The sequence below is a fragment of the Ranitomeya variabilis genome, chromosome 2, assembly GCF_051348905.1.
Source record: "Ranitomeya variabilis isolate aRanVar5 chromosome 2, aRanVar5.hap1, whole genome shotgun sequence".
Taxonomy (NCBI): domain Eukaryota; kingdom Metazoa; phylum Chordata; class Amphibia; order Anura; family Dendrobatidae; genus Ranitomeya; species Ranitomeya variabilis.
The window spans coordinates 344,711,270-344,782,507 of record NC_135233.1 but is presented as its reverse complement, the minus strand read 5'-3'; the positions used below and the strand labels follow the sequence as shown (position 1 = coordinate 344,782,507).

At 46.9% G+C, this 71,238-nt stretch overlaps 11 non-coding genes across 11 annotated transcripts; 4 read left to right on the top strand and 7 right to left on the bottom strand.

Annotated features, from left to right (window-relative positions):
- Positions 1-2,713: 2,713 nt before the first annotated feature.
- On the top strand, positions 2,714-2,825 carry TRNAL-CAA (transfer RNA leucine (anticodon CAA)). The gene is made up of 2 exons: positions 2,714-2,751; positions 2,780-2,825. It is a non-coding gene; the product is annotated as a tRNA-Leu (tRNA).
- Positions 2,826-3,527: 702 nt separating this feature from the next.
- TRNAQ-UUG (transfer RNA glutamine (anticodon UUG)) lies at positions 3,528-3,600 on the bottom strand. The gene has a single exon. It is a non-coding gene; the product is annotated as a tRNA-Gln (tRNA).
- Positions 3,601-6,439: 2,839 nt separating this feature from the next.
- On the bottom strand, positions 6,440-6,512 carry TRNAR-UCG (transfer RNA arginine (anticodon UCG)). Its single transcript has one exon. It is a non-coding gene; the product is annotated as a tRNA-Arg (tRNA).
- Positions 6,513-7,248: 736 nt separating this feature from the next.
- TRNAR-UCG (transfer RNA arginine (anticodon UCG)) lies at positions 7,249-7,329 on the bottom strand. The gene has a single exon. It is a non-coding gene; the product is annotated as a tRNA-Arg (tRNA).
- A 16,114-nt stretch (positions 7,330-23,443) lies between these two features.
- On the top strand, positions 23,444-23,555 carry TRNAL-CAA (transfer RNA leucine (anticodon CAA)). Its single transcript has 2 exons — positions 23,444-23,481; positions 23,510-23,555. It is a non-coding gene; the product is annotated as a tRNA-Leu (tRNA).
- Positions 23,556-23,657: 102 nt separating this feature from the next.
- TRNAQ-UUG (transfer RNA glutamine (anticodon UUG)) lies at positions 23,658-23,730 on the bottom strand. The gene has a single exon. It is a non-coding gene; the product is annotated as a tRNA-Gln (tRNA).
- A 15,708-nt stretch (positions 23,731-39,438) lies between these two features.
- TRNAL-CAA (transfer RNA leucine (anticodon CAA)) lies at positions 39,439-39,550 on the top strand. The gene is made up of 2 exons: positions 39,439-39,476; positions 39,505-39,550. It is a non-coding gene; the product is annotated as a tRNA-Leu (tRNA).
- Positions 39,551-39,654: 104 nt separating this feature from the next.
- TRNAQ-UUG (transfer RNA glutamine (anticodon UUG)) lies at positions 39,655-39,727 on the bottom strand. Its single transcript has one exon. It is a non-coding gene; the product is annotated as a tRNA-Gln (tRNA).
- Positions 39,728-57,402: 17,675 nt separating this feature from the next.
- Positions 57,403-57,514, top strand: TRNAL-CAA (transfer RNA leucine (anticodon CAA)). Its single transcript has 2 exons — positions 57,403-57,440; positions 57,469-57,514. It is a non-coding gene; the product is annotated as a tRNA-Leu (tRNA).
- A 102-nt stretch (positions 57,515-57,616) lies between these two features.
- Positions 57,617-57,689, bottom strand: TRNAR-UCG (transfer RNA arginine (anticodon UCG)). Its single transcript has one exon. It is a non-coding gene; the product is annotated as a tRNA-Arg (tRNA).
- Positions 57,690-70,637: 12,948 nt separating this feature from the next.
- TRNAR-UCG (transfer RNA arginine (anticodon UCG)) lies at positions 70,638-70,710 on the bottom strand. Its single transcript has one exon. It is a non-coding gene; the product is annotated as a tRNA-Arg (tRNA).
- Positions 70,711-71,238: the final 528 nt, after the last annotated feature.

Here is a 71,238-nt window from a genome sequence, read left to right as displayed (position 1 = left end):
CGACAATACCAGGGTCAAGAAATGGCCGGAGCTAGCCGTACCCCCTCCCCCCACGGCGTAGGCGAAGGCCTGCATGACAATGGGGGGGAGTGGGGTAGGTATTATGCTAATGAGGCCTGAGGGGTTATGGGAGTTGGGGGGTGGGATTTGACACTTCCCGCACTTTTGGGATCGCGAGCAGTCCCGCCCTCCCGCCCCTTTTTTTTGCTGATTATGAAGGGGTTTTCGGTTATGTTTCGATCGGGCATTTGCAAGGTCGTTTTTTTTTTGTTTTGGGTCATTGTGGCCGTGGCGGCTGGGGGGAGTCCTAGGAGTTGGTAAAAATTGGTTTGGGGATCCATTTTGGCTTATGGCTCCTCTGTTTTTGGTTTTGGTGTCTTTTGAATCTGGTGAATGGTGGTGGGGGAGTTCCGGCAGGGGTGGCCGGATATCCTGGGATTTTTTACCGTGAACAGGGAACCCTTGTTTGGGTTTTTGGTGCTCCCGAGCCAGGGTTTTGATCGGCTGGGAGTAAATTTGATATTATGTACGTTCACGGTATTGGTTGTCAATCACCAGATTCTTGGGGCTCCGTGGACTCCTTCTAGCCTTTAAAATGTGATTATTGCTTTGTATTATTATTATTATTATTATTATTATTATTTATTGTTATAGCGCCATTTATTCCATGGCGCTTTACAAGTGAGGAGGGGTATACATAATAAAAACAAGTACAATAATCTTGAACAATACAAGTCATAACTGGTACAGGAGGAGTGAGGACCCTGCCCGCGAGGGCTCACAATCTACAAGGGATGGGTGAGAATACAGTAGGTGAGGATAGAGCTGATCGTGCAGCGGTTGGTTGATCGGTGGTTACTGCAGGTTGTAGGCTTGTCGGAAGAGGTGGGTCTTCAGATTCTTTTTGAAGGTTTCGATGGTGGGCGAGAGTCTGATGTGTTGTGGTAGAGGGTTCCAGAGTAGGGGTGATACGCGAGAGAAATCTTGTATGCGATTGTGGGAAGAGGAGATAAGAGGGGAGTAGAGAAGGAGATCTTGTGAGGATCGGAGGTTGCGTGTAGGAAAGTACCGGGAGATGAGGTCACAGATGTAAGGAGGAGACAGGTTGTGGATGGCTTTGTACGTCATGGTTAGGGTTTTGTACTGGAGTCTCTGGGCAATGGGGAGCCAGTGAAGGGATTGACAGAGGGGAGAGGCCGGAGAATAGCGGGGGGACAGGTGGATTAGTCGGGCAGCAGAGTTTAGAATAGATTGGAGGGGTGCGAGAGTGTTTGAGGGGAGGCCACAGAGCAGGAGGTTGCAGTAGTCAAGACGAGAGATGATGAGGGCATGGACTAGGGTTTTTGCAGATTCTTGGTTGAGGAATGAACGGATTCGTGCAATATTTTTGAGTTGAAGTCGGCAGGAAGTGGAAAGGGCTTGGATGTGTGGTTTGAAGGAGAGATCAGCGTCAAGGATAACCCCGAGGCAGCGAGCTTGTGGGACTGGGGAGAGTGGGCAGCCATTTACTGTAATGGATAGGTTCGTTGGGGGGGTCACGTGAGATGGGGGAAAGATGATGAATTCTGTTTTGTCCATGTTAAGTTTCAGAAATTTAGCGGAGAAGAAGGATGAAATAGTGGACAGACATTGAGGGATTCTGGTTAGTAGGGAGGTGATATCTGGTCCAGAGATGTAGATCTGTGTGTCATCAGCATAGAGGTGATACTGAAAGCCATGAGATTCTATGAGCTGTCCCAGGCCAAAGGTGTAAATGGAGAAGAGCAGGGGCCCAAGGACTGAACCTTGTGGGACTCCGACAGATAGGGGGCGAGGTGAGGAGGTGGTGTGTGAGTGGGAGACGCTGAATGTCCGGTCTGTTAGGTATGATGAGATCCAGGATAGGGCCAAGTCTGTGATGCCAAGGGATGAGAGGGTCTGTAATAATAGGGAATGGTCCACTGTGTCAAAGGCAGCCGACAGGTCGAGGAGGAGGAGAACAGAGTAGTGTCGCTTGCTCTTGGCGGTTAAAAGGTCAGTGGTGACCTTAGTTAGGGCAGTTTCAGTGGAATGGTGTGGCCGGAAGCCAGATTGTAAGCGGTCAAAGAGGGAGCAAGAAGAGAGATGGGAGGACAGTTCAAGGTAGACGTGTTGTTCCAGTAGTTTTGAGGCATAGGGGAGAAGTGATATAGGGCGATAGCTAGATACAGAGGATGGGTCAAGAGAGGGCTTTTTGAGGATAGGTGTGATGGAGGCATGTTTAAAGCTTGAGGGGAAAACACCATTTGTTAGTGATAGGTTGAAGAGATGGGTTAGGGTTGGGATGAAGATTGTGGTGAGGTTTGGGATGAGGTGGGTTGGGAGCGGGTCAAGTGCACAGGTGGTGAGATGCGATCTTGAGAGTAGAGTGGCGAGTTGATCTTCTGTAATGGTGGAGTAGTTGGTTTTGGAGGTGGAGGGTAGGGAAGTTGGGAGGAAGGGCTCTGGGGCTTGTTGATCAAAACTGTCTCTGATGTTATCAATCTTTGTATTAATGTATTTATTGTTTGTTTAATAAAAAAGGCTACTGTGGCCTATATCATTCCAAAGAATAAATGTGGTCATGTTTTTATTCAATATGGGAATGATGGTTGGGGGTCACGGTGGGGAAAAGAGGTGGGGTGTGGGTTTTTACCTCAGAAGACTACCCCGTCGACAATACCAGGGTCAAGCCCTAGCGTGCACAGCGCAGTTAGTCAGGATGGCCGAGTGGTCTAAGGCGCCAGACTCAAGAGTGATCTCTTTCCCCAAAAGCTGGGTGTTCTGATCTCCAGATGGAGGCGTGGGTTCAAGTCCCAATTCTGACAGCTGCTTTTTGTGTCTTTTACTGACCAATCTGTCTAAACCCTCTCAGCATGTGTCCATTTTTTCAAAAAGTATGTGGATAGAGTTTGCCATGACCACGAAGGGACTCGAACCCTCAATCTTCTGATCAGACGCCTTATCCATTAGGCCACGCGGTCTACACATTAACTGTTTTTGTTCTCTATCGTGCTTCTGTGGTCAAGATAAATATGTTGACATTCTAGAATCTTTTTCTGTCCGTCAAGAGTTACACTCTCTGCACAATCTCCTTTCGTTCGTTGCAGACTGTGATCTGTCTTATTTTTATATTGCTTGTTGTGGGCACCAAGAACAGTGCTCTCTGATTCCTCCCGTATGACTCTTCACCCATCGTAGGATGAACTGGCTTCCAACGGGAGGTGTGCGTTCAAATCTTACTTCTGACCACTCTCTCTCTCTCTCTCTCTCTCTCTCTCTCTCTCTCTCTCTCTCTCTCTCTCTCTCTCTCTCTCTCTCTCTCTCTCTCTCTCTCTCTCTCTCTCTCTCTCTCCATCTTCAAAATTCAATAGTAATGGCTTTAAATTTCCAAAGTACATTCAAGCAAAATTTCTCTTTAGTTAACCAATTGTTTTCGTGTCTTTTACTGACCAGTCTGTCTAAACATTTGTAAAACCCTCTCAGCATGTGTCCATTTTTTTCAAAAAGTATGTGGAAAGAGTTTGCCACGACCACAAAGGGACTCGAACCCTCAATCTTCTGATTCAAAGTCAGACGCCTTATCCATTAGGCCACAAGGTCTACACATTAACTGTTTTTGTTCTCTATCGTGCTTCTGTGGTCAAGATAAATATGTTGACATTCTAGAATCTTTTTCTGTCCGTCAAGAGTTAGGGTACCGTCTCACTATACGATTTACCAACGATCACGACCTGCGATACGACCTGGCCGTGATCGTTGGTAAGTCGTTGTGTGGTCGCTGGGGAGCTGTCACACAGACAGCTCTCCAGCGACCAACGATGCCGAGGTTCGCTGGTAACCAGGGTAAACATCGGGTTACTAAGCGCAGGGCCGCGCTTAGTAACCCGATGTTTACCGTGGTTACCAGCGTAAAAGTAAAAACAAACAAACCGTACATACTCACCATTTGATGTCCGTCAGGTCCCTTGCCGTCTGCTTCCTGCTCTGACTGAGTGCCGCCGTAAAGTGAAAGCAGATCACAGCGGCGACGTCACCGCTGTGATCTGCTCTCACTTTCCAGTCGGCAGACAGCCAGAGCGGGAAGCGGACGGCAAGGGACCTGACGGACATCAGACGGTGAGTATGTACGGTTTTTTTTTTTTTACTTTTACGCTGGTAACCACGGTAAACATCTGGTTACTAAGCGCGGCCCTGCGCTTAGTAACCCGATGTTTACCCTGGTTACAAGCGATCGCATCGCTGGATCGCTGTCACACACAACGATCCAGCGATGACAGCGGGAGATCCAGCGACAAAAGAAAGTTTCAAACGATCTGCTACGACGTACGATTCTCAGCAGGGTCCTTGATCGCAGTAGCGTGTCAGACACTGCGAGATCGTAACTATATCGCTAGAACGTCACGAATCGTGCCGTCGTAGCGATGAAAATGCCACTGTGTGACGGTACCCTTACACTCTCTGCACAATCTGCTTTTGTTCCAGACTTTGATATGTCTTATTTTTATATTGATTGTTGGTGGGCCCCAAAAACAGTGTTCTCTGATTCCTCCCGTATGACTCTTCCCCCATGGTAGGAATAACTGGCCCTCCAACGGAAGGTGTGGATTCAAATCTTACTTCTGTTCGCTCAATTTTTTTTTTAGTTAAGGGTGTTTGGTTACTTAACAGCTGTATAACAGATCTTATTTGCCTATATTTTCGCAACGAATACTAAGCATATTAATATTTTTTCGAAGAGTGTGCAGAGAAAGATTTCCACGACCACGAAGGGACTCGAACCCTCAATCTTCTGATCTGAAGTCAAACGCCTTATCCATTAAGCCACGTGGTCTACACATTAACATTTTTTGTTCTCTATCGTGATTCCGTGGCCAAGATAAATATGTTCACATTCTAGAATCTTTTTCTGTCCATCAAGAGTTACACTCTCTGCACAATCTCCTTTCGTTCGTTGCAGACTGTGATCTGTCTTCTTTTTATATTGCTTGTTGTGGGCACCAAGAACAGTGCTCTCTGATTCCTCCCGTATGACTCTTCACCCATCGTAGGATGAACTGGCCTCCAACGGGAGGTGTGTGTTCAAATCTTACTTCTGACCACTCTATCTTTTTTTGGTTTGTTAAAGGTGTTTGGTTGCTTTACAGCTGTATAACAGATTTTATTTTCCTAAATTTTCGTAACGAACTCTAAGCATATTTACATTTTTTATAAAAGTGTGGAAAAGTGTGCGGAAAGAAGAGAATGTCACGACCACGAAGGGAATCAAACCTTCAATCTTCTGATCCGAAATCAGACTCGTTCTACAATCGCACGTGACCTGACAATTATGACACTAATCTCTCTCTCTCCCTCTCTCTCTTCAAAATTCAATAGTAATGGCTTTAAATTTCCAAAGTACATTCAAGCAAAATTTCTCTTTAGTTAACCAATTGGGATTAGCCCTAGCGTGCACAGCACAGTTAGTCAGGATGGTCGAGTGGTCTAAGGCGCCAGACTCAAGAGTGATCTCTTTCCCCAAAAGCTGGGTGTTCTGGTCTCCAAATGGAGGTGTGGTTTCAAATCCCACTTCTGTCAGCTGCTTTTTGTGTCTTTTACTGACCAGTCTGTCTAAATTTTTGTAAAACCCTCTCAGCATGTGTCCATTTTTTTCAAAAAGTATGTGGAAAGAGTTTGCCACGACCACAAAGGGGCTTGAACCCCCAATCTTCTGATCCGAAGTCAGACGCCTTATCCATAAGGGTACCATCACACAGTGCCATTTTCATCGCTACGACGGCACGATTCGTGACGTTGCAGCGTCGTATGATTATCGCTCCAGCGTCGTAGACTGCGGTCACACGTTGCAATACACGGCGCTGGAGCGATAATTTCATGACGTATTTGCGATGTAGAAGCCGTTGGTTACTGTGCGCACATCGTATACAACCTGTGTCACACGATGCAATCATGCCGCCACAGCGGGACACTAGACGACGAAAGAAAGTTTCAAACGATCTGCTACGACGTACGATTCTCAGCGGGGATCCGGATCGCAGTAGCGTGTCAGACACAACGATATCGTAACGATATCGCTAGAACGTCACGAATCGTGCCGTCGTAGCGATGAAAATTTCACTGTGTGACGGTACCCTTACACTCTCTGCACAATCTGCTTTTGTTCCAGACTTTGATATGTCTTATTTTTATATTGATTGTTGGTGGGCCCCAAAAACAGTGTTCTCTGATTCCTCCCGTATGACTCTTCCCCCATGGTAGGAATAACTGGCCCTCCAACGGAAGGTGTGGGTTCAAATCTTACTTCTGTTCGCTCAATTTTTTTTTTAGTTTAGGGTGTTTGGTTACTTAACAGCTGTATAACAGATCTTATTTGCCTATATTTTCGCAACGAATACTAAGCATATTAATATTTTTTCGAAAAGTGTGCAGAAAGAGAATGCCACGACCACGAAGGGACTCGAACCCTCAATCTTCTGATCCGAAGTCAGACGCCTTATCCATTAGGCCACGCGGTCTACACATTAACATTTTTTGTTCTCTATCGTGATTCCGTGGCCAAGATAAATATGTTGACATTCTAGAATCTTTTTCTGTCCGTCAAGAGTTACACTCTCTGCACAATCTCCTTTCGTTCGTTGCAGACTGTGATCTGTCTAATTTTTATATTGCTTGTTGTGGGCACCAAGAACAGTGCTCTCTGATTCCTCCCGTATGACTCTTCACCCATCGTAGGATGAACTGGCCTCCAACGGGTGGTGTGCGTTCAAATCTTACTTCTGACCACTCTATTTTTTTTGGTTTGTTAAAGGTGTTTGGTTGCTTTACAGCTGTATAACAGATCTTATTTTTCTAAATTTTCGTAACGAACTCTAAGCATATTTACATTTTTTAGAAAAGTGTGGAAAAGTGTGCGGAAAGAAGAGAATGTCACGACCACGAAGGGAATCGAACCTTCAATCTTCTGATCCGAAATCAGACTCGTTGTACAATCGTACGTGACCTGATAACTAAGACACTAATCTCTGTCTCTCTCTCTGTCTCTCTCTGTCTCTCTCTCTGTCTCTCTCTGTCTCTCTCTCTGTCTCTCTCTCTCTCTCTGTCTCTCTCTCTCTGATCTTCAAAATTCAATAGTAATGGCTTTAAATTTCCAAAGTACATTCAAGCAAAATTTCTCTTTAGTTAACCAATTGGGATTAGCCCTAGCGTGCACAGCGCAGATAGTCAGGATGGCCGAGTGGAAAGAGTTTGCCACGACCACGAAGGGACTCGAACCCTCAATCTTCTGATCCGAAGTCAGACGCCTTATCCATTAATCCATTAGGCCACACGGTCTACCCATACCTCCCAACCGTCCCGATTTCAGCGTGACAGTCCCGCTTTGGCACTGGGGTCCCGCTGTCCCGCTTCGGGCATTTATAATCCCGAATTTGCGGCCGCCGGTGAAGCCCCGCCCACTTCCGGGACGTAGAGAGAGCCCGATTAGTACCCGCTGTTCGTTCCGTTCCCTGGGACTGCGTTGTAGCCACGCCCCCTTGAGTTGCCTCACCGCCCGCCTCCGGCTTCCTCCTCAACTATAGACGTGGGCGGACTCTGAGGACAGAGCGGCAGCACCCGGACTGGTTTCTGGCACGGGGGCAGAGTTGTGAGACACTCCGTGTCTGTGTGACCGCGGGAGCAGCGAGCGGATCTCCAGACTGTAAGTGAATGTATGTGTCTCTCCCCCTCTCCATGCAGCGCTGCTCTGCTGCGGTTACAGCAGAGACTCTGACAGCATAGGAGGACTGACAAACTAAACTTTGTCTCCCCATGGTGCGCGCACCCCGCTCCCACTCTCCCCCTGGTACCCATCCATCGGATTCTCCACCAACCTGGTGCAGCACCCCTTACATTCTATGGGGGCTGCCACCTGCCTGCGTTACATTCTATGGGGGCTGCCACCTGCCTGCGTTACATTCTATGGGGGCTGCCACCTGCCTGCGTTACATTCTATGGGGGCTGTGCAGCATTATATTCTATGGGGCTGTGCTGTATTACATTCTATGGGGACTGAGCTGTAATGCTGGATACAGCAGTCAGCGGCGCAGCTGGATGACACCATTCAGCGCCGTGGGAGTGGAAGCTGCCGGCTGCTGCGAGGGAGCGCGGTGAAAGGTGTTTGTGTGTACTGATGGAGAAGGCAATGATGGGGGTGGGGTAACCATGTGTGGCCATTATACTGCACCCAGCATTGTGTGGGGCCATTATACTGTACCCAGCATTGTGTGGCCATTATACTATACCCAGCATCGTGTGGGGCCATTATACTGTACAAAGCATCATGTGGCGCCATTATACTGTATGGACCATCACGTGGGGCAAGTATACTGTACGCAGCATCATGTGGGGCCATTATACAGTATGGAGCATAATGTGGCCAATGGCCATTGTACAGTATGGAGCGTCGTGTGTGGCCATATTTTTTTGTTCATAATTATTGTTAACGAAACATTGTGATCAGAAGTGCTAAATGGGTGTGGTTGGGGCGTGGCTAGTTGTGAAATGGGTGTGGCCTAAAATTTGCCGCGGCGCACTATGCGCGCCGCTGACTTTGTCCCTCTTTCCCTTCCCCTAAAGTTGGGAGGTATGGTCTACCCATTAACTGTTTTTGTTCTCTATCGTGCTTCCGTGGTCAAGATAAATATGTTGACATTCTAGAATTTTTTTCTGTCCGTCAAGAGTTACACTCTCTGCACAATCTCCTTTTGTTCCAGACTTTGATATGTCTTATTTTTATATTGATTGTTGGTGGGCCCCAAGAACAGTGTTCTCTGATTCCTCCCGTATGACTCTTCCCCCATGGTAGGAACAACTGGCCCTCCAACGGAAGGTGTGGGTTCAAATCTTAAGGTACCTTCACATTAAGCGACGCTGCAGCGATAGCGACAACGATGCCGATCGCTGCAGCGTCGCTGTTTGATCGCTGGAGAGCTGTCACACAGACCGCTCTCCAGCGACCAACGATGCCGAGGTCCCTGGGTAACCAGGGTAAACATCGGATTACTAAGCGCAGGGCTGCGCTTATTAACCCGATGTTTACCCTGGTTACCAGCGTAAAATGTAAAAAAACCAAACAGTACATACTCACCTTCGCGTCCCCCGGCGTCCGCTTCCCACACTGACTGAGCGCCGTAAAGCGAAAGTGAAAGTACAGCACAACGGTGACATCACCGCTCTGCTGTTAGGGCCGGCGCTCAGTCAGTGCAGGAAGGGGACGCCGGGGGACGCGAATGTAAGTATGTGCTGTTTGTTTTTTTTACAAACAGCACATACTTACATTCGCGTCCCCCGGCATCCCCTTCCTGCACTGACTGAGCGCCGGCCCTAACAGCAGAGCGGTGATGTCACCGTTGTGCTGTACTTTCACTTTCGCTTTACGGCGCTCAGTCAGTGTGGGAAGCGGACGCCGGGGGACGCGAAGGTGAGTATGTACTGTTTGGTTTTTTTACATTTTACACTGGTAACCAGGGTAAACATCGGGTTACTAAGCGCGGCCCTGCGCTTAGTAACCCGATGTTTACCCTGGTTACCAGTGTAAAACATCGCTGGTATCGTTGCTTTTGGTGTCAAACACGACGATAAACGCCGATCTGACGACCAAATAAAGTTCTGAACTTTGTTCAACGACCAGCGATATCACAGCAGGATCCTGATCACTGCTGCGTATCAAACTAAACGATATCGCTAGCCAGGACGCTGCAACGTCACGGATCGCTAGCGATATCGTTTAGTGTGAAGGTACCTTTACTTCTGTTCGCTCATTTTTTTTTTTAGTTAAGGGTGTTTGGTTACTTAACAGCTGTATAACAGATCTTATTTGCCTATATTTTCGCAACGAATACTAAGCATATTAATATTTTTTCGAAAAGTGTGCAGAAAGAGATTGCAACGACCATGAAGAGACTCGAACCCTCAATCTTCTGATCCGAAGTCAGACGCTTTATCCATTAGGCCACGCGGTCTACACATTAACATTTTTTCTTCTCTATCGTGATTCCGTGGTCAAGATAAATATGTTGACATTCTAGAATCTTTTTCTGTCTGTCAAGAGTTACACTCTCTGCACAATCTCCTTTCGTTCGTTGCAGACTGTGATCTGTCTTATTTTTATATTGCTTGTTGTGGGCACCAAGAACAGTGCTCTCTGATTCCTCCCGTATGACTCTTCACCCATCGTAGGATGAACTGGCCTCCAACGGGAGGTGTACGTTCAAATCTCACTTCTGACTAGGGTTGAGCGACTTTCATTTTTTAAAGATCGAGTCGGGTTTTGTGAAACCCGACTTTGTCCAGAGTCGAGTCGAGTGCAGTCGGCCGATTATCGCTAAAAGTCGGGGATCGACCGAAACACGAAACCCAATGCAAGTCAATGGGGAAGCATAGTCAGCAGTGAGTGGAGGCCAGGAAAACACCTACAGAGCCCATTTTAATGCCAAAAACATCCATTCTTCTTTCTGAAGTTTGTCAATCTTAATTATCTTTATAATAATAGTTGTTCAATGGAACTTGGGGGTCATTTGGCAAAAGTTGTGGGGGGGTAGGGCTGGTTCAAGGTTTTAGTGGGCCCAGGAATCGTGGACTACGTCACGGCGGTGGAGCAGGGAGAGGTAAGTATTTCAACGTTGCAAGTGCTGTGATCCTAAGCAAGCAGTGGGGCACACTCGTTCGCACTGGCACAGGCAGGGCCCCTCAAAGTACAGCGGTGTGTTTGCACGGCGGGGGCGCCTCCCACCAGCAGCGACATTTTTGCGTACTCTGAGGGGCCCTGTGCCAGTGACGTCGCCAACGAGTATGCCCCCCCCACCTGATGAAGGAACCTGCACTTTCATCTGCACCTTCCTCTTAGTCCCTGTGTAAGGTGGTATAACATGCGGGAAGGGGAACCTTACTTTCAGCAGGGTCAGATTCTGGCTGTGTAGAGTGCAAGGGGAATGTAGTGGTCTAGGTCAATGTACCAGCAGACTCATCTAGCAGTGGCTGGGCAATGGGCAGGATGAGGAAGAAACAGATATAGGGCCAAAGAATAAAGTAGGCTAAATGCAGTTCAAAATTGGTAACAGGACTAAACAGGCGGCATTGCTTTGTTCAGTGGAGTAGCAAACCCAGGAGCAGCAGACACTGTTTTAAGGGCCCAAACACACTAATAGGCCAAATGCAGTTTAATATCTGATACTATAGGCCGAAAGCCAGAAGGTGGAAGCTCAGCTTTATTCAGTTGAGGGCAAACACCAGGGAGGGGCAGACACCGTTAGTAGGCCCTAACCACCAATTTTTAAAAACACAGCACTTAATGAGAGCCAGAAGGTTGAAGCTCAGCTTTATTCAGTTGAGGAAAAACACCAGGCAGGGGCAGACACCGTTAGTAGGCCGTAACCAAAGTTGAAGGCCAAATGCAGTTTAATATCTGATACTATAGGCCGAAAGCCAGAAGGTGGAAGCTCAGCTTTATTCAGTTGAGGGCAAACACCAGGGAGGGGCAGACACCGTTAGTAGGCCCTAACCACCAATTTTTAAAAACACAGCACTTAATGAGAGCCAGAAGGTTGAAGCTCAGCTTTATTCAGTTGAGGAAAAACACCAGGCAGGGGCAGACACCGTTAGTAGGCCGTAACCAAAGTTGAAGGCCAAATGCAGTTTAATATCTGATACTATAGGCCGAAAGCCAGAAGGTGGAAGCTCAGCTTTATTCAGTTGAGGGCAAACACCAGGGAGGGGCAGACACCGTTAGTAGGCCCTAACCACCAATTTTTAAAAACACAGCACTTAATGAGAGCCAGAAGGTTGAAGCTCAGCTTTATTCAGTTGAGGAAAAACACCAGGCAGGGGCAGACACCGTTAGTAGGCCGTAACCAAAGTTGAAGGCCAAATGCAGTTTAATATCTGATACTATAGGCCGAAAGCCAGAAGGTGGAAGCTCAGCTTTATTCAGTTGAGGGCAAACACCAGGGAGGGGCAGACACCGTTAGTAGGCCCTAACCACCAATTTTTAAAAACACAGCACTTAATGAGAGCCAGAAGGTTGAAGCTCAGCTTTATTCAGTTGAGGAAAAACACCAGGCAGGGGCAGACACCGTTAGTAGGCCGTAACCAAAGTTGAAGGCCAAATGCAGTTTAATATCTGATACTATAGGCCGAAAGCCAGAAGGTGGAAGCTCAGCTTTATTCAGTTGAGGGCAAACACCAGGGAGGGGCAGACACCGTTAGTAGGCCCTAACCACCAATTTTTAAAAACACAGCACTTAATGAGAGCCAGAAGGTTGAAGCTCAGCTTTATTCAGTTGAGGAAAAACACCAGGCAGGGGCAGACACCGTTAGTAGGCCGTAACCAAAGTTGAAGGCCAAATGCAGTTTAATATCTGATACTATAGGCCGAAAGCCAGAAGGTGGAAGCTCAGCTTTATTCAGTTGAGGGCAAACACCAGGGAGGGGCAGACACCGTTAGTAGGCCCTAACCACCAATTTTTAAAAACACAGCACTTAATGAGAGCCAGAAGGTTGAAGCTCAGCTTTATTCAGTTGAGGAAAAACACCAGGCAGGGGCAGACACTGTGAGTAGGCCGTAACCAAAGTTGAAGGCCAAATGCAGTTTAATATCTGATACTATAGACCGAAAGCCAGAAGGTGGAAGCTCCGATTTAGACAGTGGAGGACAATTTGAATTAGGGACTGCAGACAGACTTAGTAGGCTGTCCCCTGTGGACCATGCATCCTGTTGTGAATTAGACTTTTTTGGCTCCCTCTAGTGGTTACTAGTGATATGACTCTGGGATTTCCTTCCCTCTGTTTGCACCCAGCTGGGTCGTTACCTCCTGGAACCTTAGTCCAGTGCCTGGCATCGGTGTTATCAGACGCTCCTGTTTGCTGGTCCTGGTTCGTGCTAAATTAAGCTAAGTCTTGCTTCTTTGTTTTTTGGGTTATTTGTTTGCTATCATTTTTGTCCAGCTTGTACTAAATGTGATTCCTGACCTTGCTGGAAGCTCTAGGGGGCTGGTGTTCTCCCCCCGGGCCGTTAGACGGTTCGGGGGTTCTTGAATTTCCAGTGTGGATATTTTTGATAGGATTTTTTGCTGACCATATAAGTTATCTTTCTATATTCTGCTATTAGCTAGTGGGCCTCTCTTTGCTAAATTCCTAGCTCATTCTTATGTTTGTCTTTTCCTCTTACCTCACCATTATTATTTGTGGGGGCTTCTATCCAACTTTTTGGGGTATTTCCTCTGGAGGCAAGAAAGGTCTTTCTTTTCCCTTCTAGTGGTAGTTAGCTCTCCGGCTGGCGCGAGATGTCTAGGATCAACGTAGGAACGTTCCCCGGCTGCTGGTATTTGTGGTGCTAGGATTAGTTATATGGTCAGCCCAGTTACCACTGCCCTATGAGCTGGTTTTCTGTATTTACTGACTTAGCATTATTCCTGAGATCCTCTGCCATTGGGGTCATAACAGCATCCACCACATTAACCCATTGCGCCGTAATGGACACGTAATCTTCCGTGGCCATGCCTACAGGTCCATGCGTCTGTTGTCAGGTGCACCTTTGTGCTCACAGATTGCCAGAGTGCATGGACAATGCGGTCTTTTACATGCTGGTGGAGGGTTGGGATGGCTTTTCTCGCAAAAGAAGTGTCGACTGGTTAGCTTGTAGCGTGGTACAGCGTAGTCCATCATGGCCTTATTAATAGTAAATAAAATATATAACTAGGCTCTATGAACTTTTAAATAGGTTCCAGGGTACACGGGCAGCATTGGTGTGGTCTGTGGAGGAGTATTGCAAGTAGGGGCCGCAGACAGGCTATCAAAGGCCTAAAATAACAAACAATAGTCAGGCATGGCAGTTTTAAATCGGTTACATGGATACACAGGCAGGCACTCCAGGCAGCATTGTGGTCAGTGGAGGAGTATTGCAAGTAGGGGCCGCAGACAGGCTATCAAAGGCCTAAAATAACAAACAATAGTCAGGCATGGCAGTGTTAAATCGGTTACATGGATACACAGGCAGGCACTCCAGGCAGCATTGTGGTCAGTGGAGGAGTATTGCAAGTAGGGGCCGCAGACAGGCTATCAAAGGCCTAAAATAACAAACAATAGGCAGGCATGGCAGTTTTAAATCGGTTACATGGATACACAGGCAGGCACTCCAGGCAGCATTGTGGTCAGTGGAGGAGTATTGCAAGTAGGGGCCGCGGACAGGCTAACAAAGGCCTAAAATAACAAACAATAGGCAGGCATGGCAGTTTTAAATCGGTTACATGGATACACAGGCAGGCAGCATTGTGGTCAGTGGAGGAGTATTGCAAGTAGGGGCCGCAGACAGGCTAACAAAGGCCTAAAATAACAAACAATAGGCAGGCATGGCAGTTTTAAATCGGTTACATGGATACACAGGCAGGCACTCCAGGCAGCATTGTGGTCAGTGGAGGAGTATTGCAAGTAGGGGCCGCAGACAGGCTATCAAAGGCCTAAAATAACAAACAATAGGCAGGCATGGCAGTTTTAAATCGGTTACATGGATACACAGGCAGGCAGCATTGTGGTCAGTGGAGGAGTATTGCAAGTAGGGGCCGCAGACAGGCTAACAAAGGCCTAAAATAACAAACAATAGGCAGGCATGGCAGTTTTAAATCGGTTACATGGATACACAGGCAGGCAGCATTGTGGTCAGTGGAGGAGTATTGCAAGTAGGGGCCGCAGACAGGCTATCAAAAGCCTAAAATAACAAACAATAGTCAGGCATGGCAGTTTTAAATCGGTTACATGGATACACAGGCAGGCAGCATTGTGGTCAGTGGAGGAGTATTGCAGGAAGTGTCTGACACAGTTAGTACTCCCAAAAAATAAATAGATGTTAATGTCTCGCAAAACAACTATAAATAAAAAAAGGGTGGCATGCTTAGGTACAGGGGTGGGCTCATCTGCAGAGTTTATGACAAAGTAATTTGGCAGTAAATTAGTATTTACTGGTGTCAATATAGGACACTGACCCAGACTACTTTAACTAGCATCATAGATGTCAACAAATTGGTATTGTTTGTCAGTGCCAGGCATTGAATGATGTCAGCGCATAGACTAAACATTGGTGGAGCTGTGCGAGATAATTTTGCACGTGGTAGAGCACAGTTTGAGCTGGGGGGGGGAACTCTCTTGTGGCCGGCGGTACCGCCCCAGGGCCCCTCATGTTACAACGGTGTGTCTGACGTTGGGTGCGCACCACCACCGCCAGAGACACTACATTGTACTATGAGGGACCCAGTGGCAGTGCCGTCGACCAAAAGCGAGCACACCCACCTCTTCTGACAAACAGCACTGTAACTAACGGGTGCTTGCGCCAAGTGTCGAGAGTGAGACAACGTCCCCGTGGGGGGAGTTTTGCCATTGGGGGATGTGTAAACATGTCGTATGCTGGTCAAACAGCTGCTGCAAATTAAGAGATTTGAACACTCAGTAAGACCATTCCACAAGCAAGACCTTTTTATAGGAAAGCTAGGTGTCAGCCGGGAAAGGTGGGGCAAAATAATTTGAAATCCAGGAGTGGTTCATTTTAATGAAGGTGAGATCATCCACATTTTGGGTAGCCAGACGAGTCCTTTTTTCAGTTAATATTGAACCAGCAGCACTGAATACTCTTTCTGATAGCACACCAGCTGCAGGGCAAGCAAGCTCCTGCAACGCATATTCTGCCAATTCAGGCCAGATGCCTAATTTGGTTGCCCAGTAATCAAATGGGAATGACGGTTGAGGGAGAACATCAGTAAGGGCTGAAAAATAGTTAGTAACCATACTGGACAAATGTTGTCTCCTGTCACTTTGAATAGATGCTGCAGTACCTGTCCTGTCTGCGGTCATTGCGAAATCACTCCACAACCTGGTCAGAAAACCCCTCTGTCCAACGCCACTTCTGATCTGTGCACCTCTAACACCTCTGCCCTGTAGCCCCCTGCAGCTCGTGTGAGAACCATCACCGGCGCTGTGTGCTGGGAATGCCTGAATCAAACGGTCTACAAGAGTAGCTTGTTTGGTTGCTAATATTTGTTCGAGGTTCTCATGTGGCATAATATTTTGCAATTTGCCTTTATAGCGAGGGTCAAGGATGCAGGCCAACCAGTAATCGTCATCGCTCATCATTTTAATAATGCGTGGGTCCTTTTTGAGGATACGTAAGGCATAATCCGCCATGTGGGCCAAAGTTCCAGTTGGCAAATCTGCGGTTGTGCTGATTTGAGGGGCAGTTACAGGCAAATCTACGTCACTTGCCTCCCTTACAAAAACAGAACCCGGCCTTGCAACGCCACTAATTTCTGTTGGCCCAAGAGAAGCTTCCTCATTAAAAAAGTACTCATCCCCATCATCCTCCTCGTCCTCCTCCTCCTCTTCACCCGCTACCGCGTCCTCTACACGGCCCTGACCAGACAATGGCTGACTGTCCTCAAGGCTTTCCTCTTCCTCGGCTGCAGACGCCTGCTCCTTTATGTGCATCAAACTTTGCATCAGCAGATGCATTAGGGGGATGCTCATGCTTATTATGGCGTTGTCTGCACTAACCAGCCGTGTGCATTCCTCAAAACACTGAAGGACTTGACACAGGTCTTGTAGCTTCGACCACTGCACACCTGACAACTCCATGTCTGCCATCCAACTGCCTGCCCGTGTATCCTCCCACAAATACATAACAGCACGCCTCTGTTCGCACACTCTCTGAAGCATGTGCAGTGTGGAGTTCCACCTCATTGCAATGTCGATGATTAGGCGATGCTGAGGAAGGTTCAAAGAACGCTGATAGTTCTGCATACAGTACAGGAGTGTACAGGCGAACGGCGGATATGCGAGCAAAGTCTGCGCACTTTGAGGAGCAGGTCGGGTAACCCCGGATAACTTTTCAGGAAGCACTGCACCACCAGGTTTAAGGTGTGAGCCAGGCAAGGAATGTGTTTCAGTTGGGAAAGGGCTATGGCAGCCATGAAATTCCTTCCGTTATCACTCACTACCTTGCCTGCCTCAAGATGTACAGTGCCCAGCCATGACTGAGTTTCTTTCTGCAAGAACTCGGACAGAACTTCCGCGGTGTGTCTGTTGTCGCCCAAACACTTCATTGCCAATACAGCCTGCTGACGCTTGCCACTAGCTGTCCCATAATGGCACACCTGGTGTGCAACTGTGGCAGCTGCGGATGGAGTGGATGTGCGACTGCGGTCTGTGGACGAGCTCTCGCTTCTGCAGGAGGAGGAGGAAGAGGAGGAGGGGGGGCGAACGCCTACAGCCAACTCTTTCCTTGACCGTGGGCTAGGCAGAACTGTCCCAATATTGCTGTCTCCTGTGGACCCTGCATCCACCACATTCACCCAGTGTGCCGTGATGGACAGGTAACGTCCCTGGCCATGCCTACTGGTCCATGCATCTGTTGTCAGGTGCACCTTTGTAGTCACAGACTGCCTGACTGCATGGACGATGCGGTCTTTAACATGCTGTTGGAGGGCTGGGATGGCTTTTCTAGAAAAGAAGTGTCGACTGGGTAGCTCGTAGCGTGGTACAGCGTAGTCCATCAGCGCTTTGAAAGCTTCGCTTTCAACTAACCGGTAGGGCATCATCTCTAATGAGATTAGTCTAGCAATGTGGGCGTTCAAACCCTGTGTACGCGGATGCGAGGATGAGTACTTCCTTTTCCTAACGAGAGTCTCATGAAGGGTGAGCTGGACTGGAGAGCTGCATACGGTGGAACTAGCGGGGGTGCCGGTGGACATGGGTGACTGAGAGAGGGTTGGAGATGGTATTCTTGCCGGTGCCCTACATGCAGTGTTTCCTACTACTAACCTGGTGATTCCCTGACTGCTTTGGCCTGGCGACGAAAGCTGCACAGATACTGCAGGTGGTGCGGGAAATGGTGGGCTTACAGGGAGGGAAGGGATGTAGCGTTGCTGACTAGCTTCATTGGCCGAGGGTGCTGCAACCTTTAGGGACGTTTGGTAGTTAGTCCAGGCTTGCAAATGCATGGTGGATAAATGTCTATGCATGCAACTTGTATTTAGACTTTTAAGATTCTGACCTCTGCTTAAGGTAGTTGAACATTTTTGACAGATGACTTTGCGCTGATCATTTGGATGTTGTTTAAAAAAATGCCAGACTGCACTCTTTCTACTATCGGATACCTTTTCAGGCATTGCAGACTGAGCTTCTTTAACCGGATGGCCACGCTGTCCTCCAACTGGTTTTGGTTTTGCCAAGCGTTTTTGGCCAGATACGGGCCCGACAGATGGAACCTGTTGTGATGTTTATGCCTGCTGTGGCTCCTCCTCCTCCGCTTCAGAACTACTGCCGCCTGCACCCTGTTCCCCCAATGGCTGCCAACCGGGGTCAACAACTGGGTCATCTATGACCTCCTCTTCTATGTCGTGTGCAACTTCGTCTGTGTCACCGTGTAAGCCGGTGGTATAGCGTTCGTGACGGCGTACCATAGTCTCCGCTGGTTTTGATTCTGCCTCAGTACACTGCGAGGGCAATGTTCTGGTCTGAGTCAAAGGAACAGCATAGTAATCTGGCTGTGGCTGTGCATCTGTGCACTCCATGTCCGATTCAACTTCTAATGGGCATGGCCTGTTAACTGTTTCACTGTCTAACCCAGGAACGGTATGTGTAAAGAGCTCCATGGAGTAACCTGTTGTGTCGACTGACGCATCCTTAACTGTTGTTTTTAGTGAAGGACACAAGGAAGCGACTTGTTCCTGACCGGGAGCATCCACTGACGATGCACTGCTCTGACATTTGGCACTTTCCGAGGAGGAGGCGAAAGAGCTAGAGGCAGAGTCAGCAATGAAAGCCAATACTTGTTCCTCCTGCTCCGGCTTCAACAGTGGTTTTCCTACTCCCAGAAAAGAGAGCGATCGAGGCCTTGTGTAGCCAGACGACGAACCTGGCTCAACAACTCGAGACTTAGGTGCTGTACTGCTTTTACCACGACCACCTGATGCTCCACCACCACTACCATCATTACCAGCTGACAATGACCGCCGACGGCCACGACCTCTTCCACTAGACTTCCTCATTGTTTGCAAAACGTAACCAAAGTAACGGTATTTGTTACTGTAAAACAACTTATAAGGTGAACTCAAACTTCTGTAGGATTTATATATACCTTTATAGGTGCCTGACACTGAAAGGAAAATCAGGCCCAATGTTACACACTAGGTTTTCTGTGCCCCAATAATTTGAGACAGATGGCACACACAGGACCGGCACGGCGGCACTCAAGCAGAAATGCCAATCTTAATCTCCCACTATTTTTTTTTTCAGGGAGAATTTAAAAAAAAAAAAAAAAAAAAAAAAAAAAAATGGCCCAGTATTACACACTGTTTTTTGGTGGCACACAAGGAGAGACAGATGCCACACACAGGACTGGCACAGAGGCAGACTTGCCAATCTTTATCTCCCACTATTAATTTTTTTTTTTACAGGGAGAATTTACCAAAAAAAAAAAATGGCCCAATATTACACACTGGTTTTCGGTGGCACACAAGGAGAGACAGATGCCACACACAGGACTGGCACAGAGGCAGACTTGCCAATCTTTATCTCCCACTATTAATTTGTTTTTTTACAGGGAGAATTTACCCCCCCCCAAAAAAAATGGCCCAGTAATACACACTGGTTTTTGGTGGCACGCAAGGAGAGACAGATGCCACACACAGGACTGGCACAGAGGCAGACTTGCCAATCTTTATCTCCCACTATTAATTTGTTTTTTTACAGGGAGAATTTACCCCCCCCCAAAAAATGGCCCAGTATTACACACTGGTTTTCTGTGGCACACAAGGAGAGACAGATGCCACACACAGGACTGGCACAGAGGCAGACTTGCCAATCTTTATCTCCCACTATTAATTTGTTTTTTTACAGGGAGAATTTACCCCCCCCCAAAAAAAGGCCCAATATTACACACTGGTTTTCGGTGGCACACAAGGAGAGACAGATGCCACACACAGCACTGGCACAGAGGCAGACTTGCCAATCTTTATCTCCCACTATTAATTATTTTTTTTACAGGGAGAATTTACCCCCCCCCAAAAAAATGGCCCAATATTACACACTGGTTTTCGGTGGCACACAAGGAGAGACAGATGCCACACACAGGACTGGACTGGCACAGAGGCAGACTTGCCAATCTTTATCTCCCACTATTAATTTGTATTTTTACAGGGAGAATTTACCCCCCCAAAAAAATGGCCCAGTATTACACGCTGGTTTTCGGTGGCACACAAGGAGAGACAGATGCCACACACAGGACTGGCACAGAGGCAGACTTGCCAATCTTTATCTCCCACTATTAATAATTTTTTTTACAGGGAGAATTTACCCCCCCCAAAAAAATGGCCCAATATTACACACTGGTTTTCGGTGGCACACAAGGAGAGACAGATGCCACACACAGGACTGGCACAGAGACAGACTTGCCAATCTTTATCTCCCACTATTAATTTGTTTTTTTTACAGGGAGAATTTACCCCCCCCAAAAAAAATGACCCAGTATTACACACTGGTTTTCGGTGGCACACAAGGAGAGACAGATGCCACACACAGCACTGGCACAGAGGCAGACTTGCCAATCTTTATCTCCCACTATTAATTTGTTTTTTACAGGGAGAATTTACCCACAAAAAAAATGGCCCAATATTACACACTGGTTTTCGGTGGCACACAAGGAGAGACAGATGCCACACACAGGACTGGCACAGAGGCAGACTTGCCAATCTTTATCTCCCACTATTTAATTTTTTTTTTTTTTCAGGGAGAATTAAAAAAAAAAAAAAGCAAACAATATTACACACTAGGTTTTCTGTGGCACACAATGAGAGACAGATGCCACACACAGCACTGGCACAGAGGCAGACTTGCGAATCTTTATCTCCCTGCAGTAATCTCAGAAAAGTATGTCAGGCAGCTATAAAAAGGACTGCTGCACACAAAAGTGTGGACAAACAAACAAGATAGCTGTGCAGAAAGGAAGGAAATACAGGATTTGTGCTTTGAAAAAAGCAGTTGGTTTGCACAGCGGCGTACACACACAGCAACGCAGCTATCAGGGAGCCTTCTAGGGCAGCCCAATGAGCTACAGCGCTGAGGAAAAAAAAATGTAGCTTCCACTGTCCTGCAAACAAAAGGTGGTGTTGGACAGTGGAAATCGCTACAGCACAAGCGGTTTGGGGTTGAATGTACCCTGCCTAATGCTCTCCCTGCTTCTGACGAAGCAGCAGCAACCTCTCCCTACGCTCAGATCAGCAGCAGTAAGATGGCGGTCAGAGGGAACGCCCCTTTATAGCCCCTGTGACGCTGCAGAAAGCAAGCCAATCACTGCAATGCCCTTCTCTAAGATGGTGGGGACTGAGATCTATGTCATCACGCTGCTCACACTCTGCATCCACCTTCATTGGCTGAGAAATGGCTCTTTTAGCGTCATTGAAATGCGACTTTGGCGCGAAAGTTGCGTACCGCATGGCCGACCCCACACAGGGATCGGGTCGGGTTTCATGAGACGCCGACTTTGCCAAAAGTCGGCGACTTATGAAAATGAACGATCCGTTTCGCTCAACCCTACTTCTGACCACTCTATTTTTTTGGGTTTGTTAAAGGTGTTTGGTTGCTTTACAGCTGTATAACAGATTTTATTTTTCTAAATTTTCGTAACGAACTCTAAGCATATTTACATTTTTTAGAAAAGTGTGGAAAAGTGTGCGGAAAGAAGGGAATGTCACGACCACGAAGGGAATCGAACCTTCAATCTTCTGATCCGAAATCAGACTCGTTCTAGAGTCGTACGTGACCTGATAACTATGACACTAATCTCTCTCTCTCTCTCTCTCTCTCTCTCTCTCTGGGTTCAAATCCCACTTCTGACAGCTGCTTTTTGTGTCTTTTACTGACGAGTCTGTCTAAACATTTGTAAAACCTTCTCAGCATGTGTCCATTTTTTTTCAAAAAGTATGTGGAAAGAGTTTGCCACGACCACGAAGGGACTCAAACCCTCAATTTTCCGATCCGAAGTCAAACGCCTTACCCATTAGGCCACGCGGTCTACACATTAACAGTTTTTGTTCTCTATCGTGCTTCCGTGGTCAAGATAAATATGTTGACATTCTAGAATCTTTTTCTGTCCGTCAAGAGTTACACTCTCTGCACAATCTCCTTTCGTTCGTTGCAGACTGTGATCTGTCTAATTTTTATATTGCTTGTTGTGGGCACCAAGAACAGTGCTCTCTGATTCCTCCCGTATGACTCTTCACCCATCGTAGGATGAACTGGCTTCCAACGGGAGGTGTGCGTTCAAATCTTACTTCTGACCACACTCTCTCTCTCTCTCTCTCTCTCTCTCTCTCTCTCTCTCTCTCTCTCTCTCTCTCTCTTCAAAATTCAATAGTAATGGCTGTATATTTACAAAGTACATTCAAGCAAAATTTCTCTTTAGTTAACCAATTGGGATTAGCCCTAGAATGCACAGCGCAGTTAGTCAGGATGGCCGAGTGGTCTAAGGGGCCAGACTCAAGAGTGATCTCTTATCCTCAAATGCTGGGTGTTCTGGTCTCCAAATGGAGGCGTGTGTTCAAATCCCACTTCTAACAGCTGCTTTTTGTGTCTTTTACTGACCAGTCTGTCTAAACATTTGTAAAACCCTCTCAGCATGTGTCCATTTTTTTCAAAAAGCATGTGGAAACAGTTTGCCACAACCACGAAGGGACTCGAACCCTCAATCTTCTGACCCGAAGTCAGACACCTTACCCATTAGGCCACGCGGTCTACACATTAACATTTTTTGGTCTCTATCGTGATTCCGTGGCAGAGATAAATATGTTCACATTCTAGAATCTTTTTCTGTCCTTCAAGAGTTACACTCTCTGCACAATCTCCTTTTGTTCGTTGCAGACTGTGATCTGTCTAATTTTTATATTGCTTGTTGTGGGCACCAAGAACAGTGCTCTCTGATTCCTCCCGTATGACTCTTCACCCATCGTAGGATGAACTGGCCTCCAACGGGAGGTGTGCGTTCAAATCTTACTTCTGACCACTCTATTTTTTTTGGTTTGTTAAAGGTGTTTGGTTGCTTTACAGCTGTATAACAGATTTTATTTTTCTAAATTTACGTAACGAACTCTAAGCATATTTACATTTTTTAGAAAAGTGTGCGGAAAGAAGAGAATGTCACGACCACGAAGGGAATCGAACCTTCAATCTTCTGATCCGAAATCAGACTCGTTCTACAATCGTACGTGATCTGATAACTATGACACTAATCTCTCTCTCTCTCTCACTCTCTCTCTCACTCTCTCTCTCTCTTCAAAATTCAATAGTAATGGCTTTAAATTTCCAAAGTACATTCAAACAAAATTTCTCTTTAGTTAACCAATTGGGATTAGCCCTAGCATGCATAGCGCAGTTAGTCAGGATGGCCGAGTGGTCTAAGGCGCCAGACTCAAGAGTGATCTCTTTCCCCAAAAGCTGGGTGTTCTGGTCTCCAAATGGAGGCGTGGGTTCAAATCCCACTTCTGACAGCTGCTTTTTGTGTCTTTTACTGACCAGTCTGTCTAAACATTTGTAAAACCCTCTCAGCATGTGTCCATTTTTTTCAAAAAGTATGTGGAAAGAGTTTGCCACGACCACGAAGGGACTCGAACCCTCAATCTTCTGATCCAAAGTCAGATGCCTTATACATTAGGCCACACGGTCTACACATTAACTGTTTTTGTTCTCTATCGTGCTTCCGTGGTCAAGATAAATATGTTGACATTCTAGAATCTTTTTCTGTCCGTCAAGAGTTACACTCTCTGCACAATCTCCTTTTGTTCCAGACATTGATATGTCTTATTTTTATATTGATTGTTGGTGGGCCCCAAGAACAGTGTTCTCTGATTCCTCCCGTATGACTCTTCCCCCATGGTAGGAACAACTGGCCCTCCAACGGAAGGTGTGGGTTCAAATCTTACTTCTGTTCGCTCAATTTTTTTTTTAGTTAAAGGTAGGGTTGAGCGAAACGGATCGTTCATTTTCATAAGTCGCCGACTTTTGGCAAAGTCGGCGTCTCATGAAACCGAGCCGATCCCTGTGTGGGGTCTGCCATGCGGTACGCGACTTTCGCGCCAAAGTCGCGTTTCAATGACGCTAAAAGCGCCATTTCTCAGCCAATGAAGGTGGACGCAGAGTGTGGGCAGCGTGATGACATAGATCTCAGTCCCCACCATCTTAGAGAAGGGCATTGCAGTGATTGGCTTGCTTTCTGCGGCGTCACAGGGGCTATAAAGGGGCATTCCCGCCGACCGCCATCTTACTGCTGCTGATCTGAGCGTAGGGAGAGGTTGCTGCAGCTCCTTCGTAAGCAGGGATAGTGATAGGCAGGGTACATAAAGCTACAAACCGCTTGTGCTGTAGCGATTTCCACTGTCCAACACCACCTTTTGATTGCAGGGACAGTGGAAGCTACATTTTTTTTTCCTCAGCGCTGTAGCTCATTGGGCTGCACTAGAAGGCTCCCTGACCCTGATAGCTGCGTTGCTGTGCCTGTGTGTACGCCGCTGTGCAAACCAACTGCTTTTTTCAAAGCACAAATCCTGTATTTCCTTCCTTTCTGCACAGCTATCTTGTGTGTTTGTCCACACTTTTGTGTGCAGCAGTCCTTTTTATAGCTGCCTGCCATACTTTTCTGAGATAACTGCAGGGAGATAAATATTGGCAAGTCTGCCTCCGTGCCATTGCTGTGTGTGGTATCTGTCTCTCATTGTGTGGCACCGAAAACACTGTGTAATACTTGGCCTTTTTTTTTTTTTTTGGGTACATTCTCCCTTTTCCAAAAAAAAAAATTAGTGGGAGATAAATATTGGCAAGTCTGCCTCTGTGCCATTGCTGTGTGTGATATCTGTCTCTCATTGTGTGCCACCGAAAACACTGTGTAATACTTGGCCTTTTTTTTTTTGGGGTACATTCTCCCTTTTCCAAAAAAAAAAATAGTGGGAGATAAATATTGGCAAGTCTGCCTCCGTGCCATTGCTGTGTGTGGCATCTGTCTGTCATTGTGTGGCACCGAAAACACTGTGTAATACTTGGCCATTTTTTTTTTTTTTGCTAAATTCTCCCTTTTCCCCCAAAAAAATTAGTGGGAGATAAATATTGGCAAGTCTGCCTCCGTGCCATTGCTGTGTGTGGCATCTGTCTGTCATTGTGTGGCACCGAAAACACTGTGTAATACTTGGCCATTTTTTTTTGGGGGGGGGTACATTCTCCCTTTTCCAAAAAAAAAAAATTAGTGGGAGATAAATATTGGCAAGTCTGCCTCCGTGCCATTGCTGTGTGTGGTATCTGTCTCTCATTGTGTGCCACCGAAAACACTGTGTAATACTTGGCCTTTTTTTTTTTTTTTTGCTAAATTCTCCCTTTTCCAAAAAAAAAATTAGTGGGAGATAAATATTGGCAAGTCTGCCTCCGTGCCATTGCTGTGTGTGGCATCTGTCTCTCATTGTGTGGCACCGAAAACACTGTGTAATACTTGGCCATTTTTTTTTTTGGGGGGGTACATTCTCCCTTTTCCAAAAAAAAAAATAGTGGGAGATAAATATTGGCAAGTCTGCCTCCGTGCCATTGCTGTGTGTGGTATCCGTCTCTCATTGTGTGCCACCGAAAACACTGTGTATACTTGGCCATTTTTTTTTTTTTTGCTAAATTCTCCCTTTTCCCCCAAAAAAATTAGTGGGAGATAAATATTGGCAAGTCTGCCTCCATGCCATTGCTGTGTGTGGCATCTGTCTGTCATTGTGTGGCACCGAAAACACTGTGTAATACTTGGCCATTTTTTTTTTTGGGGGGGTACATTCTCCCTTTTCCAAAAAAAAAATTAGTGGGAGATAAATATTGGCAAGTCTGCCTCCGTGCCATTGCTGTGTGTGGTATCTGTCTCTCATTGTGTGCCACCGAAAACACTGTGTAATACTTGGCCATTTTTTTTTTTTTTGCTAAATTCTCCCTTTTCCCCCCAAAAAATTAGTGGGAGATAAATATTGGCAAGTCTGCCTCCGTGCCATTGCTGTGTGTGGCATCTGTCTGTCATTGTGTGGCACCGAAAACACTGTGTAATACTTGGCCATTTTTTTTTGGGGGGGGTACATTCTCCCTTTTCCAAAAAAAAATTAGTGGGAGATAAATATTGGCAAGTCTGCCTCCGTGCCATTGCTGTGTGTGGTATCTATCTCTCATTGTGTGCCACCGAAAACACTGTGTAATACTTGGCCATTTTATTTTTTTTTTTTTGGGTACATTCTCCCTTTTCCAAAAAAAGAATTAGTGGGAGATAAATATTGGCAAGTCTGCCTCTGTGCCATTGCTGTGTGTGGCATCTGTCTCTCATTGTGTGGCACCGAAAACACTGTGTAATACTTGGCCATTTTTTTTTTTTTTGGGGTACATTCTCTCTTTTCAAAAAAAAAAATTAGTGGGAGATAAATATTGGCAAGTCTGCCTCCGTGCCATTGCTGTGTGTGGTATCTGTCTCTCATTGTGTGCCACCGAAATCACTGTGTAATACTGGGCTTTTTTTTTTTTTAGGGTAAATTCTCCCAGAAAAAAATAAAAAATAGTGGGAGATTAAGCATTTCTGCTTGAGTGCTGGTCCTGTGTGTGCCATCTGTCTCAAATTATTGGGGCACAGAAAACCTAGTGTGTAACATTGGGCCTGATTTTCCTTTCAGTGTCAGGCACCTATAAAGGTATATATAAATCCTACAGAAGTTTGAGTTCACCTGATAAGTTGTTTTACAGTAACAAATAGCGTTACTTTGGTTACGTTTTGCAAACAATGAGGAAGTCTAGTGGAAGAGGTCATGGCCGTGGGCGGTCATTGTCAGCTGGTAATGATGGTAGTGGTGGTGGAGCATCAGGTGGTCGTGGTAAAAGCAGTACAGCACCTAAGTCTCGAGTTGTTGAGCCAGGTTCGTTGTCTGGCTACACAAGGCCTCGAACGCTCTCTTTTCTGGGAGTAGGAAAACCACTTTTGAAGCCGGAGCAGGAGGAACAAGTATTGGCTTTCATTGCTGACTCTGCCTCTAACTCTTTCGCCTCCTCCTCGGAAAGTGCCAAATGTCAGAGCAGTGCATCGTCAGTGGATGCTCCCGGTCAGGAACAAGTCACTTCCTTGTGTCCTTCACTAAAAACAACAGTGAAGGATGCGTCAGTCGACACAACAGGTTACTCCATGGAGCTCTTTACACATACCGTTCCTGGGTTACACAGTGAAACAGTTAACAGGCTATGCCCATTAGAAGTTGAATCGGACATGGAGTGCACAGATGCACAGCCACAGCCAGATTACTATGCTGTTCCTTTGACTCAGACCAGAACATTGCCCTCGCAGTGTACTGAGGCAGAATCAAAACCAGCGGAGACTTTGGTGCTCCGTCACGAACGCAATACCACCGGCTTACACGGTGACACAGACGAAGTTGCACACAACATAGAAGAGGAGGTCATAGATGACCCAGTTGTGGACCCCGATTGGCAGCCATTGGGGGAACAGGGTGCAGGCGGCAGTAGTTCTGAAGCGGAGGAGGAGGAGCCGCAGCAGGCATCAACATCACAACAGGTTCCATCTACCGGGCCCGTATCTGGCCAAAAACGCGTGGCAAAACCTAAACCAGTTGGAGGACAGCGTGGCCATCTGGTTAAAGAAGCTCAGTCTGCAATGCCTGAAAAGGTATCCGATAGTAGAAAGAGTGCAGTCTGGCATTTTTTTAAACAACATCCAAATGATCAGCGCAAAGTCATCTGTCAAAAATGTTCAACTACCTTAAGCAGAGGTCAGAATCTTAAAAGTCTAAATACAAGTTGCATGCATAGACATTTATCCACCATGCATTTGCAAGCCTGGACTAACTACCAAATGTCCCTAAAGGTTGCAGCACCCTCGGCCAATGAAGCTAGTCAGCAACGCTACATCCCTTCCCTCCCTGTAAGCCGACCATTTCCCACACCACCTGCAGTATCTGTGCAGCTTTCGTCGCCAGGCCAAAGCAGTCAGGGAATCACCAGGTTAGTAGTAGGAAACACTGCATGTAGGGCACCGGCAAGAATACCATCTCCAACCCTCTCTCACTCACCCATGTCCACCGGCACCACCGCTAGTTCCACAATCTCCAGCTCTCCAGTCCAGCTCACCCTACATGAGACTCTTGTTAGGAAAAGGAAGTACTTATCCTCACATCCACGTACACAGGGTTTGAACGCCCACATTGCTAGACTAATCTCATTAGAGATGATGCCCTACCGGTTAGTTGAAAGCGAAGCTTTCAAAGCGCTGATGGACTACGCTGTACCACGCTACGAGCTACCCAGTCGGCACTTCTTTTCTAGAAAAGCCATCCCAGCCCTCCAACAGCATGTTAAAGACCGCATCGTCCATGCACTCAGGCAGTCTGTGACTACAAAGGTGCACCTGACAACAGATGCATGGACCAGTAGGCATGGCCAGGGACGTTACGTGTCCATCACGGCACACTGGGTGAATGTGGTGGATGCAGGCTCCACAGGGGACAGCAATATTGGGACAGTTCTGCCTAGCCCACGGTCAAGGAAAGAGTTGGCTGTAGGCGTTCGCCCCCTCCTCCTCCTCTTCCTCCTCCTCCTGCAGAAGCGAGAGCTCGTCCACAGACCGCAGTCGCACATCCACTCCATCCGCAGCTGCCACTGTTGCACACCAGGTGTGCCATTATGGGACAGCTAGTGGCAAGCGTCAGCAGGCTGTATTGGCAATGAAGTGTTTGGGCGACAACAGACACACCGCGGAAGTTCTGTCCGAGTTCTTGCAGAAAGAAACTCAGTCATGGCTGGGCACTGTACATCTTGAGGCAGGCAAGGTAGTGAGTGATAACGGAAGGAATTTCATGGCTGCCATAGCCCTTTCCCAACTGAAACACATTCCTTGCCTGGCTCACACCTTAAACCTGGTGGTGCAGTGCTTCCTGAAAAGTTATCCGGGGTTACCCGACCTGCTCCTCAAAGTGCGCAGACTTTGCTCGCATATCCGCCGTTCGCCTGTACACTCCAGCCGTATGCAGAACTATCAGCGTTCTTTGAACCTTCCTCAGCATCGCCTAATCATCGACGTTGCAACAAGGTGGAACTCCACACTGCACATGCTTCAGAGAGTGTGCGAACAGAGGCGTGCTGTTATGTATTTGTGGGAGGATACACGGGCAGGCAGTTGGATGGCAGACATGGAGTTGTCAGGTGTGCAGTGGTCGAAGCTACAAGACCTGTGTCAAGTCCTTCAGTGTTTTGAGGAATGCACATGGCTGGTTAGTGCAGACAACGCAATAATAGGCATGAGCATCCCCCTAATGCGTCTGCTGATGCAAAGTTTGACGCACATAAAGGAGCAGGCGTCTGCAGCCGAGGAAGAGGAAAGCCTTGATGACAGTCAGCCATTGTCTGGTCAGGGCCGTGTAGAGGACGCGGTAGCGGGCGAAGAGGAGGAGGAGGACGAGGAGGATGATGGGGATGAGTACTTTTTTAATGAGGAAGCTTCTCCTGGGCCAACAGAAATTAGTGGCGTTGCAAGGCCGGGTTCTGTTTTTGTAAGGGAGACAAGTGACGTAGATTTGCCTGTAACTGCCCCTCAAACCAGCACAACCGCAGATTTGCCAACTGGAACTTTGGCCCACATGGCGGATTATGCCTTACGTATCCTCAAAAAGGACCCACGCATTATTAAAATGATGAGCGATGACGATTACTGGTTGGCCTGCATCCTTGACCCTCGCTATAAAGGCAAATTGCAAAATATTATGCCACATGGGAACCTCGAACAAATATTAGCAACCAAACAAGCTACTCTTGTAGACCGTTTGATTCAGGCATTCCCAGCACACAGCGCCGGTGATGGTTCTCACACGAACTGCAGGGGGCTACAGGGCAGAGGTGTTAGAGGTGCACAGATCAGAAGTGGCGTTGGACAGAGGGGTTTTCTGACCAGGTTGTGGAGTGATTTTGCAATGACCGCAGACAGGACAGGTACTGCAGCATCTATTCAAAGTGACAGGAGACAACATTTGTCCAGTATGGTTACTAACTATTTTTCAGCCCTTATTGATGTTCTCCCTCAACCGTCATTCCCATTTGATTACTGGGCATCTAAATTAGACACCTGGCCTGAAGTGGCAGAATATGCTTTGCAGGAGCTTGCTTGCCCAGCAGCTAGTGTCCTATCAGAAAGAGTATTCAGTGCTGCTGGTTCAATATTAACCGAAAAAGGACTCGTCTGGCTACCCAAAATGTGGATGATCTCACCTTCATTAAAATGAACCACTCCTGGATTTCAAATTATTTTGCCCCACCTTTCCCGGCTGACACCTAGCTTTCCTATAAAAAGGTCTTGCTTGTGGACTGGTCTTACTGAGTGTTAAAATCTCTTAATTTGCAGCAGCTGTTTGACCAGCATACGACATGTTTACACATCCCCCAATGGGAAAACTCCCCCCACGGGGCCGTTGTCTCACTCTTCACACTTGGCGCAAGCACCCGTTAGTTACAGTGCTGTTTGTCAGAAGAGGTGGGTGTGCTCGCTTTTGGTCGACGGCACTGCCACTGGGTCCCTCATAGTACAATGTAGTGTCTCTGGCGGTGGTGGTGCGCACCCAACGTCAGACACACCGTTGTAACATGAGGGGCCCTGGGGCGGTACCGCCGGCCACAAGAGAGTTCCCCCCCCAGCTCAAACTGTGCTCTACCACGTGCCAAATTATCTCGCACAGCTCCACCAATGTTTAGTCTATGCGCTGACATCATTCAATGCCTGGCACTGACAATCAATACCAATTTGTTGACATCTATGATGATAGTTACAGTAGTCTGGGTCAGTGTCCTATATTGACACCAGTAAATACTAATTTACTGCCAAATTACTTTGTCATAAACTCTGCAGATGAGCCCACCCCTGTACCTAAGCATGCCACCCTTTTTTTTATTTATAGTTGTTTTGCGAGACATTAACATCTATTTATTTTTTGGGAGTACTAACTGTGTCAGACACTTCTTGCAATACTCCACTGACCACAATGCTGCCTGGAGTGCCAGCCTGTGTATCCATGTAACCGATTTTAACCCCTTTCTGTCATTAGACGTACTATTCCGTCCATGTGGGGTGGGCCCTACTTCCCAAGGATGGAATAGTACGTCATACGCGATCGGCCGCGCTCACGGGGGGAGCGCGGCCGATCGCGGCCGGGTGTCAGCTGACTATCGCAGCTGACATCCGGCACTGTGTGCCAGGAGCGGTCACGGACCGCCCCCGGCACATTAACCCCCGGCACACCGCGATCAAACATGATCGCGGTGTGCCGGCGGTATAGGGAAGCATCGCGCAGGGAGGGGGCTCCCTGCGGGCTTCCCTGAGACCCCCGGAGCAACGCGATGTGATCGCGTTGCTCTGAGGGTCTCCTACCTCCCTCCTCGCCGCAGGTCCCGGATCCAAGATGGCCGCGGCATCCGGGTCCTGCAGGGAGGGAGGTGGCTTACCGAGTGTCTGCTCAGAGCAGGCGCTGGTAAGCCTGCAGCCCTGCACAGCAGATCGCAGATCTGGCAGAGTGCTGTGCACACTGCCAGATCAATGATCTGTAATGTCCCCCCCCCCGGGACAAAGTAAAAAAGTTAAAAAAAAATGTCCACATGTGTAAAAAAAAAAATAAAAAAAAAATTCCTAAATAAATAAATAAAAAAAAAATATTATTCCCATAAATACATTTCTTTATCTAAATAAAAAAAAATCAAACAATAAAAGTACACATATTTAGTATCGCCACGTCCGTAACGACCCCACCTATAAAACTATATCACTAGTTAACCCCTTCAGTGAACACCGAAAAAAAAAAAAAAAAAACGAGGCAAAAAACAACGCTTTATTCTCATACCGCCAAACAAAAAGTGGAATAACACGCGATCAAAAAGACAGATATAAATAACCATGGTACCGCTGAAAACGTCATCTTGTCCCGCAAAAAACAAGCCGCCATACACCATCATGTGCGAAAAAATAAAAAAGTTATAGTCCTCAGAATAAAGCGATGCCAAAATAATTATTTTTTCTATAAAATAGTTTTTATCGTATAAAAGCGCCAAAACAAAAAAAAATGATATAAATGAGGTATCGCTGTAATCGTACTGACCCGAAGAATAAAACTGCTTTATCAATTTTACCAAACGTGGAACGGTATAAACGCCTCCCCCAAAAGAAATTCATGAATAGCTGGTTTTTGGTCATTCTGCCTCACAAAAATCGGAATAAAAAGCGATCAAAAAAATATCCCGTGCCCGAACATGTTACCAATAAAAACGTCAACTCGTCCCACAAAAAACAAGACCTCACATGACTCTGTGGTCTCAAATATGGAAAAATTATAGCTCTCAAAATGTGGTAACGCAAAAAATATTTTTTGCAATAAAAAGCGTCTTTCATGTGTGATGGCTGCCAATCATAAAAATCCGCTAAATAACCCGCTATAAAAGTAAATCAAACCCCCCTTCATCACCCGCTTAGTTAGGGAAAAATTAAAAAAATGTAAAAAATGTATTTATTTCCATTTTCCCATTAGGGTTGGGGCTAGGGCTAGGGTTAGGGCTAGGGTTAAGGCTACAGTTAGGGTTGGGGCTAAAGTTAGGGTTAGGGTTTGGATTACATTTACGGTTGGGATTAGGGTTGGGATTAGGGTTAGGGGTGTGTCTGGGTTAGAGGTGTGGTTAGGGTTACCGTTGGGATTAGGGTTAGGGGTGTGTTTGGATTAGGGTTTCAGTTATAATTGGGGGGTTTCCACTGTTTAGGCACATCAGGGGCTCTCCAAACGTGACATGGCGTCCGATTTCAATTCCAGCCAATTCTGCGTTGAAAAAGTAAAACAGTGCTTCTTCCCTTCCAAACTCTCCCGTGCGCCCAAACAGGGGTTTACCCCAACATATGGGGTATCAGCGTACTCGGAACACATTGGAGAACAACTTTTGGGGTCCAATTTCTCCTGTTACCCTTGGGAAAATACAAAACTAGGGGCTAAAAAATAATTTTTGTGGAAAAAAAAAAAAAAATTATTTGCATGGATCTGCGTTATAAACTGTAGTGAAACACTTGGGGGTTCAAAGCTCTCACAACACATCTAGATGAGTTCCTTAGGGGTTCTACTTTCCAAAATGGTGTCACTTGTGGGGGGGTTTTACTGTTTAGGTACATTAGGGGCTCTGCAAACGCAATGTGACGCCTGCAGACCATTCCATCTAAGTCTGCATTCCAAATGGCGCTCCTTCCTTTCCGAGCCCTCCCATGCGCCCAAACGGTGGTTCCCCCCCACATATGGGGTATCAGCGTAATCAGGACAAATTGGACAACAACTATTGGGGTCCAATTTTTCCTGTTACCCTTGGGAAAATACAAAACTGGGGGCTAAAAAATAATTTTTGTGGGAAAAAAATTTTGTTTTATTTTTACGGCTCTGCATTATAAACTTCTGTGAAGCACTTGGTGGGTCAAAGTGCTCACCACAGCTCTAGATAAGTTCCTTAGGGGGTCTACTTTCCAAAATGGTGTCACTTGTGGGGGGGCTTCAATGTTTAGGCACATCAGTGGCTCTCCAAACGCAACATGGCGTCCCATCTCAATTCCTGTCAATTTTGCAGTGAAAAGTCAAACGGCGCTTCTTCCCTTCCGAGCTCTCCCATGCGCCCAAACAGTGGTTTACCCCCACATATGGGGTATCAGCGTACTCAGGACAAATTGTACAACAACTTTTGGGGTCCAATTTCTTCTCTTACCCTTGGGAAAATAAAAAATTGGGGGCGAAAAGATCATTTTTGTGAAAAAATATGATTTTTTATTTTTACGGTTCTGCATTATAAACTTCTGTGAAGCACTTGGTGGGTCAAAGTGCTCACCACACATCTAGATAAGTTCCTTAGGGGGTCTACTTTCCAAAATGGTGTCATTTGTGGGGGGTTTCAATGTTTAGGCACATCAGTGGCTCTCCAAACGCAACATGGCGTCCCATCTCAATTCCTGTCAATTTTGCAGTGAAAAGTCAAACGGCGCTCCTTCCCTTCCGAGCTCTCCCATGCGCCCAAACAGTGGTTTACCCCCACATATGGGGTATCAGCGTACTCAGGACAAATTGTACAACAACTTGTGGGGTCCAATTTCTTCTCTTACCCTTGGGAAAATAAAAAATTGGGGGCGAAAAGATCATTTTTGTGAAAAAATATGATTTTTTATTTTTACGGTTCTGCATTATAAACTTCTGTGAAGCACTTGGTGGGTCAAAGTGCTCACCACACATCTAGATAAATTCCTTAGGGGGTATACTTTCCAAAATGGTGTCACTTGAGGGGGGTTTCAATGTTTAGGCACATCAGTGGCTCTCCAAACGCAACATGGCGTCCCATCTCAATTCCAGTCAATTTTGCATTGAAAAGTCAAATGGCGCTCCTTCGCTTCCGAGCTCTGTCATGCGCCCAAACAGTGGTTTACCCCTACATATGGAGTATCGGCGTACTCAGGACAAATTGTATAACATCTTTTGGGGTCCATTTTTTCCTGTTACCCTTGGTAAAATAAAACAAATTGGAGCTGAAGTAAATTTTGTGTGAAAAAAAGTTAAATGTTCATTTTTATTTAAACATTCCAAAAATTCCTGTGAAACATCTGAAGGGTTAATAAACTTTTTGAATGTGGTTTTGAGCACCTTGAGGGGTGCAGTTTTTAGAATGGTGTCACACTTGGGTATTTTCTATCATATAGACCCCTCAAAATGACTTCAAATGAGATGTGGTCCCTAAAAAAAAATGGTGTTGTAAAAATGAGAAATTGCTGGTCAACTTTTAACCCTTATAACTCCCTAACAAAAAAAAATTTTGGTTCCAAAATGGTGCTGATGTAAAGTAGACATGTGGGAAATGTTACTTATTAAGTATTTTGTGTGACATATCACTGTGATTTAATTGCATAAAAATTCAAATTTGGAAAATTGCGAAATTTTCAAAATTTTCGCCAAATTTCCATTTTTTTCACAAATAAACGCAGGTAATATCAAAGAAATTTTACCACTATCATGAAGTACAATATGTCACGAGAAAACAATGTCAGAATCACCAGGATCCGTTGAAGCGTTCCAGAGTTATAACCTCATAAAGGGACAGTGGTCAGAATTGTAAAAATTGGCCCGGTCCATAACGTGCAAACCACCCTTGGGGGTGAAGGGGTTAAACTGCCATGCCTGCCTATTGTTTGTTATTTTAGGCCTTTGATAGCCTGTCTGCGGCCCCTACCTGCAATACTCCTCCACTGACCACAATGCTGCCTGCCTGTGTATCCATGTAACCGATTTAAAACTGCCATGCCTGCCTATTGTTTGTTATTTTAGGCCTTTGATAGCCTGTCTGCGGCCCCTACTTGCAATACTCCTCCACTGACCACAATGCTGCCTGGAGTGCCTGCCTGTGTATCCATGTAACCGATTTTAAACTGCCATGCCTGCCTATTGTTTGTTATTTTAGGCCTTTGACAGCCTGTCTGCGGCCCCTACTTGCAATACTCCTCCACTGACCACAATGCTGCCTGCCTGTGTATCCATGTAACCGATTTAAAACTGCCATGCCTGCCTATTGTTTGTTATTTTAGGCATTTGATAGCCTGTCTGCGGCCCCTACCTGCAATACTCCTCCACTGACCACAATGCTGCCTGCCTGTGTATCCATGTAACCGATTTAAAACTGCCATGCCTGCCTATTGTTTGCTATTTTAGGCCTTTGTTAGCCTGTCTGCGGCCCCTACTTGCAATACTCCTCCACTGACCACACCAATGCTGCCCTGTGTACCCCTGGAACCTATTTAAAAGTTCATAGAGCCTAGTTATATATTTTATTTACTATTAATAAGGCCATGATGGACTACGTTGTACCACGCTACAAGCTAACCAGTCGACACTTCTTTTGCGAGAAAAGCCATCCCAACCCTCCACCAGCATGTAAAAGACCGCATTGTCCATGCACTCTGGCAATCTGTGAGTACAAAGGTGCACCTGACAACAGACGCATGGACCTGTAGGCATGGCCACGGAAGATTACGTGTCCATTAAGGCGCAATGGGTTAATGTGGTGGATGCATGGTCCACAGGGGACAGCCTACTAAGTCTGTCTGCAGTCCCTAATTCAAATTGTCCTCTACTGTCTAAATCGGAGGTTCCACCTTCTGGCTTTCGGCCTATAGTATCAGAAATTAAACTGCATTTGGCCTTCAACTTTGGTTACGGCCTACTAACGGTGTCTGCCCCTGCCTGGTGTTTGTCCTCAACTGAATAAAGCTGAGTTTCAACCTTCTGGCTCTCATTAAGTGCTGTGTTTTTAAAAATTGGTGGTTAGGGCCTACTAACGGTGTCTGCCCCTAGCTGGTGTTTGCCCTCAACTGAATAAAGCTGAGCTTCAGTCTTAGGCTTTTGGCCTAAAGTATCAGATATTAAACTGCATTTGGCCTATTAGTGTGTTTGGGCCCTTAAAACAGTGTCTGCTGCTCCTGGGTTTGCTACTCCACTGAACAAAGCAATGCCGCCTGTTTAGTCCTGTTACCAATTTTGAACTGCATTTAGCCTACTTTATTCTTTGGCCCTATATCTGTTTCCTCCTCATCCTGCCCATTGCCCAGCCACTGCTAGATGAGTCTGCTGGTACATTGACCTAGACCACTACATTCCCCTTGCACTCTACACAGCCAGAATCTGACCCTGCTGAAAGTAAGGTTCCCCTTCCCGCATGTTATACCACCTTACACAGGGACAAAGAGGAAGGTGCAGATGAAAGTGCAGGTTCCTTCATCAGGTGGGGGGGCATACTCGTTGGCGACGTCACTGGCACAGGGCCCCTCAGAGTACGCAAAAGTGTCGCTGCTGGTGGGAGGCGCCCCCGCCGTGCAAACACACCGCTGTACTTTGAGGGGCCCTGTGCCAGTGCCAATGCGAACAAGTGTGCCCCACTGCTTGCTCAGGATCACAGCACTTGCAACGTTGAAATACTTACCTCTCCCTGCTCCACCGCCGTGACGTAGTCCACGATTCCTGGGCCCACTAAAACCTTGAACCAGCCCTACCCCCCACAACTTTTGCCAAATGACCCCCACGTTCCATTGAACAACTATTATTATAAAGTTAATTAAGATTGACAAGCTTCAGAAACAAGAATGGATGTTTTTGGCATTAAAATGGGCACTGTAGGTGTTTTCCTTGCCTCCACTCACTGCCGACTATGCTTCCCCATTGACTTCCATTGGGTTTCGTGTTTCGGTCGATCCCTGACTTTTAGCGATAATCGGCCGACTGCACTCGACTCGACTCTGGACAAAGTCTGGTTTCACAAAACCCGACTCGATCTTTAAAAAATGAAAGTCGCTGAACCCTAGTTAATGGTGTTTGGTTACTTAACAGCTGTATTACAGATCTTATTTGCCTATATTTTCGCAATGAATACTAAGCATATTAAGATTTTTTCGAAAAGTGTGCAGAAAGAGATTGCCACGACGGGACTCGAACACTCAATCTTCCGATCCGAAGTCAGACGCCTTAGCCATTAGGCCACGCGGTCTACACATTAACATTTTTTGTTCTCTATCGTGATTCCGTGGCCAAGATAAATATGTTCACATTCTAGAATCTTTTTCTGTCCGTCAAGGGTTACACTCTCTGCACAATCTCCTTTCATTCGTTGCAGACTGTGATCTGTCTAATTTTTATATTGCTTGTTGTGGGCACCAAGGACAGTGCTCTCTGATTCCTCCCGTATGACTCTTCACCCATCGTAGGATGTGCAGCGCCCCCACCGCCGCAGGGCTGAGGGGTTCCCGGTACCGGGCCTCTGAGTCTCTGCTCTGGGGTTGTCACGGTGGCTAGGCCCGGTCCGTGACCCTGCTGGTGGGGAGGCGACGTACAGTGAATGTTAGATGTGGATAGTGTGGTGGTGCGGTGCAGTAAATAACGAGGACACCAGGTTGCAGTCTCTTTACCTCTTTACTGAAGATCTCTGGGTCCTCAGTCCGGATCCCGGATAACCAGGCTGCGCAAGTCCGGCCGGTCCAATGGCACCTCCAGAGTTCTCTTTGCAGGTGGAAATCTGTGCCTTCCTTCTAGCGCTATGTGTTGCGGTCCTTCACTGCTGTGCTTACGGAAAGTCCCCACAACTGTTGTGTCTGTTTCTTAAGTTCCCTCACAACACGATTAGATGATGTTCTGCTAATCCTCCGTCCCTCCCTGATGTTACAGTTAGGACGGCACCCGTTTGACGGGTAGGCTCGTAGCTCTTCCGGGACCATAGAGTCGCCCCTCTCCACAAGTTGCCCCCCAAGACTGCATAGGTGATTTAGGTGAGACAGCCCGCCTGAGACTGACTGTCCTGCCGTAGGTTCGAAGTATTGCCTGAAGCTGTATATAGAAATACTTCCTTCGGCGTTCCGGCCACCGATTGTTTGCGCCTCAGTAGGATGTTGCCTCGGTCTTGCAGCACGACCCCTACTGGTATTCTCCTTCTTGCTTTGATCTCGTTTCTCACTCAGCACAATCTATCTCGCTTCTAATCCTTCCTTGGGCACCGCCGCTATGCTGAGCAGGCACGGTCCCGTTACGTTCTTTCCTGTAGCCAGGCCTCTGTCAGGATCCCACCCCTGACAGGGACCCTACCGAATCTTCCCCCACAACACCCTCTGCCACAAGGTGTTGCCTGGTTCCAACCCAGTCAGCTTTCTCCCTAACTTCCTGCCTGACCCCCAGTTTTACCAGTATGTGAGGAGTGGCCTAATGAATAGAACCCTTAGCTCCCCCTGGAGGCCCGGCTGTGAAATGTATTGGTGTCAGTGATACCTGGTCAGATGAACTCCTTCAGTGCCATCAGACGTACCATGGCTCCACTTAGTGGCGGAGCCACAGTACTGCAACGACCAGGACTCTGGGGCGCTGCAGATGAACTGGCCTCCAACGGGAGGTGTGCGTTCAAATCTTACTTCTGACCATTCTATTTTTTTTGGTTTGTTAAAGGTGTTTGGTTGCTTTACAGCTGTATAACAGATTTTATTTTTCTAAATTTTCGTAACGAACTCTAAGCATATTTGAATTTCTTAGAAAAGGGTGCAGAAAGAAGAGAATGTCACGACCACGAAGGGAATCGAACCTTCAATCTTCTGATCCGAAATCAGACTCGTTCTACAATCGTACGTCACCTGATAACTATGACACTAATCTCTCTCTCTCTCTCTCGCTCTCTCTCTCTCTCTCTCTCTCTCTCCATTTTCAAAATTCAATAGTAATGGCTTTAAATTTCCAAAGTACATTCAACCAAAATTTCTCTTTAGTTAACCAATTGGGATTAGCCCTAGCGTGCACAGCGCAGTTAGTCAGGATGGCCGAGTGGTCTAAGGCGCCAGACTCAAGAGTTATAGGTTTCCCCAAAAGCTGGGTGTTCTGGTCTCCAAATGGAGGCGTGGGTTCAAATCCCACTTCTGACAGCTGCTTTTTGTGTCTTTTACTGACCAGTCTGTCTGAACATTTGTAAAACCCTCTCAGCATGTGTCCATTTTTGTTTCAAAAAGTAAGTGGAAAGAGTTTGCCACGACCACGAAGGGACTCGAACCCTCAATCTTCTGATCCAAAGTCAGACGCCTTATCCTTTAGGCCACGCGGTCTACACATTAACTGTTTTGTTCTCTATCGTGCTAACGTGGTCAAGATAAATATGTTGACATTCTAGAATTGTGATAGAAATATATATATCATGTAGATCTCACTTGCATGTATACTCCTCTATAATCAAATATATACTTATATGCTCACATCTAGTATATACATTATAATAAATGGTTTAAAATGGCTGACAAACTGATATAACCCAGACAGATCATATGGGGTTTTCCACCCCTAAAAGCAGAACAGAGTCAGATGTTTGGTAACTGCTGATCAAGTGTCTCATCTTTGTCCTACATACAGAGGTACATTTTAGTTCCTTAATCTGCAGTCATATGAGCATTAATCACAATATTCCATATATGTTTAGATAACCAATGACAGAGGAGCTAGACAATATGGTAATTAACTAACCACCCCTGACAACCCCTAACCACTCCTTTCTATGTGAAAATATAAAATTATGTATGTACAATAAAGTATCAGTATTGATGGAATGTTGTTCTGTCACAGTTGTGTACAGTCCATTCTTGATGAGCGCTCAAAATACTCAGTCTAATTGGGAGCGGCCACAGCACACACAGGGATATATTTATCCAACCCTAATATTTCCATAACAAATGGCGCCCAACGGCATGGATGAAACGCACTGGATCCTTCTGACCGGAGATACGGAAGTTATGGCGGTGGCTTTGGCACAGGGGCAGGAGACTGCGCAGCTCCATAAGTAAGGTAAGAAAATGTTATCATCTTACCTGAAAGTCCCGTGTGCCCAGTCCTTGTCTATGCCTCTTGCCGGTCAGATGTGGTCATCAATTCCCAGGTAGTGTAAAAAATCCGTAGCCACGAATCCACCCTGGGAGGTGTCTGCTGTGGACCGTGTATGTGTTTGTGTAAAATCCGAGAGAAGAAGGAAAAAGTGACTTTTGTTTGTGGTTGCTGGGAAACAGACGGCAGGAGGTCAAATCGCTCGATAAGTTATTGCAGGATTCCCGTGCATAGGAGGAACACGCAGAGTTCCGGGGCAGGTGGTCCCATGTTCCAGGCACGGGTAGTGATAACTTAAGAGGGCTACTGCAGATTCCCGTAGTGCCGGCGATCCAGTCAGGACGTCCGGACCGGGGTGGTAGATTTCCCGCTTGTTGTGCTTCTCACTCAGGCGGCCCGGGCGCAGGTGCGTCCAGTGCGATTGGCAGTAGTCTGTTCCCAGCTCAACCTGCATGTGTCACAGAATTTAAAAGGGCATCTCTCGGATTGTCTGTTTCTGTTTGTGTCATGTACTATTGCCGCTTTAAGAAGCATGAAATAGTGAAAAGAAAGTTTTGTTTTTTTTTTTTCCTTCTCTCATGAACTTCCTCTTTTTTCAGCTGAAGCGGAGATATGCATTGTAAATCAAACTGTCACATCTGGTTTTTTTTCTGACTGTTTTCAGCTGCAATGCTGGCTATGTGTAGTTTTTTTTGTGTGAAGAAGTGAAATTTAAATTGTATCTATCATTTTTGATGTGACATAAGTGTTTTCAGAAACGTGATTTTAGTGACATTTGATATTATTGCAATGGCATACGGATTAGAAAGAGGAAGTGTGTCTCTGACTGCATTTGAGCGCAGAGATTCTAAAGGAAGAAAAAAAAAGAAGAGCAAAGCCGTTTTAATTTTTAATTTTTTTTACTCTCTTAAAGGGTCTTTTTCTTTTTGCGGCATTTTAAAGTTTTTTAATTAAGTTTTCCTCAATCTTCAATCTCTTTACCTTTTTATTTTTTATTTATTTATTTTTGAAAAAAGTTTTTTTTTCTTTACTCTTGTATCAAAGTTTTGAGTTTTTGGTTGTGAACTAAGTTTTTGACGGTTTTTCTTATCGTTTTGGGTTTTTCTTAGAGTTTTATATACTCATTTTTAGAAGTTTTTTTTAGTACTATTTTCTTTTTTCATTTTTGTGTGTTTTTCATTTTCATTTTTTTGCTTTTGCCATGGGGAATAATGAAGGTGGGGAAACAGGAAAGTCAGTAGATAGTGACAGAACATGAAGGTGTTAAGTATGTGAAGATTTTAGAAGGTATAAAGTACGTGAAATTCATTAGAATGGCAGACTTCAAGCTGCGGAGTGGCATGACGTAGAAAGGAAAATAAGGGAAGTTACAGTAGCTGATGTTAGATTGCTGAATACTAATACATGGTATGAAGTGGCAGCAGAGCTTACATCGTTTAGGTGGTACAGAAAGTTATGTGAGCAAACCAGGAAGTGATTTTTGTGGGTATGAGACGGGAGAATCTGCGCAGTCTGCTTTTAGCAGAATCCATGGTATAGGTAGTTATTTTTGCACAGTATGTGGTGCGCCCCGTCTCTCCCTACAGGGAGAAGGCATAATTGCTCCTCTCTATTATTCTTGTTGTTCTCATCTATCCTCTTTTTTCTCTGTCAGTCTTTTCTCTCCGCATTCTCTCTCCTTTCCTCTCCTCTTCCTCCACATTTTTTCTCTCTCTCTCTCCCCCTCCTTCTCCACTCCTCTCTTCTCCTCCCTCTCTCTTCCTTCCACACCTCCCATTTTCTCCTCCCTCCTCCCTCTTCTTCTCACCCTCGCACTCCCCTCCTTCTCTCTCCTCTCTTCACCACTCCTCTCTCTCCACATTCTCTTTATCTCTCTCTTCCCCTCTCTATCTCTCTCCTCCATACCCTCCATCTTCTCCTCCCTCCTTCTCCACTCCCCCACCACACCTTTCTCCTCTCTCTCTCCTCCCTCTTCTCCTCACCCTCTCACTCCCCTCCTTCTCCACTTCTCTCTCTCTCTCCTCCTACTATTCCTTTGTCTCACTCCTCAACTCCTCCCCCTTCTTCTTCCTCTTTTTCCCTCCTTGTTGCCGGCTGGGCCAACGCCCAATTCAAACAATATGGTGCTTACAGCACAAGGTTCCCTTTCCATGCCCCTGGCACAGTCCAGCCATTGCCAGTTGTGATATTTGGGAAAGAAGGTGAAAGCCCCCCCTACAGTGGGCAGCCCCAGACATATCAGGCAGCAGACAGCTCAGCCCTGGGTGCTGAGGGGGGAGGAATGATATCAGAACGAGCTCACTGACAGATCCTCCGTTACCTCATTTCACAGTCAACAATATTGTAACCCTTAAGGTTTTACATGAACTTTGATATCACCATGTATTGATAATGTACAGCTTCAGCACCGGTCAGAGCTGCCTACATTCACACCAACATGAAACTATAAGCCTAATCCATCATAGCTTCAGCAAGGGGGGAGACATCCTCACATAAAAAAGCAACTTCTAAGTCCAAAATCAGTCAGTGTATGACCCCAGTACAAGCTATCACAACTATTCCTCTGATGAAGATGAAGAGGGAACATCATACATGCTGTCTAGTACTAGAAAAGAAACCCACAGGCACCAAGAATGCAGGGGCAGATAGAGGCACCACCATTACACTATGTGCACTGCACTTCAAGTCAGGTGACAATAGTCCAGACCCAGGGATGCCATTTTACCGAAGAATGTAGCAGAAGCAGCAAACATATGCAGCCAGCTGGAATGATCTCTGGGCCATGAATGAAAATAGAAGCAGGTGATGCACTTTGGCCAATCATGAAGGAACAATTCAAACTTCCAGCAGAATCAGACGTACACGCTTGGGAGTCAGGGCCACAGCTGTCATGATCTCCATGGCCAGAGAACTAGCATAAGCCTCTATAGGAACAAGCTCTTGGAAGATGTAACTATACTGACCATGAACTAAACCTACCGCATCATCTAGAAGTAGCCAGGTAGCATGTCCTACTTTTTATCCCTATATGCCCAGCGCCGGCCGGAGAACTAAATAATGCTAGCAGAGGGAAATATAAGACCTGACTCACCTCTAGAGAAATGCCCAAAAAAAAGGAGACAGAAGCCCCCCACATATATTGGCGGTGATATGAGATGAAACAACAAACGCAGCAGGAAAATAGTTTTAGCAAATTTGAGGTCCGCTTTCTAGATAGCAGAAGACAGAAAGCATACTTTCATGGTCAGTAGAAAACCCTAACAAAACACATCCAGAAATTACTTTAGGACTCTGGCATTAACTCATAATACCAGAGTGGCAATTCCTGATCAACAAGAGCTTTCCAGACACAGTAACGAAACTGCAGCTGTGAACTGGAACCAAAATACAAAAACAAAACATGGACGAATGTCCAACTTATCTAGTAGATGTCTGGGAGCAGGAACAAGCACAGAGAGGCTTCTGATAACATTGTTGACCGGCAAGCATCTAACAGAGAAGCCAGGTTATATAGCGACACCCAGATCTAATCAGAACAGGTGAACAGGGAAGATGATGTCACAAGTTCAATTCCACCAGTAGCCACCGGGGGAGCCCAGAATCCAAATTCACAACAGTACCCCCCCCTCAAGGAGGGGGCACCGAACCCTCACCAGAACCACCAGGGCGATCAGGATGGGCCCTATGAAAGGCACGAACCAGATCAGAGGCATGAACATCAGATGCAGTGACCCAAGAATTATCCTCCTGGCCATATCCCTTCCACTTGACCAGATACTGGAGTCTCCGTCTGGAAACACGGGAGTCTAGGATTTTTTCCACAACGTACTCCAACTCACCCTCAACCAACACCGGAGCAGGAGGCTCAACGGAAGGCACAACCGGTGCCTCATACCTGCGCAATAACGACCGATGAAAAACGTTATGAATAGAAAAGGATGCAGGGAGGTCCAAACGGAAAGAAACAGGGTTAAGAATCTCCAATATTTTATACGGACCGATGAACCGAGGCTTAAACTTAGGAGATGAGACCCTCATAGGGACAAAACGAGAAGACAACCACACCAAATCTCCAACACAAAGCCGAGGACCAACACGACGGTGACGGTTGGCAAAAAGCTGAGTCTTCTCCTGGGACAACTTTAAATTGTCCATCACCTGCCCCCAGATATGATGCAATCTCTCCACCACCGCATCCACTCCAGGACAATCCGAGGATTCCATCTGACCGGAGGAAAATCGAGGATGGAACCCCGAATTACAGAAAAACGGGGAAACCAAGGTGGCAGAGCTGGCCCGATTATTGAGGGCGAACTCCGCCAATGGCAAAAAAGCAACCCAATCATCCTGGTCAGCAGACACAAAACACCTCAGATATGTCTCCAGGGTCTGATTAGTCCGCTCGGTCTGGCCATTAGTCTGAGGGTGAAAAGCAGACGAAAAAGACAAATCTATGCCCATCCTAGCACAAAATGCCCGCCAAAATCTAGACACAAATTGGGTTCCTCTGTCAGAAACGATATTCTCAGGAATACCATGCAAACGAACAACATTTTGAAAAAACAGGGGCACCAACTCGGAAGAAGAAGGCAATTTGGGCAGGGGAACCAAATGAACCATCTTAGAAAAACGGTCACACACCACCCAGATGACAGACATCTTCTGAGAAACAGGCAGATCTGAAATAAAATCCATCGAGATGTGTGTCCAAGGCCTCTTAGGAATAGGCAAGGACAACAATAATCCACTAGCCCGAGAACAACAAGGCTTGGCCCGAGCACAAACGTCACAAGACTGCACAAAGCCTCGCACATCTCGTGACAGGGAAGGCCACCAGAAGGATCTTGCCACCAAATCCCTGGTACCAAAAATTCCAGGATGACCTGCCAACGCAGAAGAATGCACCTCAGAGATGACTTTACTGGTCCAATCATCAGGAACAAACAGCCTATCAGGCGGACAACGATCCGGTCTATCCGCCTGAAACTCCTGCAAGGCCCGCCGCAGGTCTGGAGAAACGGCTGACAAGATAACTCCCTCCTTAAGAATACCTGTGGGGTCAGAGTTGCCAGGTGAATCAGGCTCAAAACTCCTAGAAAGGGCATCCGCCTTAACATTCTTAGAACCTGGTAGGTACGATACCACAAAATTAAACCGAGAAAAAAACAATGACCAGCGCGCCTGTCTAGGATTCAGGCGCCTGGCGGTCTCAAGATAAATCAAATTTTTGTGGTCAGTCAATACCACCACCTGATGTCTGGCCCCCTCGAGCCAATGGCGCCACTCCTCAAACGCCCACTTCATGGCCAAAAGCTCCCGATTCCCAACATCATAATTCCGCTCAGCGGGCGAAAATTTACGGGAAAAGAAGGCACAAGGCCTCATCACGGCGCAGTCAGAACTTTTCTGCGACAACACTGCCCCAGCTCCGATCTCAGAAGCGTCGACCTCAACCTGAAAAGGAAGAGTCACATCAGGCTGACGCAACACAGGGGCAGAAGAAAAACAGCGCTTAAGCTCCTGAAAGGCCTCCACAGCATCAGGGGACCAATTAGCAACATCAGCACCCTGTCTAGTCAAATCGGTCAATGGCTTAACGACATCCGAAAAACCAGAAATAAATCGACGATAAAAGTTGGCAAAGCCCAAAAATTTCTGAAGACTTTTAAGAGAAGAGGGCTGCGTCCAATCACAAATAGCTTGAACCTTGACAGGATCCATCTCAATGGAAGAGGGAGAAAAAATATATCCCAAAAAGGAAATTCTCTGAACCCCAAAAACGCACTTAGAACCCTTGACACACAGAGAATTAGACCGCAAAACCTGAAAAACCCTCTTAACTTGCCGGACATGAGAGTCCCAGTCATCCGAAAAAATCAGAATATCATCCAGATACACTATCATAAATTTATCCAAAAAATCGCGGAAAATATCATGCATAAAGGACTGGAAGACTGAAGGGGCATTAGAAAGACCAAAAGGCATCACCAAATACTCAAAGTGGCCCTCGGGCGTATTAAATGCGGTTTTCCACTCATCCCCCTGCCTGATCCGCACCAAATTATACGCCCCACGGAGATCAATCTTAGAGAACCACTTGGCCCCCTTTATGCGAGCAAACAAATCAGTCAGCAACGGCAATGGGTATTGATATTTAACCGTGATTTTATTCAAAAGCCGATAATCAATACATGGTCTCAAAGAGCCGTCTTTTTTTGACACAAAGAAAAAACCGGCTCCTAAGGGAGATGACGATGGACGAATATGTCCCTTTTCCAAGGACTCCTTTATATATTCTCGCATAGCAGTATGTTCAGGCACAGACAGATTAAATAAACGACCCTTTGGGTATTTACTACCCGGAATTAAATCTATAGCACAATCGCACTCACGGTGCGGAGGTAGTGAACCAAGCTTGGGTTCTTCAAAGACGTCACGATAGTCAGACAGGAACTCAGGGATTTCAGAGGGGATAGATGATGAAATGGACACCAAAGGTACGTCCCCATGAGTCCCCTTACATCCCCAGCTCAACACAGACATAGCTCTCCAGTCAAGGACTGGGTTGTGAGACTGCAGCCATGGCAATCCCAGCACCAAATCCTCATGTAGATTATACAGCACTAGAAATCGAATAGTCTCCTGGTGATCCGGATTAATACACATAGTCACTTGTGTCCAGTATTGTGGTTTATTATTAGCCAATGGGGTGGAGTCAATCCCCTTCAGAGGAATAAGAGTTTCCAAAGGCTCTAAATCATACCCACAACGATTGGCAAAGGACCAATCCATAAGACTCAAAGCGGCGCCAGAGTCGATATAGGCGTCAGTAGTAATAGATGACAAAGAGCAAATCAGGGTCACAGACAAAATAAATTTAGACTGTAAAGTGCCAATGGAAACAGATTTATCAAGCTTTTTAGTACGTTTAGAGCATGCTGATATAACATGAGTAGAATCCCCACAATAGAAACACAACCCATTTTTCCGTCTAAAATTCTGCCGCTCGCTTCTGGACAGAATTCTATCACACTGCATGCTTTCTGGCGTCTTCTCAGTGGACACCGCCAGATGGTGCACTGGTTTGCGCTCCCGCAGACGCCTATCGATCTGAATGGCCATTGTCATGGACTCATTCAGACCCGCAGGCACAGGGAACCCCACCATAACATCCTTAATGGCATCAGAGAGACCCTCTCTGAAAGTAGCCGCCAAGGCACACTCATTCCACTGAGTAAGCACAGACCATTTACGGAATCTTTGGCAGTAAATTTCAGCTTCATCTTGCCCCTGCGATAGGGACATCAAAGTTTTTTCTGCCTGAAGTTCCAAATGAGGTTCCTCATACAGCAAGCCCAAGGCCAGAAAAAACGCATCCACATTGCGCAACGCAGGATCCCCTGGTGCCAATGCAAAAGCCCAGTCTTGAGGGTCGCCGCGGAGCAAGGAAATCACAATCCCAACCTGCTGTGCAGGGTCTCCAGCAGAACGAGATTTCAGGGACAAAAATAGCTTACAATTATTTCTAAAATTCTGAAAGCTAGATCTATTCCCTGAGAAGAATTCCGGCAAAGGAATTCTCGGCTCAGATACCGGAGCATGAATAATAAAATCTTGCAAATTTTGTACTTTCGTGGTGAGATTATTCAAACCTGCAGTTACACTCTGAAGATCCATTATTAACAGGTGAACACAAAGCCATTCAAAGATTATAAGGAGAGAGAAAAAAAAAGAAAGACTGCAGCATAGACAGACTGGCAAGTGATCCAATTAAGAGCACAGAAAAAAAAAAAAAAAAAAAAAACTCTCAGCAGACTTCTTATTTCTCTCCTTTCTCAGCCAAGGATTTTAACCCTTTAGTGGGCCGGTCAAACTGTCATGATCTCCATGGCCAGAGAACTAGCATAAGCCTCTATAGGAACAAGCTCTTGGAAGATGTAACTATACTGACCATGAACTAAACCTACCGCATCATCTAGAAGTAGCCAGGTAGCATGTCCTACTTTTTATCCCTATATGCCCAGCGCCGGCCGGAGAACTAAATAATGCTAGCAGAGGGAAATATAAGACCTGACTCACCTCTAGAGAAATGCCCAAAAAAAAGGAGACAGAAGCCCCCCACATATATTGGCGGTGATATGAGATGAAACAACAAACGCAGCAGGAAAATAGTTTTAGCAAATTTGAGGTCCGCTTTCTAGATAGCAGAAGACAGAAAGCATACTTTCATGGTCAGTAGAAAACCCTAACAAAACACATCCAGAAATTACTTTAGGACTCTGGCATTAACTCATAATACCAGAGTGGCAATTCCTGATCAACAAGAGCTTTCCAGACACAGTAACGAAACTGCAGCTGTGAACTGGAACCAAAATACAAAAACAAAACATGGACGAATGTCCAACTTATCTAGTAGATGTCTGGGAGCAGGAACAAGCACAGAGAGGCTTCTGATAACATTGTTGACCGGCAAGCATCTAACAGAGAAGCCAGGTTATATAGCGACACCCAGATCTAATCAGAACAGGTGAACAGGGAAGATGATGTCACAAGTTCAATTCCACCAGTAGCCACCGGGGGAGCCCAGAATCCAAATTCACAACACACAGCTAATTGAACAGCTCAGAGAGTGGGCCAAAGGCAGATTGGCGGGACAAGCCATGACATGAGCCAAGATAAGACAGAGTCTGTAAAGAAGTTTCATTGCAGAGTAATGCAAGTATTCCAAGACTTGGGCTTCACCATTCATGACCAGATACACAGGCCTTTGGGCATGGACTGAGACAGCCAATCAGGAAACCACTGATAGTGGCTAGGCCTAGGAACAGGTCAATAGCAGTGGACTGACCCAGAAAAAATGTTTTATGTGCGCCTAGGAGACTGTTTATTGCCGATTGTCACCAAAATTGCCACCATTATAGCACCACAAAAGAGCACAAAGAAGGAAAAGGATGACGTGCTGCTGAGAACACCAGAAGGGAAGCCAGAGGTGAAGATGCTGCAAAGTGCCGATCAACACACCGGAAGAACCGCTGCAGACTCCATAGAGGAGACACCGACCTCAATAAGGTTAGCAAAGGGGAGAAGCTATGTCAGACCAGGGGTAAGAAGTGACGGCAGATGCAGCCGCAGCCCCTGTAATGCCCCAAGACGTTGGGTTGGATGCAGCCGCCAGTCTCATGGCACCCCCGGGCCTCGCCACGAATGCACCTGCAGGCCCCGTCTTACCACCGCAGCTTCAATCAGCAGGCCGGACCCCACTGCCGCTACAGTACCCATCATGCCGTTGTCCACAGTAGCCAAAAGGATTGAGTCTCAACCAGGGGTGCAGAAGACAGCCCCTCTCATGGTGACCACTGACCTGGAAGAGCAACCACCCTACAAAGACAGGAAAAGTGTCAAGTGTTACATCTGTGGCAAGTTTGGCCATTACCAGAACCAGTGCAAAGCACCCACGCCCCCGAAGAGACTGGACCCATGCAACCCAAGAGTTGGTCCAGAGAAACAGGTCAAGGAGGAAGTGCAGAAAGCAGTGAAGTACCCCGTCCATAGGACAGAGGCAAGCAAGCCAGGTCCGCAAGACACTACGCTCCTGACATGTAAAACTTCATCTGCAAGACCAGTACCTCAAATTACCCTTAAAATGGATGGCGTTGTCAGATCCAAAGTGGTGCAGCCAGAAGTGTGATGACACCTGTGGAACTCGCTGATCCCACCTGCCTATCAGAATTCTCTGTGTCTCGCATGGGCATTGATGGTCAAGTCAGACATTCTCAGCTTACAAAGCCACTGAGCGTGTGCACTCAGCCAGGACACTCTATCCTGTCCCAGTTTGTGGTGTAAAGGACCTGCCACTCAACCTGCTGGGAGCGAACCTACTGCAGAAGCTGAAGGCAACCACAGTGTTCCACGAAGATGGGACAGTGACACTTTCTTCATCCCTGACCCAAGAAGAGTCATGCTGGCGGCCCTACAAGAACATTAAGCAACCAATGAGGGCTACTCAAGGAGGTACTGGACGTAGTACCAGAAAGTCTATGGTCTAAGGGACCCCAGCACGTGAGAAAACCTCAAGTTGCCCCAGTACGGGTGTCACTCAAGCCATGTACCCCGTACCCTCGTAAGGCCCAGGCCAGGCCTAGAGTCAAGCTGCCTCTGACCAACTGAAGGTCTACCTGGAAATAAAAAAATATTTAGAATTGAGAGTCCTCAGTGGTTGATACCTTTTAATGGCTAACTGAAAAGATGGTAACAAATTGCAAGCTTTCGAGACTACATACGTCTCTTCATCAGGCAAAGACTAAAACAAATTCTGAAGAATCACATATTTATGCACAACATAGTATAGAGAAAAAAAAAAAAAAAAAAAAAAAAAGAGGGGAAAAAAAACCATGGATAAGCTAGGTGACATGAAGCAGAATTACCATGGGTGATAAACAGTTACGTCCATAAATATTGGGCCAATTCTTAGATAAGGATTGTTTTATTGTCCTGTGATTAGGGTCTCGTTCTGTTGTGATGACCCCACATGGTCTGAGGGGCAAGTTCATTAGTTGATGTAAAAAGACATAAATCCGTGTGACACATTCATTCCTGCATTTAGAGTGTCAAAGGTCGTCATCAGTTTATACTCCCAGACTCTTCTGTCTCTCTGAGTTTTGAAGTTACTTTTCAATACAAGTAATTTCATGTCCATAATGCTATGATTTGGGAGACAGAAATGTATTGCCACAGGTATATCCATTCTTTTTTCTTTTATTGTATGGCGATGAGAGTTCATCCTTGTTCTCAGTTTCTGCCCTGTCTCCCCCACATACAGACCCCCAGTTGGACATTTAGTACAAATAATTAGGTACACCACATTAGAAGTGATGCAGCTGAATGTACCTGGTATCTTGTAGTCCTGGTGTGAATTGGGGATCTTTATCTTGTCCGTGGTCATTATAAATGGACAGGTTTTACATTTTTTCTGATTGCAGGGAAAGGTACCTGCAGCTGTTGGAGAGGACAGGGAGCTTCTGACAATGATGCTTCTTAGATTTGGGGGCTGCCTAAAACACAGTAGTGGGGGGTCTGGAAAAATGGAAAAATCAGAAGCTCCCTGTCCTCTCCAACAGCTGCAGGTACCTTTCCCTGCAATCAGAAAAAATGTAAAACCTGTCCATTTATAATGACCACGGACAAGATAAAGATCCCCAATTCACACCAGGACTACAAGATACCAGGTACATTCAGCTGCATCACTTCTAATGTGGTGTACCTAATTATTTGTACTAAATGTCCAACTGGGGGTCTGTATGTGGGGGAGACAGGGCAGAAACTGAGAACAAGGATGAACTCTCATCGCCATACAATAAAAAAAAAAAAAAAAAGAAAAAAGAATGGATATACCTGTGGCAATACATTTCTGTCTCCCAAATCATAGCATTATGGACATGAAATTACTTGTATTGAAAAGTAACTTCAAAACTCAGAGAGACAGAAGAGTCTGGGAGTATAAACTGATGACGACCTTTGACACTCTAAATGCAGGAATGAATGTGTCACACGGATTTATGTCTTTTTACATCAACTAATGAACTTGCCCCTCAGACCATGTGGGGTCATCACAACAGAACGAGACCCTAATCACAGGACAATAAAACAATCCTTATCTAAGAATTGGCCCAATATTTATGGACGTAACTGTTTATCACCCATGGTAATTCTGCTTCATGTCACCTAGCTTATCCATGGTTTTTTTTCCCCTCTTTTTTTTTTTTTTTTTTTTTTTTTCTCTATACTATGTTGTGCATAAATATGTGATTCTTCAGAATTTGTTTTAGTCTTTGCCTGATGAAGAGACGTATGTAGTCTCGAAAGCTTGCAATTTGTTACCATCTTTTCAGTTAGCCATTAAAAGGTATCAACCACTGAGGACTCTCAATTCTAAATATTTTTCTATCTACTGGCTAACACGGTACCAAGATATATTTCTTTCCTGTACCTGGAAATAGGAATCATTGTTCCTCGCACATCGCATTGCAATACCCCGCTTTTCCCCGTCAAGAAAAAGACTGTAAAAGGAGAGCCAGCCAAGTTCAGAATGGTATATGACCTGAGAGCTGTGAATGACGCCACAGTGTTTGAAACTGCAATTATGCCGAATCCGCACACTCTGCTCTCAAATGTGCCTGCCACAGCAAAAGTGTTCACAGTGACCGACCTGGCTAATGTTTTCTCCAGTGTTCCCCTTCATCCGGAAGACCAGTTCCTGTTTGCCTTAATGCACCAGGGGGGACACCACACATGGACAGTGATCCCACAGTGGGCCCAGAACAGCCCTTCACAGTTCACCAAAGCAATGTCCACAGTTCTCACCAACTGAGTCACAGAACATGCAGAAGTGACCCTGCTACAATACATGGACAATCTACTCCTTTGTGCAATTGACTTTGACACGTGTAAAGCCCATTCCTTGTATCTCCTACTCTACCTGGCGGAGCAGCACTGCAAGATCTCAAAGAACAAAGTCCAGTGGTGTCTGAAGCAAGTTACGTTCCAGAGACACTGTATTGCTCACCAGGCGAAACACCTGACAGATGACCGGAAGACCACAGTGGAGAAGATGGTCCCTCTGACAACTCCAAAGGTGCTACAGGCCTTCCTTGGTCTAGTTTCATATTGCAGAGCCTGGATCCCTGATGCTTCCGTCCTAATGCAGCCTCTGTGGGAATACGTCAGTGTGACCCCGTTCCTCCAGACAGATGTGGCCTTCAGTTTGTTCAAGAAGTTAAAAGGCTCTGTGGTCTCAGCGCCAGCACTAGGCCTATCTGACTACAAGAAGCCATTCCGTCTCTACTTGATGAGAAGAGAAGGCCTTGCTACTGGAGTCCTGACACAGCTTCAGGGGGGAAAGCAGAGACTTTCGGACTACTTTTCAGCTTGCCTGGATCCAGTTGCAAGGGAAGCCTCTTCCTCCTGCATGAGAGCAGCAGTTGCAGCACACGCCCTCCTGGACAGGACTACTGACATCAGTGGAAACACCATTGGAAATCCTGGCTCTGCATGACATCTCAGCAATCCTCAACCAAACCCAGCTAAAACATCTCTCCACCGCCAGGCATCTTCGCCTCCAGTGCTCTCTACTCCTGCCCAACAATGTCACCATCTCCAGATGCACAGTCCTCAATCCGCCCACTCTACTCCCACTCCCACTCCCAAGGGGGGATACAGATACGGATCCTCAGATAAAAGGTCTGATCAAAATCTGCATGATACCTTCTGCAGGGATCTGAATTTGCTCCGGACGGATGACCATGATTGCTTCAGCATCATGCAACAGGAAACAGCAGGACTACCCAAGGTGGCAGAAGAGCCACTGACCAACCCAGAGTTGATCCTCTATGTGGATGGCTCCAGATTTGCAGATGATGAAGGAAGATTCCACACGGGAGGTGCAGCGACCAGCAATCAAGAGATCCTGTGGTCCAGAAGTCTGCCGCCCAGTCTGTCAGCCCAGGAAGCAGAACTGATAGCGCTGATGAAGGCCTACCAGATGGCAGAAGACAAGACTGAGAAAATGTATACTGATTCAAGGTACTTGCATGGCATAGCACACGACTTCGGACCCATCTGGGCTGCAAGGGACTTCATAACAGCAAGCGGAACAACCGTGAAGCATCAATGGAGCCATTAAGGACCTGCTGAACACACTTCAACTTCCAAAAGTGGTGACAATGCTAAAAGTCAAAGCGCATGGAAAACTAAACACAGTAAGGGCACGAGGCAACAACATGGCGGATATGGCAGCCAAAGAAACAGTCAAGGGAAGACAATATGGACAAGTGGAAGAGGTCGTAGAGCCGGACAGCTACTACAGGACGGCTGAAGACAGGAAACCTGACAAGATGACGTCCTGTGATCTGCTCAAAAAGCTGCAAGAGCAAGCCCCAAAGGACAAGAAGGAATGCTGGATGCAGAAGAGAGCAACACATGAAGAAGGAAGGGTATACTCAATGGACTACAAACCCTGTTTACCCCGAAGCATGTACCCTATGGTGGTCCAGTGGGCACATGGGCCCACACACAGATTAAAGACACAGATGAATGATCCGATTGGTGCTTACTGGTTCGCTCCAGAAATCTCCACCCTAACAGCCAAGTTCATAAACAGCTGTCTGACCTGTGGCAAATGCAACCCTGGAAGAATGAAGAAAGTTCCCACACATCGTCCACAGTACCCCTTCCAGAGGATCCAGATAGACCACATCCAGATGCCGCCAAGTGGAGGATTCGAATATGCCCTTGTGGTCGTGGACGTGTTCTCAGGATGGCCAGAAGCTTTCCCAGTGAGGAACCAGTCAGCAAAGACTACTGCAAAGAAGCTACTCTCAGAGATGAGATATGCAGCAATGGGGTCCCAGAAGTGATAGCGAGTGACCAGGGACCTGCATTCACAGCAAACCTCACATGAGAGATCTAGTCAGCAGTAGGGTCAGACTTAGGCCTACATACTCCCAATCACACTACTCAGTGTTCAGGCACACTCCCAGAGGCCCAGGAAAGCTGTTACCATATGAAATTTTGTTTGTGTCTAGTCCCAGATTAGGGGTATCCTTTCCCTTAGCAGCTGATTATGCAATATGATACTTTGTCTGCTTATGTAATTGAAATCACCAAGAAACTTGCTAACATCCATTCTCGAGTTTTTTCTTCATTGCCAGATCCAGATTCAGTGTCCGGTATGCACTTCTAGAAGCCAGGAGACTGGGTGTTGGTGGAAAAGTTTGAAAGGAGAACACCACTCGATCCCAGATTTGATGGTCCTGCTCAAGTGCTGCTGATGACACCAAACTCTGTGAAACTGGAGGGAAGACTCGCTTGGATCCACTCATCGCATTGCAAGAAAGCTCCCCTACCAGAAGATGACACCCAAGCCAGAATGATGTCGTGGATGCCCTGCCTGACCGAACAGATGACCTACCTGATAAAGACTGCACATCGCTCACTACACATGCTATTGACTAAGAGACTGATTGCAACGAACCCCCGTTAGGAACAGATCTCCTGACCGCCCATTTGCGAAAAGTCTGTATGGAGTGGGGCACAGGCGTTAGGCTTGTGTCAGTTCGCCGACAGCACAAAAGAGTTGCAGCGCTTTGGGACAGGAGGCTAGGATTAGGGCAAGTGATATCTAAGGGGGGCTTGTGATAGAAATATATATATCATGTAGATCTCACTTGCATGTATACTCCTCTATAATCAAATATATACTTATATGCTCACATCTAGTATATACATTATAATAAATGGTTTAAAATGGCTGACAAACTGATATAACCCAGACAGATCATATGGGGTTTTCCACCCCTAAAAGCAGAACAGAGTCAGATGTTTGGTAACTGCTGATCAAGTGTCTCATCTTTGTCCTACATACAGAGGTACATTTTAGTTCCTTAATCTGCAGTCATATGAGCATTAATCACAATATTCCATATATGTTTAGATAACCAATGACAGAGGAGCTAGACAATATGGTAATTAACTAACCACCCCTGACAACCCCTAACCACTCCTTTCTATGTGAAAATATAAAATTATGTATGTACAATAAAGTATCAGTATTGATGGAATGTTGTTCTGTCACAGTTGTGTACAGTCCATTCTTGATGAGCGCTCAAAATACTCAGTCTAATTGGGAGCGGCCACAGCACACACAGGGATATATTTATCCAACCCTAATATTTCCATAACAGAATCTTTTTCTGTCCGTCAAGAGTTACACTCTCTGCACAATCTCCTTTTGTTCCAGACTTTGATATGTCTTATTTTTATATTGATTGTTGGTGGGCCCCAAGAACAGTGTTCTCTGATTCCTCCCGTATAACTCTTCCCCCATGGTAGAAATAACTGGCCCTCCAATGGAAGGTGTGGGTTCAAATCTTACTTCTGTTCGCTCAATTTTTTTTTTAGTTAAGGGTGTTTGGTTACTTAACAGCTGTATAACAGATCTTATTTGCCTATATTTTCGCAACGAATACTAAGCATGTTAATATTTTTTCGAAAAGTGTGCAGAAAGAGATTGCCACGATCACGAAGGGACTCGAACCCTCGATCTTCTGATCCGAAGTCAGACGCCATATCCATTAGGACACGCTGCCTACACATTAACATTTTGTGTTCTCTATCGTGATTCCGTGGCCAAGATAAATATGTTCACATTCTAGAATCTTTTTCTGTCCGTCAAGAGTTACACTCTCTGCACAATCTCCTTTCGTTCGTTGCAGACTGTGATCTGTCTAATTTTTATATTGCTTGTTGTGGGCACCAAGAACAGTGCTCTCTGATTCCTCCCGTATGACTCTTCACCCATCGTAGGATGAACTGGCCTCCAACGGGAGGTGTGCGTTCAAATCTTACTTCTGACCACTCTATTTTTTTTGGTTTGTTAAAGGTGTTTGGTTGCTTTACAGCTGTATAACAGATTTTATTTTTCTAAATTTTCGTAACGAACTCTAAGCATATTTACATTTTTTAGAAAGGTGTGGAAAAGTGTGCGGAAAGAAGAGAATGTCACGACCACGAAGGGAATCGAACCTTCAATCTTCTGATCCGAAATCAGACTCGTTCTACAATCGTACGTGACCTGATAACTATGACACTAATCTCTCTCTCTCTCTCTCTCTCTCTCTCTCTCTCTCTCTCTCTCTCTCTCTCTCTCTCTCTCTCTCTCTCTCTCTCTCTCTCTCTCTCTCTCTCTCTCTCTCTCTCTCTCTCTCTCTCTCTCGCTCTCTCTCTCGCTCTCTCTCTCTCTCTTCAAAATTCAATAGTAATGGCTTTAAATTTCCAAAGTACATTCAAGCAAAATTTCTCTTATTTCTCTTTAGTTAACCAATTGGGATTAGCCCTAGCGTGCACAGCGCAGTTAGTCAGGATGGCCAAGTGGTCTAAGGCGCCAGACTCAAGAGTCATCTCTTTCCCCAAAAGCTGTGTGTTCTGGTCTCCAAATGGAGGCGTGGGTTCAAATCCCACTTCTGACAGCTGCTTTTTGTGTCTTTTACTGACCAGTCTGTCTAAACATTTGTAAAACCCTCTCAGCATGTGTCCATTTTTTTCAAAAAGTATGTGGAAAGAGTTTGCCACGACCACGAAGGGACTCGAACCCTCAATCTTCTGATCCGAAGTCAGACGCCTTATCCATTAGGCCACGCGGTCTACACATTAACTGTTTTTGTTCTCTATCGTGCTTCCGTGGTCAAGATAAATATGTTGACATTCTAGAATCTTTTTCTGTCCGTCAAGAGTTACACTCTCTGCACAATCTCCTTTTGTTCCAGACTTTGATATGTCTTATTTTTATATTGATTGTTGGTGGGCCCCAAGAACAGTGTTCTCTGATTCCTCCCGTATGACTCTTCCCCCATGGTAGGAATAACTGGCCCTCCAAGGGAAGGTGTGGGTTCAAATCTTACTTCTGCTCGCTCAATTTTTTTTTTAGTTTAGGGTGTTTGGTTACTTAACAGCTGTATAACAGATCTTATTTGCCTATATTTTCGCAACGAATACTAAGCATATTAATATTTTTTCGAAAAGGGACTCGAACCCTCAATCTTCTGATCCGAAGTCAGACGCCTTATCCATTAGGCCACACGGTCTACAAAATAACATTTTTTGTTCTCTATCATGATTCCGTGGCCAAGATAAATATGTTCACATTCTAGAATCTTTTTCTGTCCATCAAGAGTTACACTCTCTGCACAATCTCCTTTCGTTCGTTGCAGACTGTGATCTGTCTAATTTTTATATTGCTTGTTGTGGGCACCAAGAACAGTGCTTTCTGATTCCTCCCGTATGACTCTTCACTAGTGTTGAGCATTCCGATACCGCAATTATCGGGTATCGGCCGATACTTGCGGTATCGGAATTCCGATACCGGGATTCCGATACTTGCCGCGTATCGGATACCGGAATCGGAAGTTCCCAGATTCAAACTGCACAAATTCAGCCAATGACAATGAATCCAAGTGTGGGCACATCCTGTTCAGCATGGAGGGCATGAAACTACTGGCATAGCTGTGATTGGCTGCTGAAATGATGTCATGATGCAGTTTAAAAGTCGCTGGCGCCATTTTGCGCTCACTCTGCTGTGAATTCAGTTAGTGACAGGACGCTGTTTGCTGACTGAGGGCCAGTTTAGAGATAGCGATTTGCTTTTTTGTGCTTTTCAAAGGCTAATTTAGCAACCGCTGTGTTCACCTACTATTCACCTTGCTTTTGCCTTGTAGCGCTGTTTTCACAGCGATCTGCAAGGTCTGTGTGTGTGTGTGTGTGTGTGTGTGAGTGCAGCCCACTCTCTAGTCTGAGTGCAGCCACATAGGCCATCCATAGCTGGTTGTATTCAGTTCAGGGAGGGTGGTTCATTGCCTCATACTGTTTTTTTTTTTTTTCCAAGTAGTGTAGTCTGCTGCTAATTTTTTCAAAAAAATCCTATTAGTGTCTTTCCACCCGTCTCCAGCTAATTTGTGGAAAAACACTACATAGGATAACGTAGAGGAGGGTTTTTGGGCCTTGCAGCGCCGTTTACGGCTGTCTGCACGGTCTCCGTGTGACTGCAGCTCGCCCTGTAGTCTGTGAGCAGCCATAGCCTGGTTGTCTCCAGCTCAGGGTTCTTCACTGCGTCATACTGTAAAATCAATTTTCCTTTTCTTTTAAGTAGTGCAGGCTGCTGCACATTTTTTCAAAAAAATCCTATTAGTGTCTTTCCACCCGTCTCCAGCTAATTTGTGGAAAAACACTACATAGGATAACGTAGAGGAGGGTTTTTGGGCCTTGCAGCGCCGTTTACGGCTGTCTGCACGGTCTCCGTGTGACTGCAGCTTGCCCTGTAGTCTGTGAGCAGCCATAGCCTGGTTGTCTCCAGCTCAGGGTTCTTCACTGCGTCATACTGTAAAATCAATTTTCCTTTTCTTTTAAGTAGTGCAGGCTGCTGCACATTTTTTCAAAAAAATCCTATTAGTGTCTTTCCACCCGTCTCCAGCTAATTTGTGGAAAAACACTACATAGGATAACGTAGAGGAGGGTTTTTGGGCCTTGCAGCGCCGTTTACGGCTGTCTGCACGGTCTCCGTGTGACTGCAGCTCGCCCTGTAGTCTGTGAGCAGCCATAGCCTGGTTGTCTCCAGCTCAGGGTTCTTCACTGCGTCATACTGTAAAATCAATTTTCCTTTTCTTCTAAGTAGTGCAGGCTGCTGCACATTTTTTCAAAAAAATCCTATTAGTGTCTTTCCACCCGTCTCCAGCTAATTTGTGGAAAAACACTACATAGGATAACGTAGAGGAGGGTTTTTGGGCCTTGCAGCGCCGTTTACGGCTGTCTGCACGGTCTCCGTGTGACTGCAGCTCGCCCTGTAGTCTGTGAGCAGCCATAGCCTGGTTGTCTCCAGCTCAGGGTTCTTCACTGCGTCATACCGTAAAATCAATTTTCCTTTTCTTTTAAGTAGTGCAGGCTGCTGCACATTTTTTCAAAAAAATCCTATTAGTGTCTTTCCACCCGTCTCCAGCTAATTTGTGGAAAAACACTACATAGGATAACGTAGAGGAGGGTTTTTGGGCCTTGCAGCGCCGTTTACGGCTGTCTGCACGGTCTCTGTGTGACTGCAGCTTGCCCTGTAGTCTGTGAGCAGCCATAGCCTGGTTGTCTCCAGCTCAGGGTTCTTCACTGCGTCATACCGTAAAATCAATTTTCCTTTTCTTTTAAGTAGTGCAGGCTGCTGCACATTTTTTCAAAAAATTCCTATTAGTGTCTTTCCACCCGTCTCCAGCTAATTTGTGGAAAAACACTACATAGGATAACGTAGAGGAGGGTTTTCTGGCCTTGCAGCGCCGTTTACGGCTGTCTGCACGGTCTCCGTGTGACTGCAGCTCTCTCTGTTGTCAGTTCAGCCCCCTCAAAAAAAATAAATAATAAAGTTCACCAAACACACCAGTGACACCACTTTACATTTGTGTAGGCCACATTAGCTCATATTAAAGTCTAGTCCACACTTTAGAAAATTAGTGTTTCTTATACCTGTTAGGAGTTGTTCAGGAATAAGCACACAAAGCCGTTAGTACTTTTCTGCTTATCTTTATCAGTCAACCAAGATGAAGAAGGCAGTGAGTAAGGCACGTGGGCGTGGGCGTGGGCGCGGAGCAGGGAGGGGATGTGGGGATTCTGTGCCTGCTGCGGGCACCGGTGACTCATCAGCACCCACTTTCACCAGGGAACAGTCATTCATGCGCAGCTTTGTCGCAGAGCGCCGTACACCGCTGCTGCGTGAAGAACAAATTGAAGTCGTTGTCGGATGGATGGCAGCTAATGCATCAACTTCAATTAGTGCCACATCCTCTCAGACACAGAGCACTGGAGAGCAGCCATCTGTCTCTTCACCACCTGCCAAATTGCCCAGGCAGACAGAGAGCCCAGGACAGGAGCCGTCTCTACTTCTGTTCTCTGAATCTCTTGGCTTGGAAACAGGGGGCCAGCCAAGCAGCATTGGAGAAATGGAAGAAGAGGCAGGGTGCAGTGATGCCCAACAGCTTTTTCTCTCTTCCTCTGAAGAGGCGGGTGGGCCAGTGCTTCCGGTCACCACATCGCAGGCCGCATCCGCTGATGATGACACTCAGGTGCCACTTTCTGGTGCGTGCTCTGCTGCTGAGACTACCCAGGAGGAGCAGTTGGGGGCAGAGGGTAGTGTAGATGATGAGGTCCTTGACCCATCTTGGCGTGAGGGACAGGAAGGTGGTGGGAGCAGCTCTGAGGAAGAGATTCCCCGTACGGCCCAAAGAGGGAGAGGGAGGGGGAAGACTGCGGATCCTGCAGCCTCCGCTTTGGCACCCGTTAGGAGCATGTCTCTTCCAAAAGCCAAAAAGGGCGCTCCCAAGACTTGCAGTGCCTGGGCCTTTTTTGACACAGTTGCAGATGACATTTGCTATGTCAAATGCAAGGTGTGTCATCACAAAGTCAAAAGAGGTCGAAATGTCAGCAGCCTCAATACCTCCAACATGTGGAAACATGTGCGGACCAGGCACGTGGCGTTGTTAGAAAAACACACTGAAGAGCTAGGCCAACCAACAGCGGCAGCTACCACCTCTTCAGCTCGTGTTGCCTCTTCCTCCACCTCACACGCAGCTGGTTCAGCTTCCTCCCAGGATCGCCGTGGAAGAACCTCTGGCCCTGTTGTCCAGAGACCCGCTGTAATTCCACCCGCAGCACCACTTTCCCAGTCATCCACACACTCCCAGCCCAGTGTACAGCCATCGGTAGTACAGGCATGGGAGAAAAGGCGGCCTTTCTCGTCAAACCACCCACGAGCACAGGCTCTGACTGCAGGCATTGCCAAGCTTCTGTCACTGGAAATGCTGTCATTCAGGCTGGTGGAGACTGACAGCTTCCGTGACTTGATGTCATTGGCAGTCCCACAGTACAATGTGCCCAGCCGCTTTTATTTCAGCAGGCAAGCCGTCCCTGCCCTGCACAAGCATGTGGAGGGACACATAAAACACGCGCTACTGAACGCCGTCAGTAGCAAGGTCCACCTCACCACCGATGCGTGGACCAGTCAACATGGACAGGGGCGATACCTTTCCCTCAGTGCCCATTGGGTTAATGTCGTTGAGCCGGGTACAGACCGTGCGAGTGGCGCAGGACGTGTCCTGCCCACTCCAAGGATTGCAGGAATCCATTCTGTACGCATTGACTCCTCCTCTTACACCAGTTCCTCAGAATCATCGCTGCAGGAGCCGTCACAGTCCACCTCCACATGGACCCGTGATGAACGTTTACCTGTTACGACCGACATGAGCACAGCCGTGGCCAAACGTCAACAGGCCGTCTTGAAATTAATTTCTTTGGGGAATCGAAGCCACACAGTGCAGGAGCTCTGGAATGCCATCAAGCAGGAGAGCGATGTGTGGTTTGTGCCAGCGAATCTCCAACCAGGCATGGTAGTGTGTGATAATGGCCGAAATCTGGTGGCAGCTCTGGGCCTCGGCAACCTCACTCACATCCCATGTCTGGCACATGTGCTCAATTTGGTCGTGCAGAGTTTTTTGAGGGACTATCCAGATCTTGATGCGCTGCTGCACAAGGTCCGCCTAGAGTGTGCTCACTTGCGGCGTTCCAGCACGGCAAAAGCGCGCATTGCGGCTCTGCAGCGCCGACACCACCTGCCGGAACATCGCGTCATATGTGACCTACCTACCAGGTGGAATTCCACGTTACATATGTTGGAGCGGTTGTGTGAGCAGCAGCAAGCTGTAATGGAGTACCAGCTGTATCAGGCGCAAAGAAGTCGCACTCCGCGCCGTACAGACTTCACAACCACAGAGTGGGCCACTATGAATGACGTCTGCCAGGTTTTGCGTCCCTTTGATTATTCCACGCGGATGGCGAGTGCAGATGATGCACTAGTCAGCATGACTGTCCCCCTTATCTGCCTGCTTGAAAAATCAGTGCAAGCGCTAAGGGATGATGTTGTGGAAGAGGTGGAGGATGAGGATTCACCACTTCCATCATCTTCTGGACAGTCAGCGCCACGTGGTTCCTAACAAACGCGTAGGCAGGGGACAGTTTGTGAGGAGGATGAGGAGGAGTCAATGGAGGAGGAAGACATCCGTCCAGAGGAGGGAGTTACACAATTGTCCAGTACTCAGTGTGTACAGCGAGGGTGGGGTGATGACGAGCGGGCAGAGATCACGCCTCCAGCAGGGGACAGCGTTTCTTGGGCAGTTGGCAGTCTGCAGCACATGGTGGATTACATGCTGCAGTGCCTGAGAAACGACCGCCGCATCGCCCACATTCTCAACATGTCTGATTATTGGGTGTTCACCCTCCTCGATCCTCGCTACCGGGACAACGTAGAAAGCCTCATCACACCGTTGAACCGGGAGCGAAAAATGCGGGAGTACCAAGACACACTGGTGAATTCCATCATCTTCTCCATTCCAAGTGAGAGAAGTGCTGCTAGTGCATTACAAAGCAGCTCAGTGCGTCCAGGCAGTGGTGGAGGCTCTGCACAAAGAGGGAGCAGAAGCAGTGCCTCTGCCCAAGGCAAGACCAGTATGGCCCAACTGTGGCACAGTTTTCTGTGCCCGCCACAAAAGTCTACACCATCACATTCGGCTCCAGTCAGCAGGAGGCAACGGTCAGATGGTGACAGACTACATGTCTTGCCCTCTTGCTGTACTCCCAGACGGCTCTTCCCCTTTCAAGTTTTGGGTCTCAAAGCTGGATACATGGCCAGAGCTAAGCCAGTATGCATTGGAGGTGCTGGCTTGCCCTGCGGCTAGTGTATTATCGGAACGCGTCTTTAGTGCTGCAGGTGGTGTACTAACTGACCGTTGCATGCGACTATCCTCCGATAACGTTGACCGGCTTACTTTCCTGAAAATGAACAAGGCCTGGATCTCGAAGGAATTTGCCACTCCTCTTCCTGATTAAATAATTAGGTGACTGTCTACGTTATCCAGGTCTCCTGTTGTGTTCATCTTTCTACCACCTGAACTTAAATTCCTGGGCTCCAACACCACCAGTTGAGGCTCAGAAGTGCCGTCTGCACAGTCAAAACATACGACCCAGTGTTATTGGGTTTCAGTAACGTCAGCTGATCCCCAGCTGTGTAGCCGGCAATGTGTCCTGCGACCGCCACGCTGACACAACAACTGAAATGTAAGGGAACCTGTCCCCCCCCCCCCAAGGCGTTTGTTACTGAAAGAGCCACCTTGTGCAGCAGTAATGCTGCACAAGGAAAAGGTAGCTATTTTTGTTTAGCTCCTTGCACACGCAGAACTTAACACTTATAAAATGTGTCCACTGATACCGTAAAACCGTCCCGGAGGTGGGACTTTCCTTCGTAATATGACGCAGCACAGCTGTCATTCCTACCCCATTGGCGACGTGCCCCGGCTCCTCAGCGTTGTTTAAATCTGTCCCGGAGCCTGCGCTGTTATGTTATCCCTTGGCCAGGCACACTTAGCGCTGCCCATCTTCTGACATCAATTGGTGTCAGGCTGGCTGCGCCTGTGCGGCCGCGCTGGCCGAGAGCCCGCCTCGCATTGTCTTCTGATTTAATCCCACTGGGGGCCTGAGATCCATGGACATGCGCAGTGCATATCTGAACCTCCGCCTCTCACTCATCTCCCTACGGCTTCTTCAGACTGTGCGGTGTCAGCTGATCCCTAATAGCATGCCACGGCCGTGACACCGCACAGTCTGAAGAAGCCGTAGGGAGGGGAGTGAGAGGCGAGGCTATGCACTGCGCATGGCCACGGATCCCAGGCCCGCGGTGGGATTACATTAGATGACACAGCGAGGCGGGCTCTCGGCCAGCGCGGCCGCACAGGCGCAGCCATCCTGACACCAAATGATGTCAGAAGATGGGCAGCGCAAAATGTGTGCATGGCCAAGGGCTAACCTAACAGCGCAGGCTCCGGGACAGATTCAAACAACGCTGAGGAGGCGGGCACGGCGCCAAGGGGGTAAGAATGACGGCTGTGCTGCGTCACATGACAAAGGAAAGTTCCACCTACCGGACGGTTTAACGGTGTGAGGGGACACATTTCATAAGTGTTAGGTTCAGCATGTGCAAGGACCATAATTAAAAGAGCTAAGTTTACCTTTTCCAGCATTAGTGCTGTACACTTTCAGCTACAAACGCCTGGGGGGGGGGTTAAAGGTTCCCTTTCAACTTGCTCCAGTGCAGGCTTCAGCCTACACTCCGCTCCCCCTGCTCCTCCTGCTGACCCTGGGCTCTAACACCGCCAATTGGGGCCCAGATGTGCTAGCTGCACAGAGAAAAACACCAGCCAATGTGTCAGTGGGGTCCAGCACCGCCAGCTGTTCCCCTGCTGTGTAGCCGGCAACGTGTCCTGCGACCGCCACGCAGACACAAGAACTGAAATTGAAGGGAACCTGTCCCCCCTCCCCCAGGTGTTTCTATGTTTTACAGCCACCTTGTACAGCAGTAATGCTGCATGTGTGCAAGGTGGCTCGGAAACTTATTCTCCTTGCCCATGGGGAACTGAACACGTCTAAAATGTGTCCTCTGTGACCATTTAACCGTCCCGGAGGTGTGACTTTCCTTTGTAATGACACGCTGCAACCCCCTTGGTAGCGCTGCCCGTCTTCTGGCATCATTGTTTGGCTGGCTGCGCCTCTGCGGCCGCCCTGACCCACACAACGCCCCTCGGTGTCTTATTTATTTGGACTGCGAGGGTGTGATTGATGGGCATGAGTAGTGCCTATGTTCGCCTGTCCCTCATCTCCTTCCGCCTTCTTCAGACTGTGCGGCTTCATGGCCGTGGCATGCGATAAGGGATCAGCTGACGCCGCACAGTCTGAAGCGGGTGTAAGGACCCGAGTGTGAGAGGCGAACATATGTACTGCGCCAGGCCATGAATCCCAGCCCCGCAGTGTTTTAACTATGTAAAGACACTGCGGGGCTGGGATTCATGGTCATCGCGAAGCGCAACGGCCAACATTAAATGATGTCAGAAGATGGGCAGCGCTAACAGCGCAAGGCAAAGGGATAACACGACAGCGCAGACTCCTGTACAGCAAATAACAACGCTCAGGAGGCTGCGCTCAGCACCAAGGTGGGATTCTTGACATCTGTGCTGCGTCTCATTACGAAGGGAACTCTCGCCTCCAACTCAGTTTGACTGTATAAAGGGCTAAATGTTATACGTGTTTCATTCAGCGTGTGCAAGGAGAAAAATTAAAAGAGCAACCTTTGACTTGTGCAGCACTACTGCTGCATAAGCTGTGGCTCTTCTAGTTTGTAACCCCTGAGGGGGGGTTAAAGGTTACTTTTAAAATCGGTTCAATTAGGCTTCGGCCTACACTCTGCTCCACCTGCAGAGCCCGGGCTCCAACACCGCTAGTTGCTGTCCGGAAGTGCTGGCTGCACAGAGCCAAACACCTCGCCAATGTGTCAGTGGGGTCCAGCACCGCCAGCTGTTCCCCTGCTGTGTAGCCGGCAACGTGTCCTGCGACCGCCACGCAGACACAACAGACCCAAAGCTGCCGCCAGTGCAGGCTTCGGCCTACACTCCCCTCCCCCTGCTCCTCCTCCTGCTCCTCCTCTTGCTGACCCTGGGCTCTAACACCGCCAGTTGGGGCCCAGATGTGCTAGCTGCACAGAGGAAAACACCAGCCAATGTGTCAGTGGGGTCCAGCACCGCCAGCTGTTCCCCTGCTGTGTAGCCGGCAACGTGTCCTGCGACCGCCATGCAGACACAAGAACTGAAATTGAAGGGAACCTGTCCCCCCTCCCCCAGGTGTTTCTATGTTTTACAGCCACCTTGTACAGCAGTAATGCTGCATGTGTGCAAGGTGGCTCGGAAACTTATTCTCCTTGCTCATGGGGAACTGAACACGTCTAAAATGTGTCCTCTGTGACCATTTAACCATCCCGGAGGTGTGACTTTCCTTTGTAATGACATGCTGCAACCCCCTTGGTAGCGCTGCCCGTCTTCTGGCATCATTGTTTGGCTGGCTGCGCCTCTGCGGCCGCCCTGACCCACACAACGCCCCTCGGTGTCTTATTTATTTGGACTGCGAGGGTGTGATTGATGGGCATGAGCAGTGCCTATGTTCGCCTGTCCCTCATCTCCTTCCGCCTTCTTCAGACTGTGCGGCTTCATGGCCGTGGCATGCGATAAGGGATCAGCTGACGCCGCACAGTCTGAAGCGGGTGTAAGGACCCGAGTGTGAGAGGCGAACATATGTACTGCGCCAGGCCATGAATCCCAGCCCCGCAGTGTTTTAACTATGTAAAGACACTGCGGGGCTGGGATTCATGGTCATCGCGAAGCGCAATGGCCGACATTAAATGATGTCAGAAGATGGGCAGCGCTAACAGCGCAAGGCCAAGGGATAACACGACAGCGCAGACTCCTGTACAGCAAATAACAACGCTCAGGAGGCTGCGCTCAGCACCAAGGTGGGATTCTTGACATCTGTGCTGCGTCTCATTACGAAGGGAACTCTCGCCTCCAACTCAGTTTGACTGTATAAAGGGCTAAATGTTATACGTGTTTCATTCAGCGTGTGCAAGGAGAAAAATTAAAAGAGCAACCTTTGACTTGTGCAGCACTACTGCTGCATAAGCTGTGGCTCTTCTAGTTTGTAACCCCTGAGGGGGGGTTAAAGGTTACTTTTAAAATCGGTTCAATTAGGCTTCGGCCTACACTCTGCTCCACCTGCAGAGCCCGGGCTCCAACACCGCTAGTTGCTGTCCGGAAGTGCTGGCTGCACAGAGCCAAACACCTCGCCAATGTGTCAGTGGGGTCCAGCACCGCCAGCTGTTCCCCTGCTGTGTAGCCGGCAACGTGTCCTGCGACCGCCATGCAGACACAACAGACCCAAAGCTGCCGCCAGTGCAGGCTTCGGCCTACACTCCCCTCCCTCTCCTCCTCCTGCTGACCCTGGGCTCTAACACCGCCAGTTGGGGCTCTAGGAAGACAAGCTTGAATAGGTCCCCATCCTGGTTCCAGTACCGTCAGCTGGTTCCGGGCAGAGCCTTTGGCTTAGGTGCCTCCCTCTGGGTATCCGAGTTCCACCAACGTCAGGTGGTCCTTGGTAGTGCTTTCAGGCACGGGTACCTCCTGCTTAGTAACCGGGTTCCAGTAACGTCAGCTGGTCCTCGGTAGTTCCATTGGCTCTTGGACCTTCAGCTACCCATCCGGGTTCTAGTACCGTCAGCTGGTTCTCGGCAGTGTCTTTTGCTCTTGTACCTTCTGCTCCCCATCCTGGTTCCAGTACCGTCAGCTGGTTCCGGGCAGAGCCTTTGGCTTAGGTGCCTCCCTCTGGGTATCCGAGTTCCACCAACGTCAGGTGGTCCTTGGTAGTGCTTTCAGGCACGGGTACCTCCTGCTTAGTAACCGGGTTCCAGTAACGTCAGCTGGTCCACGGTAGTTCCATTGGCTCTTGGACCTTCGGGTAGCCATCCGAGTTAGAGTTCCATCAGCTGTTTCTCTGCATTTTCTCAGCCTTCTTGTACCTTCTGCTACATTTCCAAGTTCAAGACCCTAAAGACGATGACCCGGAAGACCACCCCTAAGATGATGACGACACCAGAGACGACAACCACCGAGATGACGACGACCCTGGAGACGATGACCCTGAAGACGACCCCGATGACGATGACCCCGATGACAACGACCCCGGAGACGACGACCCTGGAGACAACGACGACAACCTGGAAGACCGAGAAGCAGAAGAACAAGAGGCTGCAGAACAAAGAGCAGAAGAACATTAAGCATAAGACTAAATATAAGAGCAAAAGATAATATCTAAATTATAAGCAGAAGAAGACTAAGCAGTGTATGGGGGTGAGTCCATTCCTCCTCGTGGTGCCCCTGGATAAAGCCTGATGCTGCAGGCCAAACTGAACGCGGACAAATGTAACTCTTTTGTGACAGGCAGAACGGAAGGTGTAATCTTCAAACTTTTATAGATAACAACTACGGGAATGCCTGTCACAAATAAGAATATGATGAAGAAGTTGAATATGAAAAAGATAATAGTTAAATAAAAAGAATATGAACAATGTAAAAAAAAAAAATTATAGGTAGAAGAAGAAGAAGATGAATAAGGTGAAGATAGTTGATGTCAAAGAAGCTGATGATGAGGATAATGAAGAAGAAAGTGTGGGAGAAGTAAAAAAGAAGGTGAAGGACGTGGAAGTAGTGAAACATCAATATCTGACAAAATTTAAAAAAAAAATAGTCAAAATCTTTCTAACGCCGAACGTCATAAAAAAAAACAAAAAAACCTGCTATTCTATTTGTTTGGGCTAAACCTCTGTGCCTTTAATGTCTCCGCCACCTCCCCCAATACATCCTACATTATTCTTAGTTGTTTTCCTTCATGTAGAATTAACCTACAAGGAAAGAAAGGGTTTATTTTAATTCCGATATTTTCGTCCCATTGACTTGCATTGGGATCGGGTATCGGTATCGGATTAGATCCGATACTTTGACGGTATCGGCCGATACTTTCCGATACCGATACTTTCCGATATCGGAAGGTATCGCTCAACACTACTCTTCACCCATCGTAGGATGAACTGGCCTCCAACGGGAGGTGTGCGTTCAAATCTTACTTCTGACCACTCTATTTTTTTGGGTTTGTTAAAGGTGTTTGGTTGCTTTACAGCTGTATAACAGATTTTATTTTTCTAAATTTTCATAACGAACTCTAAGCATATTTACATTTTTTAGAAAAGTGCGGAAAAGTGTGCGGAAAGAGGAGAATGTCACGACCACGAAGGGAATCGAACCTTCAATCTTCTCATCCGAAATCAGACTCGTTCTACAATCGTACGTGACCTGATAACTATGACACTAATCTCTCTCTCTCTCTCTCTCTCTCTCTCTCTCTCTCTCTCTCTCTCTCTCTCTCTCTCTCTCTCTCTCTCTCTCTCTCCCTCTCCCTCTCCCTCTCTCTCTCTCTCTCTCTCTCTCTCTCTCTCTCTCCATCTTCAAAATTCAATAGTAATGGCTTTAAATTTCCAAAGTACATTCAAGCAAAATTTCTCTTTAGTAAACTAATTGGGCTTAGCCCTAGCGTGCACAGCGCAGTTGTGCCATGTGTGCCATGTGTCCATTTTTTTCAAAAAGTATGTGGAAAGAGTTTGCCACGACGGGACTCAAACCCTCAATCTTCTGATCCGGAGTCAGACGCCTTATCCATTAGGCCACACGGTCTACAAATTAACATTTTTTGTTCTCTATCGTGATTCCATGGCCAAGATAAATATGTTCACATTCTAGAATCTTTTTCTGTCCGTCAAGAGTTACACTCTCTGCACAATCTCCTTTCGTTCGTTGCAGACTGTGATCTGTCTAATTTTTATATTGCTTGTTGTGGGCACCAAGAACAGTGCTCTCTGATTCCTCCCGTATGACTCTTCACCCATCGTAGGATGAACTGGCCTCCAACGGGAGGTGTGCGTTCAAATCTTACTTCTGACCACTCTATTTTTTTGGGTTTGTTAAAGGTGTTTGGTTGCTTTACAGCTGTATAACAGATTTTATTTTTCTAAATTTTCGTAACGAACTCTAAGCATATTTACATTTTTTAGAAAAGTGTGGAAAAGTGTGCGGAAAGAAGAGAATGTCGCGACCACGAAGGGAATCGAACCTTCAATCTTCTGATCCGAAGTCAGACGCCTTATCCATTAGGCCACGCGGTCTACACATTAACTGTTTTTGTCCTCTATCGTGCTTCCGTGGTCAAGATAAATATGTTGACATTCTAGAATCTTTTTCTGTCCGTCAAGAGTTACACTCTCTGCACAATCTGCTTTTGTTCCAGACTTTGATATGTCTTATTTTTATATTGATTGTTGGCGGGCCCCAAGAACAGTGTTCTCTGATTCCTCCCGTATGACTCTTCCCCCATGGTAGTGTGATAGAAATATATATATATCATGTAGATCTCACTTGCATGTATATCCATTTAAATCATGTCCTTGCATAAAAGCAAATATATTCAGCCATTTTATGATCAATTGCTCAATTTAATCACATGAGTTAGGCAAGACGGACTTTGGGACTTTCTGCTATGTCTAGATCGCAAGAAAACGGGAAGTTAAAGCAGATGGTTCGAAACTAATGTCCCAGAATGTTGCTGACTAGCAGGATAAAGGTGGCAGATGTTTCCGAAAGTACAAAATCAGCTTGTTGCTAGGTAGACCATAGTTCAAAGATGCCATGTACTC